The sequence below is a fragment of the Oncorhynchus mykiss genome, chromosome 18, assembly GCF_057628025.1.
Source record: "Oncorhynchus mykiss isolate SJ-2025 chromosome 18, ASM5762802v1, whole genome shotgun sequence".
NCBI lineage: Eukaryota > Metazoa > Chordata > Actinopteri > Salmoniformes > Salmonidae > Oncorhynchus > Oncorhynchus mykiss.
Window position 1 is genome coordinate 81,489,547 of NC_143039.1, and position 72,089 is coordinate 81,561,635.

At 43.4% G+C, this 72,089-nt stretch overlaps 1 protein-coding gene across 1 annotated transcript; it reads left to right on the forward strand.

Annotated features, from left to right (window-relative positions):
* Window positions 1-33,439: 33,439 nt before the first annotated feature.
* Window positions 33,440-48,728, forward strand: LOC110496768 (tribbles homolog 1). Its single transcript, XM_021572801.3, has 3 exons — window positions 33,440-34,262; window positions 35,617-35,909; window positions 47,037-48,728. Exons 1-3 carry the CDS (start codon window positions 33,960-33,962, stop codon window positions 47,509-47,511), a joined length of 1,071 nt encoding a protein of 356 aa, XP_021428476.1. The 5' UTR covers window positions 33,440-33,959; the 3' UTR covers window positions 47,512-48,728.
* Window positions 48,729-72,089: the final 23,361 nt, after the last annotated feature.

A 72,089-nucleotide genomic window follows, 5' to 3' on the forward strand; every position in this document is an offset into this window, starting at 1 on the left:
CTGGAATGCTTTTCCAGCAGTCTTGAAGGAGTTCCCACATATGCTGAGCACTTGTTGGATGCTTTTACTTTACTCTGCGGTCCAACTCATCCCAGACCATCTCAATTTGGTTGAGGTCAGGTAATTGTGGAGACCAGGTCATCTGATGCAGCACTCCATCACTCTCCTTCTTATAGTCAAATAGCCCTGACACAGCCTGGAGGTGTGTTGGGTCACCTCCTCCTCCATGCTTTACGGTGGGAACCACACATGCAGAGATCATCCGTTCACCTAATCTTCACCGAGTCTCACGAAGCTACTGTGGTTGGAACCAAAAATCTCAAATTTGAACTCATCAGACCAAAGGACAGATTTTCACTGGTCTAATGTCCACTGCTCGTGTTTCTTGGCTCAAGCAAGTCTCTTCTTATTATTGGTGTCCTTTAGTAGTGGTTTCTTTGCAGCAATTCGACCACGAAGGCCTGATTCACGCAGTCTCCTCTGAACAGTTGATGTTGAGATGTGTCTGTTACTTGAACTCTGTGAAGCATAGATTTGGGCTGCAATTCCTCAGGCTGGTAACTCTAATGAACTTATCCTCTGCAGCAGAGGTAACTCTATGTCTGCCTTCCCTTTTACCGAATAGGGATATCTTCTGTATAACACCTCTACCTTGTCACAACACAACTAATTGGCTCAAACACATTAAGAAGAAAATAAATTCCACAAATACATTTTTAATAACTTCTTATGGCTTGAATCCCGCTGATGAAGGTTAAAGTCTCCATTAAGGACGATCTGCCCATTAGATGTAGGTTAAAGTCTCCATTAAGGACGATCTGCCCATTAGATGAAGGTTAAAGTCTCCATTAAGGACGATCTGCCCATTAGATGAAGGTTAAAGTCTCCATTAAGGACGATCTGCCCATTAGATGTAGGTTAAAGTCTCCATTAAGGACGATCTGCCCATTAGATGAAGGTTAAAGTCTCCATTAAGGACGATCTGCCCATTAGATGAAGGTTAAAGTCTCCATTAAGGACGATCTGCCCATTAGATGTAGGTTAAAGTCTCCATTAAGGACGATCTGCCCATTAGATGAAGGTTAAAGTCTCCATTAAGGACGATCTGCCCATTAGATGTAGGTTAAAGTCTCCATTAAGGACGATCTGCCCATTAGATGAAGGTTAAAGTCTCCATTAAGGACGATCTGCCCATTAGATGTAGGTTAAAGTCTCCATTAAGGACGATCTGCCCATTAGAGTGCGAAACTCATCAGAGTGGTGCTTCAACATTACAAAATTAACTATTTTGTTTTTGAGAATAATCACCCCATTTTGTTTGGAATTAAATGATCTGTGACTATGATGTGTGAAACTACTGCGACCCAGCCTCCTCTAAATGATCTGTGATAAACTACTGCAACCCAGCCTCCTCTAAATGATCTGTGGGAAACTACTGCAACCCAGCCTCCTCTAAATGATCTGTGATAAACTACTGCAACCCAGCCTCCTCTAAATTATCTGATAAACTACTGCAACCCGGCCTCCTCTAAATGATCTGTTATAAACTACTGCAACCCAGCCTCCTCTAAATGACCTGTGGTATACTACTGCAACCCAGCCTCCTCTAAATGATCTGTGGTAAACTACTGCAACCCAGCCTCCTCTAAATGATCTGATAAACTACTGCAACCCAGCCTCCTCTAAATGATCTGTGGTAAACTACTGCAACCCAGCCTCCTCTAAATGATCTGTGGTAAACTACTGCAACCCAGCCTCCTCTAAATGATCTGTGGTAAACTACTGCAACCCAGCCTCCTCTAAATGATCTGATAAACTACTGCAACCCAGCCTCCTCTAAATGATCTCCTCTAGAGCAGTGATGTTGTGGGGCTCTTGCTGGGCAACACAGACTTTCAACTCCCTCCAAAGATTTTCTATGATTTTCTATGGGGTTGAGATCTGGAGAGACTGGCTAGGCCACTCCAGGACCTTGAAATGCTTCTTACGAAGCCACTCCTTCGTTGCCCGGGCGGTGTGTTTGGGATCATTGTCATGCTGAAAGATCCAGCCATGTTTCATCTTCAATGCCCTTGCTGATGGAAGGAGGTTTTCACTCAAAATCTCACGATATATGGCCCCATTCATTCTTTCCTTTACACAGATCAGTCGTCCTGGTCCCTTTGCAGAAAAACAGCCCCAAAACATGTTTCCACCCCCATGCTTCACAGTAGGTATGGTGTTCTTTGGATGCAACTCAGCATTCTTTGTCCTCCAAACACGACGAGTTGAGTTTTTACCAAAAAGTTATATTTTGGTTTCATCTGACCATATGACATTCTCCCAATCTTCTTCTGGATCACCCAAATGCTCTCTAGCAAACTTCAGACGGGCCTGGACATGTACTGGCTTAAGCAGGGGGACACGTCTGGCACTGCAGGATTTGAGTCCCTGGCGGCGTAGTGTGTTACTGATGGTAGGCTTTGTTACTTTGCTCCCAGCTCTCTGCAGGTCATTCACTAGGTCCCCCCGTGTGGTTCTGGGATTTTTGCTCACCGTTCTTGTGATAATTTTGACCCCACGGGGTGCGATCTTGCGTGGAGCCCCAGATCGAGGGAGATTATCAGTGGTCTTGTATGTCTTCCATTTCCTAATAATTGCTCCCACAGTTGATTTCTTCCAACCAAGCTGCTTACCTATTGCAGATTCAGTCTTCCCAGCCTGGTGCAGGTCTACAATTTTGTTCCTGGTGTCCTTTGACAGCTCTTTGGTCTTGGCCATAGTGAAGTTTGGAGTGTGACTGTCTGAGGTTGTGGACAGGTGTCTTTTATACTGATAACAAGTTCAAACAGGTGCCATTAATACAGGTAACGAGTGGAGGACAGAGGAGCCTCTTAAAGAAGAAGTTACAGGTCTATGAGAGCCAGAAATCTTGCTTGCTTGTAGGTTACCAAATACTTATTTTCCACCATAATTTGCAAATAAATAAATAAAAAATCCTATAATGTGTTTTTCTGGATTTTTTTCCTCATTTTGTCTGTCATAGTTGAAGTGTACCTATGATTTAAATTACAGGCCTCTCTCATCTTTTTAAGTGGGAGAACTTGCACAATTGGTGGCTGACTAAATACTTTTTTGCCCCACTGTATATTAAATTATAGCCATGGTATAAAAGGGGATAATCAGCTCAGGGCACTATGCCTTCTCTGGGAAAGGTAACAGTTCTCCGCTAGCTCACCGTGGAACACTTCTTCTACGTTATTTATTATTTTCCATAGAACGTCTAGCCCCTCGTTGATCATCCTTTACCTAATAGTGATGTAAGCCAGGCATGTTCATACGCGTAACACACTGCATTTAATCCCTAATACAAGTCCATAGCCATGTTATTAACCTGGGCCTGTTGCGAAACCAAGCATATTAAAGCTACAATCCATATTTGGTGAACCTGCCCACTATTACAACAGCAAAGTTACTTCAAACAATGAACACAGTGTTTGTTGTTGTTGTTGTTGTAATCATTGCACATGCAACAGAACAACACTCCTCTCCTCCACTTCATCAACAAAATAATAACAAAAGGTGCTGAGGCAAACAGTGGCGTTATTTCACCAAATGCAGATTATAGCTTTAACTTGTAAATACTGATGCAGAAAAACAGTGTGAGGCAGGCAGCATTTTGATAATGTAGTGAAGGTGAAAGGTGAGAAATCGGCCAACGTGTCCTTACTACTGTAGCTGACCCTGTAAAACAACACATTTCACTGCACCTATCGGGTGTATGTCACGATAAAATATCTATAAAGGTGTCTCTGAGGGTCTGTTAAATGGGGGGAGGAAGAAGGGAAAACTTTCACAACGTTGTCTCTTCTTGATTTTCTACTTAATGTTTACTGCTGTTGCGTGAGAGACTGAGCCATTTAAACCGCCATGGTTGAGCTGTTGTGCAATTAGCCCATAATTGGAGGGGGAGCGGAAGAGAGCGAGAAAGGAGGGAGGAGGGAGGGTGCCTTTAGTGGTTTTTGCTTTCCCCCAATGTAATTTGCTTTACCCTACTTGTCTTGCACAATTTGTGATTCGGTGGAATGTGTGATTGAGCAACACATTGCTACCTTGGTAAAAGGTGACAGCTCCAATGGAAGGGAGGGGTGTGTGTGTGTGTGTGTGTGTGTGTGTGTGTGTGTGTGTGTGTGTGTGTGTGTGTGTGTGTGTGTGTGTGTGTGTGTGTGTGTGTGTGTGTGTGCGTGTGCGTGTGTGTGTGTGTGTGTAAACACAGTGTTTAGTTATGAATCATGACCTTTACCTTGGTGATTATCATACCCTCTAAGTCCAATCTTTCATGACTAACCACCAGTAGCTATTCAGCTGTAATAATGTGTCAGGGTTAAGCAGTCTGCACCAACACCTTACTAGATATACTATAGGTATGTATGTGTTGATTTAGCTTGGCTTGTGAGGACCTGTACTGTCCTTAATACATTCCTTCATAACCAGAGGACCAGGCCAGGGTTAGGTAAAGACTCTACAGCGTAATGTAATCAAATTAAATGATGAATAGAGAACCAAACTGCTGATCTCTCCTATGGGAATAGAGAACCAAACTGCTGATTTCTCCTATGGGAATAGAGAACCAACCTGCTGATCTCTCCTATAGGAATAGAGAACCAACCTGCTGATCTCTCCTATGGGAATAGAGAACCAACCTGCTGATCTCTCCTATAGGAATAGAGAACCAACCTGCTGATCTCTCCTATAGGAATAGAGAACCAACCTGCTGATCTCTCCTATGGGAATAGAGAACCAAACTGCTGATCTCTCCTATAGGAATAGAGAACCAACCTGCTGATCTCTCCTATAGGAATAGAGAACCAACCTGCTGATCTCTCCTATGGGAATAGAGAACCAAACTGCTGATCTCTCCTATGGGAATAGAGAACCAAACTGCTGATCTCTCCTATATGAATAGAGAACCAAACTACTGATCTCTCCTATAGGAATAGAGAACCAACCTGCTGATCTCTCCTATATGAATAGAGAACCAAACTGCTGATCTCTCCTATGGGAATAGAGAACCAACCTGCTGATCTCTCCTATGGGAATAGAGAACCAAACTGCTGATCTCTCCTATGGGAATAGAGAACCAACCTGCTGATCTCTCCTATGGGAATAGAGAACCAAACTACTGATCTCTCCTATAGGAATAAAGCACCAAACTGCTAAGCTATCGAAGTTAAACATGTCCAGTGCATTCGGAAAGTATTCAAACCAATTGACTTTTTCAACATTGTGTTACTTTACAGCCTTATTCTAAAAATATATTTTTTTTTAAATATTCCTCTCATGAATTTACACACAATACTCCATATTGAAGAAGCAAAAACAGGTTTTTAGACATTTTTGAAAATGTATTAAAAATTATAAACAGAAATATCAAATTTGCATGAGTATTCAGACCCTTTACTCAGTACTTTGTTGAAGCAACTTGGGCAGCGATTACAGCCTTGAGTCTTCTTGGGTATAATGCTACACGATTGGCACACCTACATTTCTTCTCTGCAGATCCTCTTAAGCTCTGTCAGGTTGGATGGGGAGCTATTTTCAGGTTTCTCCAGAGATATTCGATTGGGTTCAAGTCTGGGCTACTCAAGGACATTCAGAAACTTGTCCCGATGTGCATTGTCTTGGCTGTGTGCTTAGGGTCATTGTCCTGTTGAAAGGTGAACCTTTGCCTGGTCTGAGGGCCTGAGCGTCCTGGAGAAGGTTTTCATCAAGGATCTCTCTGTACTTTGCTCTGTTCATCTTTCCCAGTCCCTGGGGACTGTGGGACCTTATATAGAAAGGTGTGTGCCTTTCCAAATCATTTCAAACCACAGGTGGACTCCAATGTAGTTATAGAAACATCTCAAGGATGATAAATGGAAACAGGATGCTCATCTGAGCTCAAATTGGAGTCTCATAGCAAAGGGTCTGAATACCTACGCATATTAAGTATTTCAGTTTTCTATTTTTATTAAATGTGCAACAACGTACACATTTTTTTTTTCACTTTGTCATTATGGGGTATTGTGTGTAGATTGATGAGGGGGAAAAATTATTTCATCAATCTTAGACTAAGGCTGTAACGTAACAAAATGTGAAAAATGTCAAGGGGTCTGAATACTTTCCAAATGCACTGTATCACTGAGAACCTCATACAGGACCTGGACAACTTGCCTTAATAGAAGGAACCATGAATTGTGCTCCGTGTCAGAGAATTCTACAGGAGAATGTCAGGCCATCCATCTGTGGGCTGAAGCTGAGGCGCAGTTGGGTCATGCAGCACGACAATGATCCAAATCACATAATCAAGTCTACTAGAAAATGTCTAAAAAGCAACACATTTGAAGTTTTGGTCCAGACCTAATCCCAATTGAGATGTTGTGGCAGGACTTGAAACGAGCAGTTCACGCTTAGACCTGAGCAGGACCTGAGCAGTTAATGCTTGGACCTGAGCAGGGCCTGAGTAGTTCATGCTTGGACCTGAGCAGGACCTGAGCAGTTCATGCTTGGACCTGAGCAGGACCTGAGCAGTTCATGCTTGGACCTGAGCAGGGCCTGAGCAGTTCATGCTTGGACCTGAGCAGTTCATGCTTGGACCTGAGCAGGGCCTGAGTAGTTCATGCTTGGACCTGAGCAGTTCATGCTTGGACCTGAGCAGGACCTGAGCAGTTCATGCTTGGACCTGAGCAGGGCCTGAGCAGTTCATGCTTGGACCTGAGCAGTTCATGCTTGGACCTGAGCAGGGCCTGAGTAGTTCATGCTTGGACCTGAGCAGTTCATGCTTGAAAATCCACAAATGTTTCTGAGTTACAGCAGTTCTGCATGGAAGAATGGGACAAAATTCCTCTACTTTGACATGAGAGACTGATCAACAACTACAGGAAGCGTTTGGTAGCAGTCATTGCAGCTACAGTAAATTCATCAACTTTGACGTGAGAGACTGATCAACAACTACAGAAAGCGTTTGGTAGCAGTCATTGCAGCTACAGTAAATTCCTCCACAGAGACGTGAGAGACTGATCAACAACTACAGGAAGCGTTTGGTTGCAGTCATCGCAGCTAAAGGTGGCACAACCAGTTATTGAGTGTAAGAGGGAAATTACTTTTCACAGGGGCATTGGGTTTTTGCATAACTTTGTTTATGGAATAAATGAAACAAGTATGTCATTGTTGTGTTATTTGTTCGCTGAGGTTCCCTTTATCTAATATTAGGTTTTGGTTGAAAATCTGATAATGTAATTTGCAAAAGTGGAGAAAATTAGATAAGGGAAATACTCTTTCACTGCACTGTCATTTCCTGAACTACAAATGTTGCCATTGTGCAAAGAGGAAATGTTGTAGGTTTAAAGCTTAAATAACGTTGAATGTGTTTGGTAACAACTGTCCTACCTAACACACAGAGATAACCTCATGTGGCCTACACTTATACAGTCAAGTCAACACCAGGGTTGGGGTGAATTCCATTTGAATTTCACTCAATTCAGGAAGTACAGTGACATTTCAATTCTCTTCAATGCTTTTTAATGAGAACATTTTTCAATTGGAAATTGGTTTACTTTCTGAATTGACTGGAATTAAAATGGAATTGACCCCAACCCTAGTCAACACAACCAACTAACTCAGTGGCCTTGTGGTTTGATTGTCCGCCCTGAGATTGGAAGGTTGGAAGTTTGATCGCCGGCAGAGTCATACCAAAGACTAAAAAAAATTAAATAGGACCCAATGCTTCTTTGCCTTAAGGAGATAGACTACCGTCCTGTACACGGGTGTGCTTGTACATCAAGCTGCCTCAGACTGGGGGTAGGCCCTGAGATAGACTGGGGGTAAGGCCCTGAGATAGACTGGGGGTAAGGCCCTGAGATAGACTGGGGGTAAGGCCCTGAGATAGACTACCCTCCTGTACAGGGGTGTGCTTGTACATCAAGAAACAGAATGTTCCAAAGCCAATGACTTTTCTATACTCGTTAACACTCGTTATAACTCAGTATAACTGCAGTATATAGCCTGGTATAACTCAGTATAACTGCAGTATATAGCCTGGTATAACTAAGTATATAGCCTGGTATAACTCAGTATATAGCCTGGTATAACTCAGTATAAATACAGTATATAGCCTGGTATAACTCAGTATAACTGCAGTATATAGCCTGGTATAACTCAGTATATAGCCTGGTATAACTCAGTATAACTGCAGTATATAGCCTGGTATAACTCAGTATATAGCCTGGTATAACTCAGTATATAGCCTGGTATAACTCAGTATAACTACAGTAGATAGCCTGGTATAACTCAGTATAACTGCAGTATATAGCCTGGTATAACTCAGTATATAGCCTGGTATAACTCAGTATAACTGCAGTATATAGCCTGGTATAACTCAGTATAACTGCAGTATATAGCCTGGTATAACTCAGTATATAGCCTGGTATAACTCAGTATAACTACAGTAGATAGCCTGGTATAACTCAGTATAACTACAGTATATAGCCTGGTATAACTCAGTATAACTGGATAACTACAGTATATAAGTATATAGCCTGGTATAACTCAGTATAACTACAGTATATAGCCTGGTATAGCTCCAGTTCACATACAGTACATAGGACTTTACATATTTTTGGACTTTTCTGTTGTTGGCAAGAACCAGGCTTGTTCTTTATCAATGTCAGGGTAGGATACATATACTTGTTCTTTATCCAGGTCAGGGTAGGATACATAGACTTGTTCTTTATCAATGTCAGGGTAGGATACATAGACTTGTTCTTTATCAATGACAGGGTAGGATACATAGACTTGTTCTTTATCAAGGTCAGGGTAGGATACATAGACTTGTTCTTTATCAATGACAGGGTAGGATACATATACTTGTTCTTTATCCAGGTCAGGGTAGGATACATAGACTTGTTCTTTATCAATGTCAGGGTAGGCTACATAGCGGGTTCCATAACATGTTCCTTTCCACATCTCTGGCCCTCTACTGTGCTGCACACTCATAATATATATATAACCATCAATGTTATGCAAGCACTCACACAATATGTTGCACAACACAACTCAGGGTTGTGAACTGTTGGGCCGTAACTCAGGGTTGTGAACTGGCTGGCCCTAACTCAGGGTTGTGAACTGGCTGGCCCTAACTCAGGGTTGTGAACTGGCTGGCCCTAACTCAGGGTTGTGAACTGGTTGGCCGTAACCCAGGGTTGTGAACTGCTTGGCCGTAACTCAGGGTTGTGAACTGGTTGGCCGTAACCCAGGGTTGTGAACTGGTTGGCCGTAACCCAGGGTTGTGAACTGTTGGGCCGTAACCCAGGGTTGTGAACTGGTTGGCCGTAACTCAGGGTTGTGAACTGGTTGGCCGTAACTCAGGGTTGTGAACTGCTTGGCCACAACTCAGGGTTGTGAACTGGTTGGCCGTAACTCAGGGTTGTGAACTGGCTGGCCGTAACCCAGGGTTGTGAACTGGTTGGCCGTAACTCAGGGTTGTGAACTGGCAGGCCGTAACCCAGGGTTGTGAACTGCCTGGCCGTAACTCAGGGTTGTGAACTGGTTGGCTGTAACTCAGGGTTGTGAACTGGTTGGCCTTAACTCAGGGTTGTGAACTGGTTGGCCTTAACTCAGGGTTGTGAACTGGTTGGCCGTAACCCAGGGTTGTGAACTGGTTGGCCGTAACCCAGGGTTGTGAACTGGTTGGCCACAACTCAGGGTTGTGAACTGGTTGGCCGTAACTCAGGGTTGTGAACTGGCTGGCCGTAACCCAGGGTTGTGAACTGGTTGGCCGTAACTCAGGGTTGTGAACTGGCAGGCCGTAACCCAGGGTTGTGAACTGCCTGGCCGTAACTCAGGGTTGTGAACTGGTTGGCTGTAACTCAGGGTTGTGAACTGGTTGGCCTTAACTCAGGGTTGTGAACTGGTTGGCCTTAACTCAGGGTTGTGAACTGGTTGGCCGTAACCCAGGGTTGTGAACTGGTTGGCCGTAACCCAGGGTTGTGAACTGGTTGGCTGTAACCCAGGGTTGTGAACTGCTTGGCCATAGCACGTCCACCCTATAGATCTCGCCAGCTTGTAGTCCTAAAACCCGGAAATTAGTTACCTCTGATTTGTTCAGCCATTCCTATGGGGGAAAGGAATGGGGAAAGTATAGTGTTTCTGGGATAAACATAAAGTTTGATGTCATGAGGTCTGAGGTTAACACCGTTTTTGGAGATCTTATATGTTTTGTTCTATGAGAATTATGAATCCTTTATGTGCTTTTTTAAAATGACATAAATGTTCTAATTTCACAAAAAGGGATGTTAGCTGAAGAAGAACAAAACAGATACGATCTCCAAGGCCTGTGTTTACCTCAGACCTTATTTTCAGCTTTTATCCTAAAACCCTACAAACACTCCATTCATTTCGCCATAGCCTTTGTCCAACAAACAATGGCGGATTTAGTGCCTACAAAAAGACGCCATTACTATTGCTCTCTATAATATCACATTCCTTGTAATGACGGGTTTCCATGCAGTGAAGACATTCCTAACACCAATGTGTTATTTGAGTCATCTTGTTGCCATTTAAGCTTTTGTCTGGCAGCCGGTAAACGGCCACACGGCTGTTCCCCACCAACACAACAGAACAGCCTTTGACATTCTGCTAGAAATTTGAAATGTAAAAACATTCTTTTTGTAACAGCTCTCTTTGATTAATGCCTCATTCAGACCACACAGACACTCAGACACACACACACACACACACAGGTTGTGTCTCAAATGGCTTCCTATTCCTAATAGGGCCCTGGTCTATAGTAGTGCACTATATAGGGAATAGGGCTCTGTTCTATAGTAGTACCACTATATAGGGAATAGGGCTCTGTTCTATAGTAGTACCACTATATAGAGAATAGGGCTCTGTTCTATAGCAGTACCACTCTATAGGGAATAGGGCCCTGGTCAATAGTAGTACCACTATATAGGGAATAGGGCGCTGGTCTATAGCAGTACCACTATATAGGGAATAGGGCTCTGGTCTATAGCAGTACCACTATATAGGGAATAGGGCTCTGGTCTATAGCAGTACCACTATATAGGGAATAGGGCTCTGGTCTATAGTAGTACCACTGTATAGGGAATAGAGCGCTGGTCTATAGCAGTACCACTATATAGGGAATAGGGCTCTGGTCTATAGCAGTACCACTATATAGGGAATAGGGCTCTGGTCTATAGCAGTACCACTATATAGGGAATAGGGCTCTGGTCTATAGCAGTACCACTATATAGGGAATAGGGCTTTGATCTAAAGTAGTGTACTATATAGGGAATAGGGCTCTGGTCTATAGCAGTACCACTATATAGGGAATAGGGCTTTGATCTAAAGTAGTGCACTACATAGGGAATAGGGTGCCATTTAGGCCAGATTTTGGGAGGGTGAACAGAACACGGAGCTGCAATCTCAGTTTAATGAGCATTTCGGATTGAAACAGGCCGTATGTCATTCACATTTTTCATGTTTTACCATCTATAAACCCACCATGTTTAACCATCTATAAACCCACCATGTTTAACCGTCTATAAACCCACCATGTTTAACCATCTATAAACCCACCATGTTTTACCATCTATAAACCCACCATGTTTAACCGTCTATAAACCCACCATGTTTTACCATCTATAAACCCACCATGTTTAACCATCTATAAACCCACCATGTTTAACCATCTATAAACCCACCATGTTTAACCATCTATAAACCCACCATGTTTTACCATCTATAAACCCACCATGTTTTACCATCTATAAACCCACCATGTTTAACCATCTATAAACCCACCATGTTTTACCATCTATAAACCCACCATGTTTTACCATCTATAAACCCACCATGTTTAACCATCTATAAACCCACCATGTTTTACCATCTATAAACCCACCATGTTTTACCATCTATAAACCCACCATGTTTAACCATCTATAAACCCACCATGTTTAACCATCTATAAACCCACCATGTTTTACCATCTATAAACCCACCATGTTTTACCATCTATAAACCCACCATGTTTAACCATCTATAAACCCACCATGTTTTACCATCTATAAACCCACCATGTTTTACCATCTATAAACCCACCATGTTTAACCATCTATAAACCCACCATGTTTAACCATCTATAAACCCACCATGTTTTACCATCTATAAACCCACCATGTTTTACCATCTATAAACCCACCATGTTTAACCATCTATAAACCCACCATGTTTTACCATCTATAAACCCACCATGTTTAACCATCTATAAACCCACCATGTTTAACCATCTATAAACCCACCATGTTTAACCATCTATAAACCCACCATGTTTTACCATCTATAAACCCACCATGTTTAACCATCTATAAACCCACCAGAGCCAAATCAACACTCTACATTATGATAACACAACTCTAGCTGCAGTTTCCTCTATAACCCCAAGGCAGACACCTCTGTCTTTACTACATTAAGATAACACCAACTGCTGTTTGTTCTATAGCTCCAAGGCAGATAAGTGTTTTAATCACTGGGTGTGTGTATTTGTGTATTTATACTGTGTGAATTTTCATTGAGGCTTTGATCTGAAAACTCCTGCTTCATTAACTCTATATTCATGTAGTGATGCGCAATGCGTGGATTACCCTCTTATGTCAATATTGTAAGGAATTCTGGGGTTGTTGCCCCGACCAGGACTCAAACCCAAGTCTAGCATCTGTCAACCCAACGCCTTTGCCGTTACGCCAAGAGATCCAAACCTCTTGACAAAGGTCGATAGGTGTTGAGGTCGAACCTCTTGACGAGGTCGCTAGGTGTTGAGGTCAAACCTCTGGACGAGATCGCTAGGTGTTGAGGTCGAACCTCTTGACGAGGTCGCTAGGTGTTGAGGTCGAACCTCGAGGATGTCGCTAGGTGTTGAGGTCGAACTTCTTGAAGAGGTCGCTAGGTGTTGAGGTCGTACCTCTTGACGAGGTCGCCAGGTGTTGAGGTTGAATCTCGAGGAGGTCGCTGGGTGTTGAGGTCGAACCTCGAGGAGGTCGCTAGGTGTTGAGTTAAGGTCTGTACACCATACATACAATAAGATCACCTCGCCATTTACCATGTTGGAGGCGCTGTGAGAATTATTTAAGATACTCTTCAATGAGGTAGGGTTTCAGACATTTTCGAAAGATGGGCAGGGACTCCACTGTCCTGACTCTAGGGGCAAGACTATTCCTGATAAAGAGCATACAGTGGGTCTTCCATGTTTCCTTCCACCCTGCATGTGAGAGGGAGGATTTTTTTAGGCTTGACAGGATATCTGGAGAGATTCAGCTTTGTCTCTCTAAAAACCCCTCATCGATTTTGGGTGATTCTGCGATTGCATTATTTATTTATTTTTTAAATCTACAATATCCAGCATATTTTGCGAGGGCTTGCGGCACTATTACGGCATTAAAACAGTCAGATCACCGCACTATAAAATGAAGGCTCGCAAAATGTCAATGAACTTTTCCCCTCGTCAGAGCATTTTTGTGAGAAATTGGACAAAATCATTGGAAATTGCCATGCAAAATGTTATTTAACTAGTTAACTACCACAAAGACAAATGGTGAAATCCTGGAGGGACTGACTAGAACTATGAGCCAGGTTTTTTGTTGTTGAACCACATAACCTGATCACACCAGGAAAATACCCTGGGGATTGCAGTAGTTCCTCGTCCCATATTCATAAAGAGTTTCAGAGTGCTGATGTAGGATCCGTTTAACCATTTAGAATATAATGAATAAGATTATGTGGACAGGGAGGTATCTTTGCCCATAAATCATCTCAGAAGACTCGGCTAATCTAGGATCACGTCCCCCCCGCTCGCAAATAATCTTATTCATTATGATACAAAACTGATCCTGTATCAGCATTTCCAATGCTGACACTTCATGAATACAGGCCTGTTCATACAGTATAGTAGTACAGTACCAGTCAAAAGTTTGGACATTCCTGCTCATTCAAGAGTTTATTTAATTTTTTACTATTTTATACATTGTAGAAGTGAATACATCAAAACTATGAAATAGCATATGGAATCATGTTGTAACCAAAAAATATATTTGAGATTCTTCAAATAGCTACCCTTTGCCTCGATGACAGCTTGGCACACTCTCGGCATTCTCTCAACCAGCTTCATGAGGATTGCTTTTCCAACAGTCTTGAAGGAGTTCCCACATATGCTGAGCACTTGTTGCCTGATTTTCCTTCACTCTGCGGGGTAACTCATCCCAAACCATCTCAATTGGGTTGAGGTCGGGTAATTGTGGAGGCCAGGTCATCTGATGAAGCACTCCATCACTCTCCTTGGTCAAATAGCCCTTACACAGCCTGGAGGTGTGTTTTGGGTCATTGTCCTGTTGAAAAACAAATGATAGTCCCACTAAGCTCAAACCAGATGCGATGGCGTAACGCTGCAGAATGCTGTGGTAGCCATGCTGGTTAAGTGTGCCTTGAATTCTAAATAAATCACAGACAGTGTAACCAGCTAAGCACCCCCACACCATCACTCTTCTTCCTCCTTGCTTCACGGTGGGAATCACACATGCAGAGATCATCCGTTTACCTACTCTGAGTCTCACAAAGCTACGACGGTTGGAACCAAAAATCTCAAATTTGGACTCATCAGACTAAAGGACAGATGTCCACTGGTCTAATGTCCATTGCTCGTGTTTCTTGGCCCAAGCAAGTCTCTTTTTATTATTGGTGTCCTTTAGTAGTGGTTTCTTTGCAGAGATTCGACCATGAAGGCCTGATTCACAGTCTCCTCTGAACAGTTGATGTTGAGATGTGTCTGTTACTGGAACTCTGTGAAGCATTTATTTGGCCTGCTATTTCTGAGGCTGGGAACTCTAATGAACGTATCCTCTGCAGCAGAGATAATTCTGGGTCTTCCTTGCCTGTGGCGGTCCTCATGAGAGCCAGTTTCCAGTTTCATCATGGCGCTTGATGGTTTTGACGACTGCACTTGAAGAAATTTTCAAAGTTCTTGAAATTTTCAGGATTGACTGACATTCATGTTTTAAAGTAATGATGGACTTTCATTTCTCTTTGCTTATTTGAGCTGTTCGTGCCATAATATGGACTTGGTCTTTTACCAAATAGGGCTATCTTCTGTACCTTGTCACAACCCAACTGATTGGCTCAAAAACATTAACCTGTTGAGTGTAGGGGGCAGTATTTTGATGTTTGGGTGAAAAACGTACCCAAATGAAAATGCCTATTTCTCAGGCCCAGAAACTAGAATATGCATATAATTAGGATAGGATAGAAAACACTCTAAAGTTTCCAAAACTGTCAAAATATTGTCTGTGAGTATAACAGAACTGATATTGCAGACGAAAACCTGAGGAAAATCCAAAGAGGAAGTGCCTTCTATTTTGAAACCTCTCTGTTCCTATGCATGCCTATCCTCCATTTAAAGGGATATCAACCAGATTCCTTTTCCTATGGCTTCCACGTGGTCTGAACAGTCTTTAGACATAGTTTCAGGCTTTTATTCTGAAAAATTAGTGAGAAAGATCACATCGCGTCAGTGGATGGCTGGGTGCCAGCAGAGTTTTGCGCGAGCAGCTTGGAGCATTTTCTCTCTCTCCTATTGAAAAAGCTGTGGTCCGGTTGAAATATTATCGATTATTCATTGTAAAAACAACCTGCGGATTGATTATGAAAAACGTTTGACGTGTTTCTACGAACTTTACGGATACTATGTGGAATTTTCGTCTGCCTCGTCGTGCCCGCTCAACCCTATGGATTACTGAACATAACGCGCCAACCAAATGGAGGTAATTTTGGCTTTAAAATAATCTTTATGGAACAAAATGAACATTTATTGTGTAACTGGGTCTCGTGAGTGAAAACATCCGAAAGATCATCAAAGGTAAGCGATTCATTTGATTGATTTTCTGTTTTTTGTGACCAATCTACTTTGCTGCTAGCTGTTTGTAATGTTTTGTCTGCTGAGAGAGATGTCCTAACAAATGCTTGGATAGCTTTCACCGAAAAGGGTTTTTGAAATCTGACACGCCAGGTGGATTAACAACAAGCTAAACTGTGTTTTGCTATATTGCACTTGTGATTTCATGAAGATTAAATTTTTTTTGTAATTTAATTTGAATTTGGCACTCTGCAATTCAGCGGATGTTGACGAAAATGATCCTGCTAACGGGATGGGTGCGCCAAGAAGTTTTAAGGAGGAAAGGAATTCCACAAAGTAACTTTTAACAAGGCACACCTGTTAATTGAAATGCATTCCAGGTGACTACCTCATGAAGCTGGTTGAGAGAATGCCAAGAGTGTGCAAAGCTGTCACCAAGGCAAAGGGTGGCTACTTTGAAGAATCTCAAATATAAAATATATTTTGTATTTGTTTTACACTTTTTTTGGTTACTACATGATCCCATATGTGTTATTTCATAGTTTGGATGTCTTCACTGTAATTCTACAATTTAGAAAATAGTAAAAAATAAAGATAAACAATTGAGTGAGTAGGTGTGTCCAAAATGTGACTGTTACTGTAACTGTTTAAGTGAATTAAAATTAGTTCATAGGAGCCCTTTCTATTGAAAAACACTCTATGGCTGTTGTCCTCATTCATCTTTACAATGTTCGGTATAATTTAATATGACTCCACATGTTGGTAACGTTACATTGATCGTAAACCAGGGAGCTTAAAGTGTCTACAAGATCAGATAAAACCGTACAGTAGACTTTCTGTTTCACCAGTGAGTGGGTGGGTGATGGAAAAACCCTGCTGGATGAGGCTATGAGGAGCGGTGAGCAGCGAGCACGGTGGTCTGGCCTATCAGCTAGCTTCATTCTTTCAACATGAGTGTTTTATAGCCTTCTTTTTCTTCTCTCCTCACACCCCTCAGAACCCCAGCAGGAGAATGTCTCTTCTCATGGCACCCTATTGCCTACATAGTGCACTACTTTTGACCAGCTCTGGTCTATGTAGGAATTAGTGCCATTTGGGACGCAGCTCATGTCTCTTCTCTCAGCCAGCAGCGGCTGGTTCCAGTTACCTTCAACACTGGAGAAAATATTTACTCCTGAAAATGTAGAGGATAACTTTCCGTCTTTGACCATGTTCCAGAGGCATCTGGCTTGTGTTAGCAGATAAGAGGGCTCTAGTCCCCCCCCCCCCCCCCACTCATACGAGAGAAAGGGAATAAGGAGAGAGGAGATCTCTGAGCTCTGGAGGGAACTGGACTGAAGCTAATCCCACACTGAGGAGCCACAGACTAAAAGTAGGCCTGAAGATCTGAGAAATCCTACCATCTACTACATGCGTCCGTCCGGTGGCTGCACGAATCCATCCAGAAGTCTGTAGCTCAAACACACAATGTTTAAAAGGGGTTAGGAGTCAGAAACACGCCGGGCATGTAACAAGTCTGAGAGGAAAGGCTACAGTCCTAACACCTGAAGATGAGTACGGCGGATGGCTCTGATTTCAGACAGCCTGACAATAATGTAGTCTATGAGGTGCCAATGCTTTGATCGTAGGTTTTTCATTTGGGACATGGTGTTGGTGATGACGCCTTCTTGTTCAGCACAAAGGCTTTAGCAACCTCAATCCATTTGCATTGGCATATGACCAACGCCGTGCTGTTCTGTCACTCCATATCTCACAATCTCTTCATCGTGGGAGTCACCCAATAACAAGATAATGTCCTTTTTGGTTACTCTGTGGAGGGCCTCGTCCAGCATCTTGTAAAAGTGATATTTTGCATCATGTTCTGATGGTGGAGTTGGTGCATAAGAGACTGGCTGCTTGTCAATCAGGGGAATGCCTTTCGCTTAAGCCAGTTGGTGTTTCTGTGAGATTTGTCAGGAGGCATTTCCTTTACGACAATGCCCGCTCCGTGCAGATGTTGCCCTTCTGGGGGGGGTGTCCCTTCCAGAAGAAGGTGAAGCTTCAGCCAGCAGTTTGGTCTTCCTCAGAGCACCAATGTCGATGTTATATCGCTTTAGCGCTGCTGCGATGAGTGCAGTCCTTCGTTCGGGCCGAGAGAGTCCTGATGTCGAAAGGGACATATTTAGTCGTATTTACTTTTCGACCGCTCAAACAGATTGTCATAATAGGTGCGGTAGCCTATTCGGGAGAGTGAGTGGCCTGTGTTTATGCCACCTTTTCTAGGCCTTTCCCCAGCTGGGGTGAGCAGTGTGGTTCCTAAATAGGGCTCCTCAGATGTACAGGGACATCAGCCGAGACAAGCTGCCAATCAAATCCCAGCTGCTGACAACCAATAGGCCTGTGCCGCTACCATGCAGGGGCCTGGCCAGGAGCTTCCAGATCATTCAGTCCTGCCCCCGTTACCATTACCAGGTGCTTCCAGAACATTCAGTCCTGCCCCCATTACCATGACCAGGTGCTTCCAGAACATTCAGTCCTGCCCCCATTACCATGACCAGGTGCTTCCAGAACATTCAGTCCTGACCCTACAGGAAATCTAGTTGAAGAGCAGTAATGGATACCTACAGGAAATCTAGATGAAGAGCAGTAATGGATACCTACAGGAAATCTAGATAAAGAGCAATAATGAATACCTACAGGAAATTTAGATGAAGGGCAATAATGGATACCTACAGGAAATCTAGATGAAGAGCAGTAATGGATAATGGATACCTACAGGAAATCTAGATGAAGAGCAGTAATGGATAATGAATACCTACAGGAAATCTAGATGAAGAACAATAATGGATACCTACAGGAAATCTAGATGAAGAGCAATAATGGATAATGGATACCTACAGAACATCTAGATGAAGAGCAGTAATGGATAATGGATACCTACAGGAAATCTAGATGAAGAGCAATAATGGATACCTACAGGAAATCTAGATGAAGAGCAGTAATGGATAATGGATACCCACAGGAAATATAGATGAAGAGCAGTAATGGATAATGGATACCTACAGGAAATCTAGATGAAGAGCAGTAATGGATAATGGATACCTACAGGAAATCTAGATGAAGAGCAGTAATGGATAATGGATACCTACAGGAAATCTAGATGAAGAGCAATAATGGATACCTACAGGAAATCTAGATGAAGAGCAGTAATGGATACCTACAGGAAATCTAGATGAAGAGCAATAATGAATACCTACAGGAAATCTAGATGAAGAGCAGTAATGGATACCTACAGGAAATCTAGATGAAGAGCAGTAAGGGATGCCTACAGGAAATCTAGATGAAGAGCAGTAATGGATACCTACAGGAAATCTAGATGAAGAGCAGTAATGGTGAGAGCAACAGGTAACAGGTAACTGGCAACAGGTAACAGGCAACAGGTAACTGTTGCCAGTTACACACACACACACACACATACAGTACACACACACACACACACACACACACACATACAGTACACACACACACACACACACACACACACAACACACACAACACACAACACACACACACACACACAGTACACACACACACGTGTCATTAAGCAGACTTATCCAGAGCGACATACTTGAACAATCAGAGTTAAGTTCCTTGCTCAAGGGCACATTGACAGATTTTTCACCTAGTCGGCTCAGGGAGTCGAACCAACAAACTTTTGGTTACATGCCTAGTGGTTAAGACAAGGATAGAGCTGAAACCTACCTGTCCTTGAATATAAACACTCTTGTGTTGTTGTCATGACTCCACTACCCTCTCCTTGAGTGTCTGTGTTCGTGCCTGTCTCCATGCATATATGTGTGTCTGTGTTCGTGTCTGTCTCCATGCGTATATGTGTGTCTGTAATGTCTCCATGCGTATATGTGTGTCTGTGTTCGTGTCTGTCTCCATGCGTATATGTGTGTCTGTGTAATGTCTCCATGCGTATATGTGTGTCTGTGTTCGTGTCTGTCTCCATGCGTATATGTGTGTCTGTCTCCATGTGTATATGTGTGTCTGTGTTCGTGCCTGTCTCCATGCGTATATGTGTGTCTGTGTAATGTCTCCATGCGTATATGTGTCTGTGTAATGTCTCCATGCGTATATGTGTGTCTGTGTTCGTGCCTGTCTCCATGTGTATATGTGTGTCTGTGTTCGTGTCTGTCTCCATGCGTATATGTGTGTCTGTGTAATGTCTCCATGCGTATATGTGTGTCTGTGTTCGTGTCTGTCTCCATGCGTATATATGTGTCTGTGTAATGTCTCCATGCGTATATGTGTGTCTGTGTTCGTGTCTGTCTCCATGCGTATATGTGTGTCTGTGTTCGTGCCTGTCTCCATGCGTATATGTGTGTCTGTGTTCGTGTCTGTCTCCATTCGTATATGTGTGTCTGTGTTCGTGTCTGTCTCCATGCGTATATGTGTGTCTGTGTAATGTCTCCATGCGTATATGTGTGTCTGTGTTCATGTCTGTCTCCATGCGTATATGTGTGTCTGTGTTCGTGTCTGTCTCCATGCGTATATGTGTGTCTGTGTTCGTGTCTGTCTCCATGCGTATATGTGTGTCTGTGTTCGTGTCTGTCTCCATGCGTATATGTGTGTCTGTGTTCGTGTCTGTCTCCATGCGTATATGTGTGTCTGTGTTCGTGTCTGTCTCCATGCGTATATGTGTGTCTTTGTTTGTGTCTGTCTCCATGCGTATATGTGTGTCTGTGTTCGTGTCTGTCTCCATGCGTATATGTGTGTCTGTGTTTGTGTCTGTCTCCATGCGTATATGTGTGTCTGTGTTCGTGTCTGTCTCCATGCGTATATGTGTGTCTGTGTTTGTGTCTGTCTCCATGCGTATATGTGTGTCTGTGTTTGTGTCTGTCTCCATGCGTATATGTGTGTCTGTGTTCGTGCCTGTCTCCATGCGTATATGTGTGTCTGTGTTCGTGTCTGTCTCCATTCGTATATGTGTGTCTGTGTTCGTGTCTGTCTCCATGCGTATATGTGTATCTGTGTAATGTCTCCATGCGTATATGTGTGTCTGTGTTCGTGTCTGTCTCCATGCGTATATGTGTGTCTGTGTTCGTGCCTGTCTCCATGCGTATATGTGTGTCTGTGTTCGTGTCTGTCTCCATGTGTATATGTGTGTCTGTGTTCGTGCCTGTCTCCATGCGTATATGTGTGTCTGTGTTCGTGTCTGTCTCCATGTGTATATGTGTGTCTGTCTCCATGTGTATATGTGTGTCTGTCTCCATGTGTATATGTGTGTCTGTGTTCGTGCCTGTCTCCATGCGTATATGTGTGTCTGTGTTCGTGCCTATCTCCATGCGTATATATGTGTCTGTGTAATGTCTCCATGCGTATATGTGTGTCTATGTTCGTGTCTGTCTCCATGCGTATATGTGTGTCTGTGTTCGTGCCTGTCTCCATGTGTATATGTGTGTCTGTGTTCGTGTCTGTCTCCATGCGTATATGTGTGTCTGTCTCCATGCGTATATGTGTGTCTGTGTTCGTGTCTGTCTCCATGCGTATATGTGTGTCTGTGTTCGTGTCTGTCTCCATGCGTATATGTGTGTCTGTGTTCGTGTCTGTCTCCATGCGTATATGTGTGTCTGTGTTCGTGTCTGTCTCCATGCGTATATGTGTGTCTGTGTTCGTGCCTGTCTCCATGCGTATATGTGTGTCTGTGTTCGTGTCTGTCTCCATGCGTATATGTGTGTCTGTGTAATGTCTCCATGCGTATATGTGTGTCTGTGTTCGTGTCTGTCTCCATGCGTATATGTATGTCTGTGTTCGTGTCTGTCGCCATGCGTATATGTGTGTCTGTGTTCGTGCCTGTCTCCATGCTTATATGTGTGTCTGTGTTCGTGTCTGTCTCCATGCGTATATGTGTGTCTGTGTTCGTGCCTGTCTCCATGCGTATATGTGTGTCTGTGTAATGTCTCCATGCGTATATGTGTCTGTGTAATGTCTCCATGCGTATATGTGTGTCTGTGTTCGTGTCTGTCTCCATGCGTATATGTGTGTCTGTGTTCGTGCCTGTCTCCATGTGTATATGTGTGTCTGTGTTCGTGTCTGTCTCCATGCGTATATGTGTGTCTGTGTAATGTCTCCATGCGTATATGTGTGTCTGTGTTCGTGTCTGTCTCCATGCGTATATATGTGTCTGTGTAATGTCTCCATGCGTATATGTGTGTCTGTGTTCGTGTCTGTCTCCATGCGTATATGTGTGTCTGTCTCCATGCGTATATGTGTGTCTGTGTTCGTGTCTGTCTCCATGCGTATATGTGTGTCTGTGTAATGTCTCCATGCGTATATGTGTGTCTGTGTTCGTGTCTGTCTCCATGCGTATATGTGTGTCTGTGTTCGTGCCTTTCTCCATGCGTATATGTGTGTCTGTGTTTGTGCCTATCTCCATGCGTATATATGTGTCTGTGTAATGTCTCCATGCGTATATGTGTGTCTGTGTTCGTGTCTGTCTCCATGCGTATATGTGTGTCTGTGTTCGTGTCTGTCTCCATGCGTATATGTGTGTCTGTGTTCGTGTCTGTCTCCATGCGTATATGTGTGTCTGTGTTCGTGCCTGTCTCCATGCGTATATGTATGTCTGTGTTCGTGTCTGTCTCCATGCGTATATGTGTGTCTGTGTTCGTGCCTGTCTCCATGCGTATATGTGTGTCTGTGTTCGTGTCTGTCTCCATGCGTATATGTGTGTCTGTGTTTGTGTCTGTCTCCATGCGTATATGTGTGTCTGTGTAATGTCTCCATGCGTATATGTGTGTCTGTGTTCGTGCCTGTCTCCATGCGTATATGTGTGTCTGTGTTCGTGTCTGTCTCCATGCGTATATGTGTGTCTGTGTTCGTGTCTGTCTCCATGCGTATATGTGTGTCTGTGTTCTGTCAAGCTCATACAGAAATACAAGCACACTCCCCAGAGACAGTTGGTATCAGAGCATGACACATCACTGCGTCCTTTATTATAACAGACTATTATGAATAATAATGCAGGTTTCCTGGTGCTTTAATTACAACGACCCACATGACGATACCACACCTTCACATAACGACCCACATGACGATACCACACCTTCACACAACGACCCACATGACGATACCACACCTTCACACAATGACCCACATGACGATACACACCTTCACACAACGACCCACATGACGATACCACACCTTCACACAATGACCCACATGACGATACACACCTTCACACAACGACCCACATCACGATACAACACCTTCACACAACGACCCACATGACGATACAACACCTTCACACAACGACCCACATGACGATACCACACCTTCACACAACGACCCACATGACGATACCACACCTTCACACAACGACCCACATGACGATACCACACCTTCACACAACCACCCACATGACGATACAACACCTTCACACAACGACCCACATCATGATACAACACCTTCACACAACGACCCACATGACGATACAACACCTTCACACAACGACCCACATGACGATACCACACCTTCACACAATGACCCACATGACGATACCACACCTTCACACAATGACCCACATGACGATACCACACCTTCACACAATGACCCACATGACGATACAACACCTTCACACAATGACCCATATGACGATACCACACCTTCACACAATGACCCATATGACGATACCACACCTTCACACAATGACCCACATGACGATACAACACCTTCACACAATGACCCACATCATGATACAACACCTTCACACAACGCACCACATCAGGATACAACACCTTCACACAACGACCCACATCAGGATACAACACCTTCACACAACGACCCACATGACGATACAACACCTTCACACAACGGCCCACATAACGATACAACACCTTCACACAACGACCCACGTGACCATACAAAACCTTCACGCAACGACTACACATGACGATACAACACCTTCACACAATGATACAACACCTTCACACAACGACCCACATGACGTTACAACACCTTCACACAACCACCCACATGACGATACAACACCTTCACACAACGACCCATATGACGATACAACACCTTCACACAACGACCCACATGACAATACCACACCTTCACACAATAACCCACATGACGATACCACACCTTCACACGATGATACAACACCTTCACACAACAACCCACATGACGATACAACACCTTCACACAACCACCCACACGATGATACAATGCCTTCACACAACCACCCACACGATAATACAATGCCTTCACACAACGACCCAACACCTTCACACAATTGCCCACACGACGATACAACACATTCACACAACGACCCACACGGCAATACAACACCTTCACACAACGACCCACACAGCAATACAACATCTTCACACAACCACCCACACGGCAATACAACACCTTCACACAACGACCCACACGGCGATACAACACCTTCACATGACCCCCCACACTACTAATGCCTACTGTCTACTACTGCCTACAGTCTACTACTGTCTACTGTGTACCACTGTCTACTACTATCTACTACTGTCTACTGTCTATCACTGTCTTCGACTGTCTTCGACTGTCTTCGACTGTCTACTGTTGTCTACTACTGTCTACTACTCTCTACTGTCTACTACTGTCTGCTACTGTCTACTACTGTCTGCTACTGTCTACTACTGACTGCTACTGACTACTACTGTCTACTACTGACTGCTACTGTCTGCTACTGTCTGCTACTGACTACTACTGACTGCTACTGTCTGCTACTGTCTACTACTGTCTTCTACTGTCTTCTACTGTCTTCTACTGTCTACTACTGTCTACTACTGACTACTACTGTCTACTACTGACTACTACTGACCACTACTGTCTTCTACTGTCTACTACTGTCTACTATTGACTACTACTGTCTACTACTGTCTACTACTGACTACTACTGTCTGTTGTCTACAAATATCTAGTATGGCTCTGGTCAAAAGTAGTGCGCACACGTCAGTCAGTCCTGTTTAACTTCATGACAAACAGACACAGCAGTCAGTCCTGTTAAACCTCATGACAATCCTAAATGTCAGTTAGTCCTGTTTAACTTCATGACAAACAGAAACGTCAATCAGTCCTGTTACACTAAATGACAAACACACCTCAGTCAGCTGCTTGGTGACTCAACCTTCTGGGGAGACCACTGGACAGAGAATGACTGACCTTCCGGGGAGACCACTGGACAGAGAATGACTCACCTTCTGGGGAGACCACTGGACAGAGAATGACTCACCTTCTGGGGAGACCACTGGACAGAGAATGACTCACCTTCTGGGGAGACCACTGGACAGAGAATGACTCACCTTCTGGGGAGACCACTGGATAGAGAATGACTCACCTTCTGGGGAGACCACTGGACAGAGAATGACTCACCTTCTGGGGAGACCACTGGATAGAGAATGACTCACCTTCTGGGGAGACCACTGGACAGAGAATGACTCACCTTCTGGGGAGACCACTGGATAGAGAATGACTCACCTTCTGGGGAGACCACTGGACAGAGAATGACTGACCTTCTGGGGAGACCACTGGATAGAGAATGACTCACCTTCTGGGGAGACCACTGGATAGAGAATGACTCACCTTCTGGGGAGACCACTGGACAGAGAATGACTGACCTTCTGGGGAGACCACTGGACAGAGAATGACTGACCTTCTGGGGAGACCACTGGACAGAGAAAATGACGCACAGAGTATGCTTAGCTGCTCATATTAACACATAATCCCTATGGATTTTAGACTTCATCCTTGTTTGGACTAGAGCAGAGTAGGCATACAGGGTTTGCATCACAAATGGCGCCCTTTTCCATTTATAGTGCACTACTTTTGACCGGAGCCCTATTGGCCCTTGTCTAAAGTAGTGCAGCACATAGGGAATATTTTATTTTTTAATTTTAACACAAAGTGCAGTTAGTTTGCTGTCATTACACATTGAGTAAAAAGTGATTGTGTTATTTGTTTAGTTGGCTAGCTCCTCTGAATAGTGTCCTGGCGAGAGAGAAAATGTTCTATGTCAGGCAAAATCACGCATCATTAGCTCATTGTTATGGATGTATCCCCAAAAAATCCCTAGAAAACAGCTTAAACAAACAAAAATGCAGCTTCTTTGCTGTTATTCTGGCTGCACTGTTTGACGTGACTGTGTTAGCCGTAGTTGGCTAGCTAGCAAGCAACGGATAAGAACATTGTCAACCATCATGGAATGGAACATTTAGAACGAACGACTGGCTCGCCTCCAAAGGTTTGGAACAAAAAGACTGGGTCGCGTACCAGGCAACCTAACCGATAGAACAAACGACCAGCCGGCTTGGATAGCAATCCTTGATTTCTGTCAGGACTATATCTCATGAAAGGATTAAATGGTATGAATAAATTCATAAAATAACAGTGTGTTGGTTACAAAAGCCTCCCTAACAGGTTCTACCCCCAAGCCAGAAGACTACTGAACAGTTAATCAAATGGCTTTCTAAAATTATTATTATTTCACCTTTATTTAACCAGGTAGGCCAGTTGAGAACAAGTTCTCATTTACAACTGCGACCTGGCCAAGATAAAGCAAAATAAGACTACTGAAGAGCGAATCAAATGGCTACCCTTAAATTAAAAGTGATAATGCCCTCGAAGTCGGTGTTTGGAGGCATGGTTTGCCTGCCAATATATCCTCCAATCACTGACTTCTTTGACATTATGTATTATGTTATGCTATGTTATTTTTATTTATTTTTATTTAACCTTTATTTAACTAGGCAAGTCAATTTAAGAACAAATTCTTATTTACAATGATGGCCTACCAAACGGCAAAAGACCTCCTGCAGGGACGGGGGCCTGGGATTAAATATTTAAAATAAATACAATATAAATATAGGACAAAACACACATCCCAACAAGAGACAACAACATAGCAAGGCAGCAACACATGACAACACAGCAACACAACATAACAACAACATGGTAACAACACAACATGGTAGCAGCACAAAACACTGTACAAACACAGACAACAGCACAAAAGGCAAGAAGGTAGAGACAACAATACATTGCACAATGCAGCCCCAACTGTCAGTAAGAGTGTCCACGATTGAATATTTTAAGGGAGAGATTGAGATAAATGTCCAGTTTGAGTGTTTGATGCAGCTCATTCCAGTCGCTAGCTGCAGCAAACTGAAAAGAGGAACAACCCAGGGATGTTTGTGCTTTGGGGACCATTAACAGAATGTGACTGGCAGAACGGGTGTTGTATGTGGAGGATGAGGGCTGCAGTAGGTATCTCAGATCGGGGGGAGGGAGGCCTAAGAGGGTTTTATAAATTACCATCAACCAGGGGGTCTTGCGACAGGTATACAGAGATGACCAGTTTACAGAGGAGTATAGAGTGCAGTGATGTGTCCTATAAGGAGCATTGGTGGCAAATCTGATGGCCGACTGGTAAAGAACATCTAGCTGCTCGAGAGCATCCTTACCTGACGATCTATAAACAACGTCTCCGTAATCTATCTAATTCGGGTTAGTTTGGCAGCTGGGGTGAAAGAGGAACGATTACGATAGAGGAATCCAAACCTAGATTTAACTTTAGCCTGCAGCTTTGATATGTGCTGAGAGAAGGACAGTGCACAGTCTAGCCATACTCCCAAGTACTTGTATGAGGTGACTACCTCAAACTCTAAACCCTCAGAGGTAGTAATAACACCTGTGGGAAGAGGGGCATTCTTCTTACCAAACCACATGACCTATGTTTTGGAGGTGTTCAGAACAAGGTTAAGGGTAGAGAAAGCTTGTTGGACACTAAGAAAGCTTTGTTGTAGAGCATTTAACACAAAATCCGGGGAAGGGCCAGCAGAGTATAAAACTGTATCATCTGCATATAAATGGATGAGAGAGATTCCTACTGCCTGAGCTGTGTTGTTGACGTAAATTGAGAAGAGCGTGGGGCCTAGGATTGAGCCCTGGGGTACTCCCTTGGTGACAGGCAGTGGCTGAGGCAGCAGATATTCTGACTTTATACACTGCACTCTTTGAGAGAGGTCGTTAGCAAACCAGCCCAAAGACCGCTCAGAGACACCAATACTCTTTAGCCGGCCCACAAGAATGGAATGGTCTACAGTATCAAAAGCTTTGGTCACGTCAATAAAAACAGCAGCACAATATTGCTAAGAATCAAGGGCAAATGGTGACATCATTAAGGACCTTTAAGGTTGCAGTGACACAGCCATAACCTGAGCGGAAACCAGATTGCATACCCGAGAGAATACGATAGACATCAAGAAACCCAGTCAGTTGATTTTTGACAAGGTTTTCCAAAACTTTTGATAAACAGAGCAAAATAGAAATAGGCCTGTAACAATTAGGATCAGCTTGATCTCCCCCTTTAAATAAAGAATAAACTGTGGCTGCCTTCCAAGCAATAGGAACCTCCCCAGGAAGGAGAAACAGATTAAAAAGGTTGGAGATAGGCTTGGTGATGATAGGGGCAGCAACCTTAAAGAAGAAAGGGTCTAAACCATCTGACCCAGATGTTTTTTTGGGGTCAAGTTTCAGGAGCTGCTTTAGCACCTCGGACTCAGTGACTGCCTGCAGGGAGAAACTTTGTAGCTGGGCAGGGGAAAAAGAGGGAGAAGCATCAGGGATAGTCGCATTAGAAGGGGTAGGAGATGAGGAAATGTTGGACGTGCAAGGAGGCATGGCTGAGTCAAATAGGAATCCCGACTTAATGATGTGGTGATTAAAGAACTCAGCCATGCGCTTCTTGTCTATAACAACCACATCATCAACATTAAGGGACATGGGCAATTGTGAGAAGGAGGGTTTATTCTCCAGGTCTTTAACCGTTTTCCAGAACTTCTTGGGGTGAGACCCACAGAGAGAGAACTGCTCCTTAAAGTAACTAACTTTGGCCTTCCAGATAGCCTGAGTGCACTTATTTCTCATTTGCCTGAACGACAGCCAGTCAGTATGTCTGTGCCGAGCCTTTCGCCAAATGGAATTCTTGAGGTGGAGTAACTCTGCCAGGCTGAACCTGTTTTTAATTCTCATTCTCTTTATGGGGGCGTGTTTGTTAACAATACCACTGAAAATATAAAATAAGAAGGTCCAAGCGTCTTCGACAGAGCTGATTCTATACCATGTTACGCTATGTTACATTATGATATGTTATGCAATGCTATGTTATGCTATGTTACATTATGATATGATATGTTATGTTACATTATGCTATGTTATGCTATGTGATATTTTATGTTATGTTACAGTATGCTATGTTATGCTATGTTATGTTGTAATATGTCATATTATGTTATGCTATGCTATGTTACATTATGCTATGTTATGTTGTAATATGTCATATTATGTTATGCTATGTTGTGCTATGTTATGTTATGCTATGTGATGTGTTATATTACATGATGATATGTTATGCTATGTTATGTTGTAATATGTCATATTATGTTATGATATGTTATGCTATGCTATGCTATGTTATGTTACATTATGCTATGTTATGTTACATTATGATATGTTATGTTACATTATGATATGTTATGTTACATTATGCTATGTTATGTTACATTATGATATGTTATGTTACATTATGATATGTTATGTTACATTATGATATGTTATGTTACATTATGATATGTTATGTTACATTATGCTATGTTATGTTACATTATGCTATGTTATGTTACATTATGCTATGTTATATTACATTATGATATGTTATGTTACATTATGATATGTTATGTTACATTATGATATGTTATGTTACATTATGATATGTTATGTTACATTATGATATGTTATGTTACATTATGATATGTTATGTTGTAATATGTCATATTATGTTATGCTATGTTGTGCTATGTTATGTTATGCTATGTGATGTGTTATATTACATTATGATATGTTATGCTATGTTATGTTGTAATATGTCATATTATGTTATGATATGTTATGCTATGCTATGCTATGTTATGTTACATTATGCTATGTTATGTTACATTATGATATGTTATGTTACATTATGATATGTTATGTTACATTATGCTATGTTATGTTACATTATGATATGTTATGTTACATTATGCTATGTTATGTTACATTATGATATGTTATGTTACATTATGATATGTTATGTTACATTATGATATGTTATGTTACATTATGATATGTTATGTTACATTATGATATGTTATGTTACATTATGCTATGTTATGTTACATTATGATGTGTTATGTTACATTATGATATGTTATGTTACATTATGATATGTTATGTTACATTATGATATGTTATGTTACATTATGATATGTTATGTTACATTATGATATGTTATGTTACATTATGATATGTTATGTTACATTATGATATGTTATGTTACATTATGATATATGTTATTTTTTTTTTATTTCACCTTTATTTAACCAGGTAGGCTAGTTGAGAACACCTTTATTTCACCAGGTAGGCTAGTTGAGAACACCTTTATTTAACCAGGTAGGCTAGTTGAGAACAAGTTCTCATTTACAACTGCGACCTGGCCAAGATAAGGCATAGCAGTGTGAACAGACAACACAGAGTTACACATGGAGTAAACAATTAACAAGTCAATAACACAGTAGAAAAAAGGGGAGTCTATATACATTGTGTGCAAAAGGCATGAGAAGGTAAGCGAATAATTACAATTATGCAGATTAACACTGGAGTGATAAATGATCAGATGGTTATGTACAGGTAGAGATATTGGTGTGCAAAAGAGCAGAAAAATAAATAAATAAAAACAGTATGGGGATGAGGTAGGTGAAAATGGGTGGGCTATTTACCAATAGACTATGTACAGCTGCAGCGATCGGTTAGCTGCTCAGATAGCAGATGTTTGAAGTTGGTGAGGGAGACAAAAGTCTCCAACTTCAGCGATTTTTGCAATTCGTTCCAGTCACAGGCAGCAGAGAACTGGAACGAAAGGCGGCCAAATGAGGTGTTGGCTTTAGGGATGATCAGTGAGATACACCTGCTGGAGCGCGTGCTACGGATGGGTGTTGCCATCGTAACCAGTGAACTGAGATAAGGCGGAGCTTTATGTTGTAATATGTAATATTATGTTATGCTATGTGATATGTTATGTTATGTTATGCTATGCTATGTTACTTCATATTATGTTATGCTGTTATGTTATGCTATGTGAAATGTTATGTTACATTATGCTATGTTATGTTGTAATATGTCATATTATGTTATGCTATGTAATATGTTATGTTACATTATGCTATGTTATGCTGTGTTATGTTGTAATATGTCATATTATGTTATGCTATGTAATATGTTATGTTACATTATGCTATGTTATGTTGTAATATGTCATATTATGTTATGCTATGTAATATGTTATGTTACATTATGCTATGTTATGCTGTGTTATGTTGTAATATGTCATATTATGTTATGCTATGTAATATGTTATGTTACATTATGCTATGTTATGCTATGTTATGTTGTAATATGTCATATTATGTTATGCTATGTTGTGCTATGTTATGTTATGCTATGTGATATGTTATGTTACATTATGCTATGTTATGTTGTAATATGTCATATTATGTTATGCTATGTAATATGTTATGTTACATTATGCTATGTTATGCTATGTTATGTTGTAATATGTCATATTATGTTATGCTATGTTGTGCTATGTTATGTTATGCTATGTGATGTGTTATGTTACATTATGATATGTTATGCTATGTTATGTTGTAATATGTCATATTATGTTATGCTATGTTATGTTCAGCACCTCTTTCTGCTATGGTGTGAGGATTGTCCCATCTCTTTTGTCTTCCTCCATTCACAATGACATCAGTGGGCCCTCTACACAGGTCATCAGACAGGAGACAGACAAATAGTCATCATCACTCATACAGGTGGACAATTAGCACCCTGTTCCCCGTATAAAACGTTTTAACAAAAGTAGTGCACTGCATAGGATAGATTGGGTGCCATTTGTGCTACAGCCTCTGACTCTCACTTTAACTTTACAGTCAACAATAAAAAACAAAGTTGCTGACTATTCCCTTTGCTACCTGACTACTTGTGTGAAAATATTTGATGGTGTTGTAGCTATTGTTTTAGCATGATTTGTTCTTTGTGGTTTTGGTTGGCATACACTAACCCCCGGCTGATTTGCAATACCTCTCCCTCTCTGTGATCCAGCTATAGTCTTGTTTACAAGAAGGCCTGCAGTTTATGTGAATGCTTGAGTCAGACTATAGGCCTGCACTACCACCACTCAACCTTTATGGGGGTGAGTCACGAACACAACTAACATGCACGGCAGGGAAAACATGTTCTACTGCTAAATAACAGTCCTTTAGATAATGCTAAGGTACCAACTATGGAACATCCCTGCTAGAGTATTGAGTCTGTTCATAGTAGATAGTACATTTAGATTTTAGTCCTTAAGCACTGCGGTTCCCAACCATTTTCACTCAGGGCTCCCCTTCCAGCATTGGGGAATATCCCGCACAACGTCTATTTGATCTCCCGAGTGGCACACCTGTCTAAGGTACTGCATCTCAGTGCTAGAGGCGTCACTACAGACCCTGGTTCGATTCCAGGCTGTATCCCAACCCGGCCGCAATTGGGAGTCCCGTAGAGCTGCGCACAATTGGCCCAGCGTTGTCCGGGTTAGGTCGTCATTGTAAATAAGAATTTGTTCATAACTGACTTGCCTAGTTAAATAAAGGTAAACAAATATATATACACATATATATTTGAATGGGCACAAGCACTGTTCATGACACAAACTGTTCACACCCTTCTTGTTGGTGGTGAGAAATCTGCAGGTTTAAAGCTTAATTCCTGAAATTCTACATATTTTTCATCTATGGACTAAAAAACACATTTTTCAATCTATGGACTAAAAACGTTAGCTGACATGGGCTAGTTGATATGGATATTTCTGACAAGTTATAAATATCTCTCTAAGGTCTACAATGACTGACATGACAAGAGAAAAACTGATGATTCACTATCCAATTTCGAAATTGCACCTTGAGCTTCTACCATTACAACTTTCAAGAGTAAATTGAAAGCCAGATGGGGGGGGCGACGACGACGTCGACAACACACAATACATCCCACAGTTTGGGAACCCCTGATTTAGCAGACACTCTTAACCAGAGCAATTTATAGGTGCAATTAGGGTTTAGCCCCTTGCTCATGGGCACATCAGCTGAATATTTTAACCTAGTCAGCTCACAGATTCAAACCAGCGACCTATCGGTTACTGGCCCAATGCTCTTAACCTCTAGGCTACCTATCGACAAAAGTAGGAATATTTGGTTCAGATTAACTATTTATTGAGCCCTTGTCGCCTTGTCATAGTAGACCTACTGTAGGCTATATGACCCACATTCATTTATGATGATGGGTTATCGGCCTGTGTAATGCGTGTGTGGTGTGTGTGTGTGCGTGTGTGTGAATTGCTCAATCGTCGCCAGAGGCTGCATGTGTCATTCAAGAGGAGGCTGGACCGGGCGGAGTTCCAGCGGCGCTGTTCGACTGAGCGTGAGTCTTTGGAATCAGCTGTAGCTTTCTCTGCTCTGTGCTACAGCTAGACTTGTCTCTCTCTCCGTACAGCGGGGAGAATTTCACACCAGAAAGTACAACGCGATCTCTCTGGACATCCTCTCTCCAGTCCAGACGGACCTTTGAGAGACCCTTTTTGGGGACTGGACTGGGGCTGTCCCCAAAAAGCGACGACAGGGTTTGACACAGAAACTGTATTTGAAGGATACATTCCACTACCAGATTCTTGATGCAGCATATAAATAGATTTAACCTGAGAAGTAAGAGTTGCAGTTTGGTGAAAAGCGTTGGGACAGCAGCTGCTCCATGCGCATAGGAAGCTACAATAATGAAAAGCACAATTTGCCATTAATCATAAAAGTAATCTGATTTGGATACAATACACGGTTTATTGATTCGCGTTTGCAGAGTGATAATTTGCTCTATTAGAATGATAAACGTTAAGTGGAGCAACCCGATCCCATGCATCCGCACGAGAAGAGTCGGACAGAAACGGGAGGACTCAGAAACGGGTGAAGAACTGGTGTCTAAATGCGCCAGGCTGAGTGAGTCTCCCGGTGACGCGGGGCTCCTCGGTAGCTCGCCAGGGTCACTGCTGTCCCCGGTCCCCTTGAGCGGCCCGACCCATCAAGGTCCGTCCCGGATAGGCCAGTTCCTGCTCCTACATATGGCTGACAGGGACAGGATGCACAGCGCACTCAACATTGACACTGGAGACGCGCTGGTGTGCAAGGTAAGTCCAAAGACCATAACCAGTCATTGTGCAATTTCTTTGAATGAATGACTGTTTCTGAAATGTGGTGTGTTGCTCAACAGCACACAACCTCACATGAAGCCTAGTCTTCATGAACCCTTTGGTGTCATAGCCTATTTAAATCACCTGAAATCATTCATTTATTCATTACGTTATGCATTGATGAGCAGTGGCCAATGATCCAAATACCCCTTGCGCCTTTTTCACATTGAGTAATAATACGGTAAAAGCCTACTAATACGGTAAAAGCCTAATAACACGGTAAAAGCCTAATAACACGGTAAAAGCCTACTAATACGGTAAAAGCCTAATAATACGGTAGAAGCCTACTAACACGGTAAAAGCCTACTAACATGGTAAAAGCCTAATAACACGGTAAAAGCCTACTAATACGGTAAAAGCCTAATAACACGGTAAAAGCCTAATAACACGGTAAAAGCCTAATAACACGGTAAAAGCCTACTAATACGGTAAAAGCCTAATAATACGGTAGAAGCCTAATAACACGGTAAAAGCCTAATAATACCGTAAAAGCCTAATAATACCATAAAAGCCTAATAACACGGTAAAAGCCTACTAATACGGTAAAAGCCTAATAATACGGTAGAAGCCTAATAACACGGTAAAAGCCTAATAATACCGTAAAAGCCTAATAATACCATAAAAGCCTAATAATACATTAATAGCCTACTAATACGGTAAAAGCCTAATAATACCGTGAAAGCCTAATAATACCGTAAAAGCCTAATAATACATTAATAGCCTACTAATATGGTAAAAGCCTAATAATACCGTAAAAGCCTACTTGACCTTGGCCACCTTTCATTAGCATATGTTACGATGATTTCACACATCACGCCCTCTCTGCTGTTTATCAACTCCTCTCATTTGCATATTCACGTCAGTAGAATACACCACACCATGGGTGACATATGATATATAAACACCGGAGTGGAAATGTAGAGTCATCATTCTCCTGTTCCAGGTGCTTAAATAAAGACCAACCTTGATCACAGATGAGATTAAAGCCAGGTGTAGTTTGGGAGACCTGCGTCCCCTAATTTTAACACATTAATAAGTAACATACAAACGTTATTATTGGTGGAAGTCCGCTCTCTCCACCCCTTGGGGGCATAACTCTCATAAATAAGCTCAGTCCACACTGATAGCCTACAAGTTTAAATACTAAACATTTGAAATCAGTTGTTTTCAATGGATTGGATTTGTTAGACGATTATAATATGTATTGACTCACACCAATGAGGCCAAACTCTAAGCTAATACATCTGAATCCACCCTGATAGATCCCCGTCTCCTCTCTCTGTTCTCACAGGTGTTTGACATGGGTCTGTACCAGGAGAAGATCCGGGCCTACCGCATCCTGCCGGTCCACAGGAACATCAGCTGTATCCGAGACATTGTCCTGGGGGAGCGTTGGGCATACGTCTTCCTAGAGAAGGACCACGGGGACATGCACACCTTCGTTAAGAGCTGCAAGCGTTTGGACGAGGAGCGGGCGGCACAGCTCTTTCACCAGGTGGCGTCGGCCGTGTCACACTGTCACCAGCATGGCGTCGTATTAGGAGACCTGAAGCTACGCAAGTTTGTCTTCTCTGACAGGAAAAGGTGAGATGACACGTGTACCGTTTTCATACAATATCCTGTCAACCCAAACCGTACCAAGCTGGGTCAGATATTGCCTTTCTTTTGACCATTCTAGCACTTATGGTGGATATGTAACCGTGCCAGCTCGACTCGGCTCGACTCGATTCGGCTCGACTCGGCTCGGCTCGGCTCGACTCGATTCGGATCTCCTTGGCTCGGCTCGACTCGATTTGGCTCAGCTCGGCTCGACTCGGCTCGGCTCGGCACGGCTCGACTTTACTCGGCTCAGCTTGACTCGATTCGGCTCGGCTTGGCTCAGCTTGGCTGTGTAGTGTGAAAGGGCCTTTGATTGATGTCAATGGTATTATATTAGAGACACGTAGTGCACCCAGCAAGATAGGGTGGGCAGGGGAGGGGATGATAAGGCATTATAAAGGGGTCGTACCTGTTTACGGGAAGTCTTTGGTTTCACAGTGTAATTGGGGTTAATAGCCAAATACAGTGTTTATTGTGTTCCACAGTTACCTGTTCACAATACTGTTGTTTACTACATTCAGAAGTCCTTCATATGAATCTAATCAGAATGTATTGGTCATATGCTGTTCATCACCTCCTCCCCCTCCAGACAGCCTCAGTGTCTTACTGTAGAACACCCCCCCCCCTCCAGACAGCCTCAATGTCTTACTGTAGAACACCCCCCCCCTCCAGACAGCCTCAATGTCCTACTGTAGAACACCCCCTCCCCCTCCAGACAGCCTCAATGTCTTACTGTAGAACACCCCCCCCCCTCCAGACAGCCTCAATGTCTTACTGTAGAACACCCCCTCCCCCTCCTCCCCCTCCAGACAGCCTCAATGTCTTACTGTAGAACACCCCCCCCCCTCCAGACAGCCTCAATGTCTTACTGTAGAACCCCTCCTCCCCCTCAGACAGCCTCAATGTCTTACTGTAGAACACCCCCCCCCTCCAGACAGCCTCAATGTCTTACTGTAGAACACCCCCTCCCCCTCCTCCCCCTCCAGACAGCCTCAGTGTCTTACTGTAGAACACCCCCTCCCCCTCCAGACAGCCTCAATGTTTTACTGTGGAACACCCCCTCCCCCGCCTCCCCCTCCAGACAGCCTCAATGTTTTACTGTGGAACACCCCCTCCCCCTCCTCCCCCTCCAGACAGCCTCAATGTTTTACTGTGGAACACCCCCTCCCCCTCCTCCCCCTCCAGACAGCCTCAATGTTTTACTGTAGAACACCCCCTCCCCCTCCAGACAGCCTCAATGTCTTACTGTAGAACACCCCCTCCCCCTCCAGACAGCCTCAATGTCTTACTGTAGAACACCCCCTCCCCTCCAGACAGCATCAATGTCTTACTATAGAACACCCCCCCCCCCCCCAGACAGCCTCAATGTCTTACTGTAGAACACCCCCCCCCCCAGACAGCCTCAATGTCTTACTGTAGAACACCCCCCCCCCAGACAGCCTCAATGTCCTACTGTAGAACCCCCCCCCCCAGACAGCCTCAATGTCCTACTGTAGAACACCCGCCCCCCCCCAGACAGCCTCAGTGTCTTACTGTAGAACACCCCCTCCCCCTCCAGACAGCCTCAATGTCTTACTGTAGAACCCCTCCTCCCCCTCCAGACAGCCTCAATGTCTTACTGTAGAACACCCCCTCCCCCTCCAGACAGCCTCAATGTCTTACTGTAGAACACCCCCCCCCCCCCTCCTCCCCCCCCAGACAGCATCAATGTCTTACTGTAGAACACCTTTTCCCATAGTCCTCTCCTCTCTTAATAGAAATGAAAACAAATGTTATTTGTCACATACACACGGTCAACAGATGTTATTGTGGGTGTAGTGAAATGCTTGTGTTTCTAGCTTCAACAGTGCAGTAATATCTAACTAAATGCTTGTGTTCCTAGCTCCAACAGTACAGTAATATCTAAGTAAATGCTTGTGTTCCTAGCTCCAACAGTGCAGTAGTATCTAACAGTGCAGTAGTATCTAACTAAATGCTTGTGTTCCTAGCTCCAACAGTACAGTAATATCTAAGTAAATGCGTGTGTTCCTAGCTCCAACAGTGCAGTAGTATCTAACTAAATGCTTGTGTTCCTAGCTCCAACAGTACAGTAATATCTAAGTAAATGCGTGTGTTCCTAGCTCCAACAGTGCAGTAATATCTAAGTAAATGCTTGTGTTCCTAGCTCCAACAGTGCAGTAATATCTAACTAAATGCTTGTGTTCCTAGCTCCAACAGTACAGTAATATCTAAGTAAATGCGTGTGTTCCTAGCTCCAACAGTGCAGTAAAATCTAAGTAAATGCTTGTGTTCCTAGCTCCAACAGTGCAGTAGTATCTAACTAAATGCTTGTGTTTCTAGCTCCAACAGTGCAGTAGTATCTAACTAAATGCTTGTTTTTCTAGCTCCAACAGTACAATAATATCTAAGTAAATGCGTGTGTTCCTAGCTCCAACAGTACAGTAATATCTAAGTAAATGCGTGTGTTCCTAGCTCCAACAGTGCAGTAGTATCCGACAGTGCAGTAGTATCCAACAGTGCAGTCGTATCTAACAGTGCAGTAGTATCTAACTAAATGCTTATGTTCCTAGTTCCAACAGTGCAGTAGTATCTAACTAAATGCTTATGTTCCTAGTTCCAACAGTGCAGTAGTATCTAACAGTGCAGTAGTATCCAACAGTGCAGTAGTATCTCACTAAATGCTTATGTTCCTAGTTCCAACAGTGCAGTAGTATCTAACTAAATGCTTATGTTCCTAGTTCCAACAGTGCAGTAGTATCTAACAGTGCAGTAGTATCCAACAGTGCAGTAGTATCTAACTAAATGCTTATGTTCCTAGCTCCAACAGTGCAGAATATCTAACTAAATGCTCATGTTCCTAGTTCCAACAGTGCAGTCGTATCTAACAGTGCAGTAGTATCTAACTAAATGCTTGTGTTCCTAGCTCCAACAGTGCAGTAGTATCTAACTAAATGCTTGTGTTCCTAGCTCCAACAGTGCAGTAGTATCTAACTAAATGCTTGTGTTCCTAGTTCCAACAGTGCAGTAGTATCTAACTAAATGCTTGTGTTCCTAGCTCCAACAGTGCAGTAGTATCTAACTAAATGCTTGTGTTCCTAACACCATCAGTACAGTAATATCTAACTAAATGCTTGTGTTCCTAACACCATCAGTACAGTAATATCTAACTAAATGCTTGTGTTCATAGTTCCAACAGTGCAGTAATATCTAACAAGTAATACCTAACAAATTACACAATATATACCACAAATCTAAGTAAGGAATGAACTAAGACTATGTACATATGGACAGACGATGTCAGAGCGAAGGACTAAGATACCGTAGGATAGTAGAGAATACAGTACGTAGATATGAGATGAGTAATGCCAGATATATAAACATTATTAAGTGAATGAGATACCATAGAATAGGATATAATTCAGTATATACATATGAGATGATTAATGCCAGATATATAAACATTATTAAGTGACTAAGATACAGTAGAATAGGATAGAATACACTATATACACATGAGATGAGTAATGCCAGAATCCCCACAACATTACCATCTATAACTGGCTGAGGGCTCTGAAGAAGCCCCACAACATTACCATCTACAGTTGAGTCGGAAGTTTACATACAGCTTAGCCAAATACATTTAAACTCAGTTTTTCACAATTCCTGACAATTCCTGACATCCTAATAAAAATTCCCTTTCTTATGTCAGTTAAGATCACCACTTTATTTTAAGAATGTGAAATGTCAGAATAATAGTAGAGAGAATGATTTAATTTCAGCTTTTATTTCTTTCATCACATTCCCAGTGGGTCAGAAGTTCACATACACTCAATTAGTATTTGGCAGCATTGCCTTTAAATTGTTTAACTTGGGTCAAACGTTTCAGGTAGCCTTCCACAAGCTTCCCACAATAAGTTGGGTGAATTTTGGCCGATTCCTCCTGACAAAGCTGGTGTAACTGAGTCAGATTTGTAGGCCTCCTTGCTCGCACACGCTTTTTCAGTTCTGCCCACACATTTTCTATGGGATTGAGGTCAGGGCTTTGTGATGGCCGCTCCAACACCTTGACTTTGTTGTCCTTAAGCCATTTTGCCACAACTTTGAAAGTATGCTTGGGGTCATTGTCCATTTGGAAAACCCATTAGCTTTAACTTCCTGACTGATGTCTTGAGATGTTGCTTCAATATATCCACATCATTTTCCTACCTCATGATGCCATCTATTTTGTGAAGTGCACCAGTCCCTCCTGCAGCAAAGCACCCCCACAACATGATGCTGCCACCCCCACAACATGCTGCTGCCACCCCCACAACATGCTGCTGCCACCCCCACAACATGCTGCTGCCACCCCCACAACATGCTGCTGCCACCCCCACAACATGCTGCTGCCACCCCCGTGCTTCACGGTTACGATGTTGTTCTTCGGCTTGCAACCCTCCCCCTTTTTCCTCCAAACATAACGATGGTCATTATGGCCAAACAGTTCTATTTTTGTTTCATCATAGCAGAGGACATTTCTCCAAAAGTACGATCGTTGTCCCCATGTGCAGTTGCAGACTGTAGTCTGGCTTTTTATGGCGGTTTTGGAGCAGTGGCTTCTTCCTTACTGAGTGGTCTTTCAGGTTATGTCGATATAGGACTCGTTTTACTTTGGCTATAGATACTTTTTGACAGCTGCGTGGTCCCATGGTATTTATACTTGCGTACTATTGTTTGTACAGATGAACGTGGTACCTTCAGGCATTTGGAAATTGCTCCCAAGGAAGAACCAGACTTGTGGAGGTCTATACATTTTTTCTGAGATCTTGGCTGATTTCTTTGGATTTTCCCATGATGTCAAGCTAAGAGGCACTGAGTTTGAAGGTAGGCCTTGAAATACATCCACAGGTACACTTCCAATTGACTCAAATTATGTCAATTAGCCTATCAGAAGCTCCTAAAGCCATGACATTTTCTGGAATTTTCCAAGCTTCCAAACTTCTGACCCACTGGAATTGTGATACAGTGAATTAATTATATGTGAAATAATCTGTCTGTAAACAATTGTTGGGAAAATCACTTGTGTCATGCACAAAGTAGATATCCTAACCGACTTGCCAAAACTATAGTTTGTTAACAATAAATTTGTGGAGTGGTTGAAAAACTAGTTTTAATGACTCCAACCTAAGTGGATGTAAACTAGTTTTAATGACTCCAACCTAAGTATATGTAAACTAGTTTTAATGACTCCAACCTAAGTAAATGTAAACTAGTTTTAATGACTCCAACCTAAGTGGATGTAAACTAGTTTTAATGACTCCAACCTAAGTGTATGTAAACTAGTTTTAATGACTCCAACCTAAGTGGATGTAAACTAGTTTTAATGATTCCAACCTAAGTGGATGTAAACTAGTTTTAATGACTCCAACCTAAGTGGATGTAAACTAGTTTTAATGACTCCAACCTAAGTGGATGTAAACTAGTTTTAATGACTCCAACCTAAGTGGATGTAAACTAGTTTTAATGATTCCAACCTAAGTGGATGTAAACTAGTTTTAATGACTCCAACCTAAGTGGATGTAAACTAGTTTTAATGACTCCAACCTAAGTGGATGTAAACTAGTTTTAATGACTCCAACCTAAGTGGATGTAAACTAGTTTTAATGACTCCAACCTAAGTGGATGTAAACTAGTTTTAATGACTCCAACCTAAGTGGATGTAAACTAGTTTTAATGATTCCAACCTAAGTGGATGTAAACTAGTTTTAATGACTCCAACCTAAGTGGATGTAAACTAGTTTTAATGACTCCAACCTAAGTGGATGTAAACTAGTTTTAATGACTCCAACCTAAGTGTATGTAAACTAGTTTTAATGACTCCAACCTAAGTGGATGTAAACTAGTTTTAATGACTCCAACCTAAGTGGATGTAAACTAGTTTTAATGACTCCAACCTAAGTGTATGTAAACTAGTTTTAATGACTCCAACCTAAGTGGATGTAAACTAGTTAATGACTCCAACCTAAGTGGATGTAAACTAGTTTTAATGACTCCAACCTAAGTGGATGTAAACTAGTTAATGACTCCAACCTAAGTGGATGTAAACTAGTTAATGACTCCAACCTAAGTGGATGTAAACTAGTTAATGACTCCAACCTAAGTGGATGTAAACTAGTTAATGACTCCAACCTAAGTGGATGTAAACTAGTTTTAATGACTCCAACCTAAGTGGATGTAAACTAGTTAATGACTCCAACCTAAGTGGATGTAAACTAGTTAATGACTCCAACCTAAGTGGATGTAAACTAGTTAATGACTCCAACCTAAGTGGATGTAAACTAGTTAATGACTCCAACCTAAGTGTATGTAAACTAGTTTTAAAGACTCCAACCTAAGTGTATGTAAACTAGTTTTAATGACTCCAACCTAAGTGTATGTAAACTAGTTTTAATGACTCCAACCTAAGTGGATGTAAACTAGTTTTAATGACTCCAACCTAAGTGGATGTAAACTAGTTTTAATGACTCCAGCCTAAGTGTATGTAAACTAGTTTTAATGACTCCAACCTAAGTATATGTAAACTAGTTTTAATGACTCCAACCTAAGTGGATGTAAACTAGTTTTAATGACTCCAACCTAAGTGGATGTAAACTAGTTTTAATGACTCCAACCTAAGTGTATGTAAACTAGTTTTAATGACTCCAACCTAAGTGTATGTAAACTAGTTTTAATGACTCCAACCTAAGTGTATGTAAACTAGTTTTAATGACTCCAACCTAAGTGTATGTAAACTAGTTTTAATGACTCCAACCTAAGTGTATGTAAACTAGTTTTAATGACTCCAACCTAAGTGGATGTAAACTAGTTTTAATGACTCCAACCTAAGTGGATGTAAACTAGTTTTAATGACTCCAACCTAAGTGTATGTAAACTAGTTTTAATGACTCCAACCTAAGTGGATGTAAACTAGTTTTAATGACTCCAACCTAAGTGGATGTAAACTAGTTTTAATGACTCCAACCTAAGTGTATGTAAACTAGTTTTAATGACTCCAACCTAAGTGGATGTAAACTAGTTTTAATGACTCCAACCTAAGTGGATGTAAACTAGTTTTAATGACTCCAACCTAAGTGTATGTAAACTAGTTTTAATGACTCCAACCTAAGTGGATGTAAACTAGTTAATGACTCCAACCTAAGTGGATGTAAACTTCAGACTTAGACTGTATTTTATACATGGATCATATTGAAGTACACAGGCAGATCTGAGTTGATGTTTAATCACATGATTGATTACAGTCTTTATTCTGACAGCAGGAATGCCCATCCATCACATAAACCATCATAATATTAAGAGGAGAAGAGAGGAGGGGAGGAAGAGAGGAGGGGAAGAGAGGGGAGGGGAGGAGAGGAGAGGAGGGGAGAAAGAGAGGAAGGGTGGGGAAGGGAGGAGGGGTGGAGAGGATAGGAGAAAAAAGGAAGATAGTGGAGGGGAAGGGGGAAGAGAGGGGAGGGGAAGAGGAGGGGAGGAGAGGATAGGAGAAAACAGGAAGAGAGTGGAGGGGAAGGGGAAGGGGGAAGAGGTGGAGAGAGGAGGGGAGGAGAGTAGGGGAAGAGAGGAGGGGAGGAGAGGAAGAGAGGAGGAGAAGAGAGGAGAGGTAGAGAGATCTCTACCACTCCACCTGGAGATGACTCACCTACTTTCTCTCTGTCGCTATGCACCAGGGCTGTTTGTCTCTCTCAGACAGACCAGTCACTGATGGAAGCCCATACTCTACATGGTCTTTCTTGGGTTACAAGAGAGGCAGATATTGGCTAAGTTCCAAATGGCAATCAGTATACTGTATAGTGCACTACTTTTGACCAGAGGCCCTGTGTAGGCAATAGGGCTCCATTTGGGACACATCCCATCCAGTCTCAGATCATTAGCTTGTCCTCTCCAGACTCTGTTAAGGGACACCCCCTACCTCCCAACCTCATGGATCTAAGCTCTGCTATTAATATGGCACAGCACCGTGTGTGAGTGAATGAGTGTTTGGCTGGATTTGTCTGGGTGTGAAGTGATGTACTGTACCAGTGGTATAAAGTACTTCAGTAAAAATACTTTAATGTACTACTTAAGTAGTTTTGGGGGTATCTGTACTTCCAGAAATTACAGTTTCTTTGGTCTCGTTGTTGCCTCTGATTAATGCCCTCCTCGCCTGGTCTGTGAGTGTTGGTGGGTGGCCCTCTCTTGGCAGGTTTGTTGTGGTGCCATATTCTTTCCATTGTTTAATAATAGATTTAATGGTGCTCCGTGGGATGTTCACAGTTTCTGATATTGTTTTATAACCCAACCCTGATCTGTACTTCTGCACAACTTTGTCCCTGACCTGTTTGGAGAGCTCCTTGGTCTTCATGGTGCCCCTTGCTTAGTGGTGTTGCAGACTCTGGGGCCTTTCAGAACAGGTGTATATATATACTGAGATCATGTGACCGATCATGTGACACTTAAATTGCAGATAGGTGGACTTTATTTAACTATGTGACTTGTGAAGGTAATTGGTTGCACCAGATCTTATTTAGGGGCTTCATAACAAAGGGGGTACTGGGGTACACCACTTTTCTGTTTTTATTCATAAGACATTTTTTTTTCATTTCACCAATTTTGACTATTTTGTGTATGTCCATTACATGAAATACAAAATAAAAATGAATTTAAATTCCAGGTTGTAATGCAACAAAACAGGAGAAACTCCAAGGTGGATGAATACTTTTGCATGGCACTGTATTGCAGAATCCTTGACCTATATCTTTAATTTGACAATTGTTTCTGGTGTTATACCTAAGATGTCCTCCCCCTACAGTAAGGAGCAGGTAACACTTTATTTGGGTAGATATTCTACAGACTATCAGTAATATTCCAACTAACTACACCAAAAGTATGTGGAAACTTGTTTGTCGAATATCTCATTCCAAAATCATGGGCATTAATATGGAGTTGGTCCCGCCTTTGCTGCTATAATAGCCTCCACTCTTTTGAGAAGGACTTTCCACTAGATGTAGGAACATTGCTGCTATAACAGCCTCCACTCTTCTGGGAAGGCTTTCCACTAGATGTAGGAACATTGCTGCTATAATAGCCTCTACTCTTCTGGGAAGGCTTTCCACTAGATGTTGGAACATTGATGCTATAACAGCCTCCACTCTTCTGGGAAGGCTTTCCACTAGATGTTGGAACGTTGCTGCTATAACAGCCTCCACTCTTCTGGGAAGGCTTTCCACTAGATGTTGGAACATTGCTGCTATAACAACCTCCACTCTTTTGGGAAGGCTTTCCACTAGATGTAGGAACATTGCTGCTATAACAGCCTCCACTCTTCTGGGAAGGCTTTCCACTAGATGATGGGACATTGCTGCTATAACAGCCTCCACTCTTCTGGGAAGGCTTTCCACTAGATGTTGGAACACTGCTGCTATAACAGCCTCCACTCTTCTGGGAAGGCTTTCTACTAGATGTTGTAACATTGCTTCCATTAAAACAAAAAAAGCATTAGTGAGGTAGGGCACTGATGTTGGGCGATTAGGCCTGGCTCACGGTCAGCGTTCCAATTCATCCCAAAGTTGTTTGATGGGGTTCAGGTCAGGGCTCTGCGCAGGCCAGTCAAGTTCTTCCACACCGATCTTGACAAACCATTTCTGTATGGAACTCGCTTTGTGCATGAGGGCCATTGTCATGCAGAAACAGGAAAGGGCCTTCCCCAAACTGTTTCCACAAAGTTGGAAGCACAGAATTGTCTAGAATGTCATTGTATGCTGTAGCATTAAGATTTCCCTTCACTTGAGCTAAGGGGCCTAGCCCAAACCTTGAAAAACAGCCCCAGACCATTATTCCTCCTCCACCAAACTTTACAGTTGGCACTATGAATCCGGGCAGGTAGCGTTCTTCTGGCATCCGCCAAACCATGATTTGTCCTTTGGACTGCCAGATGGTGAAGCGTGATTCATCACTCCAGAGAATAGATTTCCACTGCTCCAGAGTCCAATGGCGGCAAACTTTACACCACTGCAGCCGACACTTGGCATTGCGCATGGTGATCTTAGTCTTGTGTGCTGCTCAGCCATGGAAACCCATTTCATGACATCCAGACGAACAGTTATTGTGCTGATGTTGCTTTCAGAGGCAGTTTGGAACTCGTTAGTGAGTATTGCAACCAAGGACAGCTTTTGTAGCCTACCACTTAGCGGCTGAGCTTTTGTTGCTCCTAGATGTTTCCACGTTACAATAACAGCACTTACAGTTGACCGGGGCAGCTCTAAAAGGTAAGATATTTGACAAACTGACTTGTTAGAAAAGTGGCATCCTATGACGGTGTCACGTTGAAAGTCACTGAGCTCTTCAGTAATGTCATTCTACTGCCTATGTTTACTATGGAGATTGCATGGCTGTGTGCTTGATTTTATACACCTGTCAGCAATGGGTTGAAATAGTCAACTCCACTAATTTGAAGGGGTGTCAACATTCTTTTGTATATATAGTATCTAGCTAACCCTAATCTTAACCCTTATCCTAAACTTAACCATTACCCTAGTACTAAACCTAACCATTAGTCTAACCATAATCCTAACATTAGCAAGCAGTTGCTTATCGACAGATAGTATGAAAAAATCCAGACAATCCAAATAAAGTGTGGTGATCGTTTGACTTCGGATCTAATAACAGAGAGATGTTATATAAATGACGAGATGGTCTCTAACAATGTGAGTGTTTGTCGTAAAGGAAGAAAGGCAGGTGGGAGGAAGTGAGATCAGGTGGGAACATTCTAGCCAGTGAGAGGGCAGATACGCGTGTGAACAGACTCCAATATAAAATAGATTTTGCTGCCGAGATGCCACGTACGTCCACTTATATCAGTACATTCGTAACAAGATAAACATTACGGAACTTATATTTGATCAAATAAGTCTCACTTTGCAAATTAGCAATCACAATTTTTGTTGACCAAATCCGACACTCTCATAGATCTCCATACAAAAAAATACCCTCTTGGTCTGCTTATCGCTGTATTCTCACGTGGACAGATTTTAATGTGAGTGGAGCCTCTTTCTTCGCCCTCTCTGTTAATAACCAACCCATGCTCTTTCTGTCCTGTAGGACCCATGTGAAGCTGGAAGGCCTGGAGGACTGTAGGGTTCTAGAAGGAGAAGATGACTCCATGTCATACACCTATGGCTGCCCAGCCTATATCAGCCCAGAGATCCTGAACATCTCCAGCTCCTACTCTGGGAAGCAGGCGGACGTCTGGTCCCTAGGGGTGATGCTCTACACAATGCTGGTGGGACGCTACCCTTTCCACGACCCAGACCCAGGTACCCTCTTCTCCAAGATCCGCCGGGGCCATTGCTGCCTACCCGAGAGCCTCTCTCCCCGGGCCAAGTGCCTGCTGCGATCCCTGCTGAGGAAAGAACCATGGGACAGACTGACTGCCGCCGAGGTGCTTATCCATCCGTGGTTCCACACCACTGCCGCCAACGCACAGGAAACAGGGGTCAGTGAACAGGAAGTGGGCTCAGTGGAACAGACAGTGCCTTCCTGTGATGTGGAAGAGGAGGATGAGCTGTTCTGTTGATCGATGGGATGCGTCACCGTGACTGACTCAACCCCTCGAGTGGAATCGGACCAAAACATGCTCAAATGTTACCTTCAAGAGGGTTTAAATTTTATTTCGATTTGTTTTTGGATAATGGTCGTATACTGTTGTGTATGTATCTCAGACACAAGTTTATAACTCAAAAGTACTGTAGTGTTTCATCTATGTGTGTTAGATTAAGGGAATTGTGTGAAGTACTCCACCATCATTGTGCGTTGTGTGTGTTCACAATAAGTAATTTGGTGCTAAAAACCAGCTCACCGTCACATGATGATTGATGTTTTATTAGAGTAGATTAAAGATAGAATCTGCTGTTCAAACCGACACCCTGACACTGTTTTGGTAAATAGCTGAGGGAATAACAGAGTAGAAACTTAGGGGCTAATAGAGGTGTGGGAAAGTTTATATTTGTACCCTGAGTACTGAACTGATATCAGACTATTTCTACGCTGAGTACTGAACTGATATCAGACTATTTCTACCCTGAGTACTGAACTGATATCAGACTATTTCTATGCCGAGTACTGAACTGATATCTGTCTATTTCTATGCCGAGTACTGAACTGATATCTGTCTATTTCTACCCTGAGTACTGAACTGATATCAGACTATTTCTACCCTGAGTACTGAACTGATATCTGTCTATTTCTACCCTGAGTACTGAACTGATATCTGTCTATTTCTACGCTGAGTACTGAACTAACATCTGTCTATTTCTACGCTGAGTACTGAACTGACATCAGACTATTTCTACCCTGAGTACTGAACTGACATCGGACTATGTCTACCCTGAGTACTGAACTGACATCTGTCTATTTCTACGCTGAGTACTGAACTGACATCAGACTATTTCTACGCTGAGTACTGAACTGACATCAGACTATTTCTACGCTGAGTACTGAACTGACATCAGACTAATCTACAATCAACTATTGGTTTTATTAGGCAAGGCGTTTCATTATCTGTTGTTTTATTTGATCTTCTGAAAAGCTGTTTGACATAGGGTGAACCACGTATAAACTCGATCTAGACTTTAACTGACACACGTGCACAGCATTTATAGTGCGCTGTGAATGAAGTATTTGTGGCACATTCTCAAAGCTTGACCACGTAGGTTAAAGAGGAAATATGATTCATTGTAAAAACATGTAAATATGTATGTGGAGAAATGTTATAAAATATATATTTTATATTCAGATTGTTTATTTTGTATTTTTCCACTCACACACAAACACTACCTCTCACACACTTGTTGGATGCCTAGAGTTCGTTCGCCATGGGAGATATCTCCTGCCTCTCCTCCCCCATCTGATAGCGGAGTCGAAGGAGCACAGCAAGAGGAGCATGACAATCAACGATGGTGGCATGTCACAGGCCGTGGAAGACGAAGACAGCGGCCTCCCATAAAGCAGTCTACACTCCCAACGAGAGGCCCGGAGAGGATACCAGCAACGAATAGTTTCGCCATCCTGGAGCCTGATCTTCCTGCACCTTCAGCGCTGGGGGTACCTGTGTCTGGAGCCTGATCTTCTTGCACTTTCAGCGCTGGGGGTGCCTGTGTCTGGAGCCTGATCTTCCTGCAACTTCAGCGATGGGGGTACCTGTGTCTGGAGCCTGATCATCTTGCACCTTCAGCGATGGGGGTGCCTGTGTCTGGAGCCTGATCTTTCTGCACCTTCAGCGCTGGGGGTACCTGTGTCTGGAGCCTGATCTTCTTGCACCTTCAGCGCTGGGGGTACCTGTGTCTGGAGCCTGATCTTCCTGCACCTTCAGTGCTGGGGGTACCTGTGTCTGGAGCCTGATCTTCCTGCACCTTCAGCGCTGGGGGTACCTGTGTCTGGAGCCTGATCTTCTTGCACCTTCAGCGCTGGGGGTACCTGTGTCTGGAGCCTGATCTTCCTGCACCTTCAGCGCTGGGGGTACCTGTGTCTGGAGCCTGATCTTCTTGCACTTTCAGCGCTGGGGGTACCTGTGTCTGGAGCCTGATCTTCCTGCACCTTCAGCGATGGGGGTACCTGTGTCTGGAGCCTGATCTTCCTGCACCTTCAGCGCTGGGGGTACCTGTGTCTGGAGCCTGATCTTCCTGCACCTTCAGCGCTGGGGGTGCCTGTGTCTGGAGCCTGATCTTCCTGCCCCTTCAGCGATGGGGGTACCTGTGTCTGGAGCCTGATCATCTTGCACCTTCAGCGATGGGGGTGCCTGTGTCTGGAGCCTGATCTTCCTGCACCTTCAGCGCTGGGGGTACCTGTGTCTGGAGCCTGATCTTCCTGCACCTTCAGCGCTGGGGGTGCCTGTGTCTGGAGCCTGATCTTCCTGCACCTTCAGCGATGGGGGTACCTGTGTCTGGAGCCTGATCATCTTGCACCTTCAGCGATGGGGGTGCCTGTGTCTGGAGCCTGATCTTCCTGCACCTTCAGCGATGGGGGTGCCTGTGTCTGGAGCCTGATCTTCCTGCACCTTCAGCGCTGGGGGTACGTGTGTCTGGAGCCTGATCATCTTGCACCTTCAGCGATGGGGGTGCCTGTGTCTGGAGCCTGATCTTCCTGCACCTTCAGCACTGGGGGTGCCTGTGTCTGGAGCCTGATCTTCCTGCACCTTCAGCACTGGGGGTGCCTGTGTCTGGAGCCTGATCTTCCTGCACCTTCAGCGCTGGGGGTGCCTGTGTCTGGAGCCTGATCTTCCTGCACCTTCAGCGCTGGGGGTGCCTGTGTCTGGAGCCTGATCTTCCTGCACCTTCAGCGCTGGGGGTATCTGTCTCTGTGGCCGCAGTGCCTACAACTCCTATGATTTTGAAGTCAACGTCGGGAACCTTCCGTCTCTGCTCTGGATCGAGCTTCTCCATCTGTTTGGTGGCACCAGGCATCGGGACCAACGGGCTCAAGTTATCCGTCCATCCATAAAGTGTGCTCTGAATCCTGTGAATCGTGGGAGTGGGAGGATTTCCTCGTCCTTGTCGCTAGCCATGATTTTGGGCAGCTCCATTGTATGAAATGGGACCGTTCCTGGTGCAAAAACAATGTCTTATCCCGGATCTTGAGTAAATGACATTACTAAGCTGCTCCCGAGTGTACTAGGCCAGGGCATGGACATGAATTCTATCATAGTCTATGTGGGTCTTAATGCCATTATGAAGGTCAGTTCTGAACAGTTGAAACTGGATTTTAAAGAGCTGATTGACTCTCTGCTAGACACTAATAAAATAACCATCATATCTGGCCCTGTGCCCTTCTCTGAATTGAGGCATTGAACGATTTAGCAGGATTCTTTCTCTTCACAACTGGCTACGTGATTATTGCAGCTCAGTGGGAGTAACTTTATTTACAATTTCAATACCTTTTGGAAACAAAGGTCGTTTTATGAGGAGGATGGGATCCACCCAAATCATTTGGATTCCTGGATCATTTCACAGCATTATAAGGCTGCGTTGAGACAGTGACTTATCAATGACCCGAGCCCAGCTCAGTTAATCCCTACCATTGTGTCCCTGAGATGTCACAATGTACATTATACCAGCAGTGTTGGTAGACACAATGTAAGTAGCCTAATTTATGTTCCTCTAACTGCCCTGAATGCCTCAGCTGATCCTACAGCTGTTGTCTGCAGTAATCATGTGCCTATGAACCAGATTTATACAGTCAGCATTGAGGCGGTTTTCCCTAACAGGAAGTCCACTGCTTGCAGCTCACCCTGCACAAAGATAAAGAACATGAGCACATCTAATGCTGCTCAGCTTCCCAGTAAAGCAATAAAATCATGTAAGAATCACAGAAGAAAAGTCCTCAAAATCATAATATCAATAACTTGCTAGTAACAGATGACATGTATATACAGTGCCTTGCGAAAGTATTCGGCCCCCTTGAACTTTGCGACCTTTTGCCACATTTCAGGCTTCAAACATAAAGATATAAAACTGTATTTTTTTGTGAAGAATCAACAACAAGTGGGACACAATCATGAAGTGGAACGACATTTATTGGATATTTCAAACTTTTTTAACAAATCAAAAACTGAAAGATTGGGCGTGCAAAATTATTCAGCCCCTTTACTTTCAGTGCAGCAAACTCTCTCCAGAAGTTCAGTGAGGATCTCTGAATGATCCAATGTTGACATAAATGACTAATGATGATAAATACAAATAAATAGCTTCAACAGGAATGAAATCATCAACATGTATTGACTACATCTTTACTAATGGAATGGTCTGTCTATCCATGTGAGAGACAGACTCGGTCTCGACCTTTAAGTCTCTACTGAAGACTCATCTCTTCAGTGGGTCCTATGATTGAGTGTAGTCTGGCCCAGGAGTGTGAAGCTGAACGGAAAGGCACGAGCAACGAACCACTATTGCTGTCTCTGCCTGGCCGGTTCCCCTCTCTCCACTGGGATTCTCTGCCTCTAACCCTATTATAGGGGCTGAGTCACTGGCTTACTGGTGCTCTTGCATGCTGTCCCTAGGAGGGGTGTGCCACATGAGTGGGTTAAGTCGCTGACGTGGTCTTCCTGTCCTGTCCCCCCCCTGGGGTTCGTGCCGTGGGGGTTGATCTTCGTGGGCTATACTCAGCCTTGTCTCAGGATAGTCTTGTCTTGTCTTGTCCTGTCCTGTCTGTCATGCCCTATGACCATGCCTCAGGACTACCTGGCATGATGACTCCTGGCTGCCTCCAGTCCACTTGGTCATGCTGCTACTCCAGTTTCAACTGTTTGCCTGAGGCTATGGAACCCTGACCTGTTCACCGGACGTGCTACCTTGTCCCAGGCCTGCTGTTTTCAACTCTCTAGAGACAGCAGTAGCGGTAGAGATACTCTGAATGATCGGCTATGAAAAGCTAACTGACATTTACTCCTGAGGTGCTGACCTGTGGCACCCTCGACAACCACTGTGATTCTTATTATTTGACCCTGCTGGTAATCTATGAACATCTTGGCCATGTTCTGTTATAATCGCCACCGGGCACAGCCGGGCCACCCCTCATAGCCTTGTTCCTCTCTAGATTGCTTCCTAGGTTCCGGCATTTCAATGGAGTTTTTCCTAGCCACCGTGCTTCTACACCTGCATTGCTTGCTGTTTGGGGTTTTAGGCTGGGTTTCTGTACGGCACTTTGTGACATCAGCTGATGTAAATCAGCTTAAAAATACATTTGATTAATTGGTTGATTAATGATGCAGAAATGTGCTTGAAAGCAGCATCCAGGTCCATCGGATGTAGTGATCACAATATAGTAGTCTAGGAAAAACAAGGTTCCAAAGGCTGGGCCTAATATAAGAGGTCATACAATATGTTTTGTAGTGATTCCTATATTGTTGATGTTAATGATATTTCTTGGTCTGTTGTGTGTAATGAGCAGATGCTGCACTTGACACATTCATGACATTGTTTATTCCAGTTACTAATAAGCATGCACCCATTAAGAAAATGACTGTAAAAACTGTTATATCCCTGTGGCTTGATGAGGAATTTAAAAATTGTATGGCTAAGCGGGATGAGGCACAATTAAGTCTGGCTGTACAATCGATTGGCAAAAGTACTGAAAATTGAGAAATCATGTGACTAAACGGAATTAAAAGAAGAAACTACACTATGAAACAGATAAATTATGTAAAGAATTAGAGTAGAGCTTTGAAATTTTGTGAAAAATCACCATCCATCATTCCTTCAATTCTAACCAGTTTCCCAGTCCCTGCCGATGAAAACATCCCCACAGCAGGATGTTGCCACCACCGTGCTTCACGGTGGGGATGTTGTTGTCGGGGTGATGAGAGGTGTTGGGTTTGCGCCAGACAGTGTCTTTCTTGATGGCCGAAAAGCTACATTTTAGTCTCATCTGACCAGAGTACCTTCTTCCATATGTTTGGGGAGTGTCTCACATGCCTTTTGGCGAACACCAAACGTGTTTGCTTATTTTTTTCTTTACGCAATGGCTTTTTTCTGGCCACTCTTCCATAAAGCTCAACTCTTTGGAGTGTACAGGTTAAAGTGGTCCTATGGACAGATACTCCAATCTCCACTGTGGAGCTTTGCAGCTCCTTCAGGGTTATTTTGGTCTCATTTTGTCCCATAATGTCCAATACTAGTGTCCAATTAGCTGCATTTGCTAGCACTTTCAGCTCTGTGCCCAAAAGCTGACGCTGGTCCAGGAGAACTCGGACGAAAACTTCATAAAGATATATTCCAGGTCGAATTGGTCAAACTAAGTAGAGAAACAATTTTCAGGATGTTATTTTCATATATATCCAATAATGTTCCAACCGGAGCATACGTTTTCATCTGTAGCCAAATGGAACGATGGTGACATCCACAGACAAATGCGCAACGGGGGAAACTGCATTCTGCCAGGACAGTGACTCATTCCCCTCCCATTCGATCAAAGTTCACACCAGAGGCTCCATTCCACGTTCTACTGAATGAGGACATCTAGTGGAAGAAGTGCTAACAGATCCATATCTTATTTGGAAGGGAAGAGGCGATGACATAAAATTAGACACGCATTCAGAATTTCACTTCCTGTTTGGAAGATTGCCTGCGCTATGAGTTCTGTTATACTCACAGACATAATTCAAACAGTTTTAGAAACTTCAGAGTGTTTTCTATCCAATAGTAATACTAATATGCATATATTAGCAATCTAGGACAGAGTAGGATGCAGTTCACAATGGGCACGCAATTTATCCAAAGTGAAAATACTGCCCCCTATCCCCAACAAGTTTTAAAAGAAAGGCTGTCATCATTTAAAATACCAAGATATTTATATGAGGTTACAGTCTCAATCTCCTTGCCCTGACAGGTAGTAATAGGTGAAAGGTTCAGAGATCTATTTCTTGCTTTAGAAAACACCATTAGTTTAGTTTTGTCAGTATTGAGGATAAGCTGCAATTGACAAGGTAAGGACAAGGTATGTTGAACAGTATAAAAAGCAGTTTGCAAGTTCTGGAAAGCTTTGTGAGAAACGAGGCACAACAATAAATAACAGCATCATCAGCATAAAAGCGGCGCTGCGCATCTTGTACATTTTTCTCTAAATTATTTATATAAATAAACTTCCGGCGCCGACAGAGATGGCCGCCTCGCTTCGCGTTCCTAGGAAACTATGCAGTTTTTTGTTTTTTTACGTGTTATTTCTTACATTAGTACCCCAGGTCATCTTAGGTTTCATTACATACAGTCGAGAAGAACTACTGAATATAAGATCAGCGTCAACTCACCATCAGTACGACCAAGAATATGTTTTTCGCGACGCAGATCCTGTGTTCTGCCTTACAAACAGGACAACGGAGTGGATCCCATGCAGCGACCGAAAAAAACGACTCCGAAAAAGAGGGAAACGAGGCGGTCTTCTGGTCAGACTCCGGAGACGGGCACACCGTGCACCATTCCCTAGCATTCTTCTTGCCAATGTCCAGTCTCTTGACAACAAGGTTGATGAAATCCGAGCAAGGGTAGCATTCCAGAGGGACATCAGAGACTGTAACGTTCTTTGCTTCTCGGAAACGTGGCTTACTGGAGAGACACTATCCGAAGCGGTGCAGCCAACGGGTTTCTCCATGCATCGCGCAGACAGAAACAAACATCTTTCTGGTAAGAAGAGGGGCGGGGGCGTATGCCTTATGACTAACGTGACATGGTGTGATGAAAGAAACATACAGGAACTCAAATCCTTCTGTTCACCTGATTTAGAATTCCTCACAATCAAATGTAGACCGCATTATCTACCAAGAGAATTCTCTTCGATTATAATCACAGCCGTATATATCCCCCCCCAAGCAGACACATCGTTGGCTCTGAATTAACTTTATTTGACTCTTTGCAAACTGGAAACCATTCATCCGGAGGCTGCATTCATTGTAGCTGGGGATTTTAACAAGGCTAATCTGAAAACAAGACTCCCTAAATTTTATCAGCATATCGATTGCGCAACCAGGGGTGGAAAGACCTTGGATCATTGTTACTCTAACTTCTGCGACGCATATAAGGCCCTGCCCCGCCCCCCTTTCGGAAAAGCTGACCACGACTCCATTTTGTTGATCCCTGCCTACAGACAGAAACTAAAACAAGAGGCTCCCACGCTGAGGTCTGTCCAACGCTGGTCCGACCAAGCTGACTCCACACTCCAAGACTGCTTCCATCACGTGGACTGGGACATGTTTAGTATTGCGTCAGAAAACAACATTGACGAATACGCTGATTCGGTGTGCGAGTTCATTAGAACGTGCGTTGAAGATGTCGTTCCCATAGCAACGATTAAAACATTGCCTAACCAGAAACCGTGGATTGATGGCAGCATTCGCGTGAAACTGAAAGCGCAAACCACTGCTTTTAATCAGGGCAAGGTGTCTGGTAACATGACCGAATACAAACAGTGCAGCTATTCCCTCCGCAAGGCTATCAAACAAGCTAAGCGTCAGTACAGAGACAAAGTAGAATCTCAATTCAACGGCTCAGACACAAGAGGCATGTGGCAGGGTCTACAGTCAATCACGGACTACAGGAAGAAAGCCAGCCCAGTCACGGACCAGGATGTCCTGCTCCCAGGCAGACTAAATAACTTTTTTGCCCGCTTTGAGGACAATACAGTGCCACTGACACGGCCTGCAACGAAAACTTGCGGTCTCTCCTTCACTGCAGCCGAGGTGAGTAAGACATTTAAACGTGTTAACCCTCGCAAGGCTGCAGGCCCAGACGGCATCCCCAGCCGCACCCTCAGAGCATGCGCAGACCAGCTGGCCGGTGTGTTTACGGACATATTCAATCAATCCCTATACCAGTCTGCTGTTCCCACATGCTTCAAGAGGGCCACCATTGTTCCTGTTCCCAAGAAAGCTAAGGTAACTGAGCTAAACGACTACCGCCCTGTAGCACTCACTTCGGTCATCATGAAGTGCTTTGAGAGACTAGTCAAGGACCATATCACCTCCACCCTACCTGACACCCTAGACCCACTCCAATTTGCTTACCGCCCAAATAGGTCCACAGACGATGCAATCTCAACCACACTGCCCTAACCCATCTGAACAAGAGGAATACCTATGTGAGAATGCTGTTCATTGACTACAGCTCGGCATTCAACACCATAGTACCCTCCAAGCTCGTCATCAAGCTCGAGACCCTGGGTCTCGACCCCGCCCTGTGCAACTGGGTACTGGACTTCCTGACGGGCCGCCCCCAGGTGGTGAGGGTAGGCAACAACATCTCCTCCCCGCTGATCCTCAACACTGGGGCCCCACAAGGGTGCGTTCTGAGCCCTCTCCTGTACTCCCTGTTCACCCACGACTGCGTGGCCACGCACGCCTCCAACTCAATCATCAAGTTTGCGGACGACACAACAGTGGTAGGCTTGATTACCAACAACGACGAGACGGCCTACAGGGAGGAGGTGAGGGCCCTCGGAGTGTGGTGTCAGGAAAATAACCTCACACTCAACGTCAACAAAACTAAGGAGATGATTGTGGACTTCAGGAAACAGCAGAGGGAACACCCTCCTATCCACATCGATGGAACAGTAGTGGAGAGGGTAGCAAGTTTTAAGTTCCTCGGCATACACATCACAGACAAACTGAATTGGTCCACTCACACAGACAGCATTGTGAAGAAGGCGCAGCAGCGCCTCTTCAACCTTAGGAGGCTGAAGAAATTTGGCTTGTCACCAAAAGCACTCACAAACTTCTACAGATGCACAATCGAGAGCATCCTGGCGGGCTGTATCACCGCCTGGTACGGCAACTGCTCCGCCCTCAACCGTAAGGCTCTCCAGAGGGTAGTGAGGTCTGCACAACGCATCACCGGGGGCAAACTACCTGCCCTCCAGGACACCTACACCACCCGATGTCACAGGAAGGCCATAAAGATCATCAAGGACATCAACCACCCGAGCCACTGCCTGTTCACCCCGCTATCATCCAGAAGGCGAGGTCAGTACAGGTGCATCAAAGCTGGGACCGAGAGACTGAAAAACAGCTTCTATCTCAAGGCCATCAGACTGTTAAACAGCCACCACTAACATTGAGTGGCTGTCGCCAACACACTGACACTGACTCAACTCCAGCCACTTTAATAATGGGAAATGATGTAATTATATCACTAGCCACTTTAAACAATGCTACCTTATATAATGTTACTTACCCTACTTACCCTACATTATTCATCTCATATGCATACGTATATACTGTACTCTATATCATCGACTGTATCCTTATGTAATACATGTATCACTAGCCACTTTAACTATGCCACTTTGTTTACATACTCATCTCATATGTATATACTGTACTCGATACCATCTACTGTATCTTGCCTATGCTGCTCTGTACCATCACTCATTCATATATCCTTATGTACATATTATTTATCCCCTTACACTGTGTACAAGACAGTAGTTTTGGAATTGTTAGTTAGATTACTTGTTGGTTATTACTGCATTGTCGGAACTAGAAGCACAAGCATTTCTCTACACTCGCATTAACATCTGCTAACCATGTGTATGTGACAAATAAAATTTGATTTGATTTGATTTGAAATAGTGAATAAGAGGGGACCAAGTACAGAGCTAGCGTCCCACCTCGACAACTTCCGGTGAAATTGCAGAGCGCCAAATTCAAATAAAATTACTATAAATATTTAACTTTCATGAAATCACAATACATCAAAAATAAATTTAAATTTAAAAAAAAAAGGCTTTACAGCGAAAGCAAACCATGTGATTATCTGAGGACAGCGCTCAGCACACAAAACATTAAACAGTTAGCAGCCAAGTAGATTAGTCACGAAAGTCAGAAATAAAATTAAATCACTTTGATGATCTTTGTATGGTTGCACTCACAAGACTCCCAGTTACACAATTAATGTTTGTTTTGTTCTATAAAGTCCCTCTTTATATCCAAAAACCTCAATTTTGTCAGAGTGTTTTGTTCAGTAATGCAATGGCTCAAATGCGGTCACAAGAGGCAGACGAAAATTCCAAATAGTTTCCGTAAAGTTCGTAGAAACATGTAAAACGATGTTTATAATCAATCCTCAGGTTGTTTTTAGCCTAAATAATCAATATTAAAGAAAAACAAGAAAGGCGTGCTCTTGGGGTTTCGCACCAAACAGGTTGGGGATTTTCCACTGGCCTCTCATTGAAACTGCTCATTCTCCCTCATTTTTCAGAATAAAGGCCTGAAACAATGTCTAAAGACTGGTCACAGATAGTGGAAGCCATAGGAAACAGAATCTGGGTCCTAACCCTTTAAATGGTGGATAGGCTTTGAATGGAAAAACACCAATTTCAAAATAATAGCACTTCCTGGATGGATTTTCCTCAGGTTTTCGCCTGCCATTTCAGTTCTGTTACACTCACAGACATTATTGTAACAGTTTTGGAAACTTTAGAGTGAGATGTTGACCAATCAAGATAATTTCACTGTAAAGAAGTTTAGACATCAGGTGCATCAGAGAGCAGGGGGGGGGGGGGGTCTATCAGCCAATCACAGTTATAGAGAGCAGAGGGCGGGGGTCTATAACAGCCAATTACACATACAGAGAGCAGAGGGGGGTATATAGCAGCCAATCACAGTCATAGAGAAACCCTTAGAACAGACTTGCTGAGCCAGGTTTCAGAAAACATAATTACATCAGCATCAGTTGATTTAGCCCAAATCCTAAACCCCATCAATTTTTGAAAACATGAAAAATACCAAAGTCAGAAGTAGATTTAAAATCAGAGGGGGTTTGGAGACATATCAGGGCCAGGGTTAGGTTGCACGTTACCTGATATCAACAACAGAAGAATAACTAGGCACCTCTGTTTAATAACCTTGTACGGCTTCTCTTTTTTAAGAGACCTACCGCAAGCGGATTCTACAAGTGAGTTTCCAGACAATACAAAACAGTAATTTAAAACTATTAGACTTTGGTAGTGACACAAGTTCGTACTGTTCACATCATGCCACAAATGCATCGGCACTTGGACGAGTGGACGGAGTGAAAAAGAGCGAGTTCCCGCAGGGAAGAGGAGCAGCTTGGACCAGACACTCCGCAGAGGGAAATCTGAGGACAGAACCCAGGCCAGCCAGAGAGAGGGTTCCTTTAGTAGACTTCAACTAAAGAAGTGAAAATAGCGAGACAACAAAATGTGTCTGAGTTGAGGGAGACCCGCGATCTTTACACCAGCAAAACAAAATAGTTTGCACGACACAACAAGGAAACTGGATTTACTCAAGCAAAATTAATAGGTTATTATTTAGGGGTTTCATAGTAAAGGGGGTGAATACATACATACACACACACCACTTTTCCGTTTATTTTGTAATTTTTTTTTTAGAATTGTTTGTAACAAGTTATTTTTTTCATTTCACTATTTTGTGTATGTCCATTACATGAAATCCAAATAAAATTCCATTTTAATTACAGGTTGTAAGGCAACAAAATAGGAAAAATGCCAAGGGGGTGAATACTGTAAATCTGCTTGTTGTTTAACCGACAAGAACTACCAGATATATGTCCTCACATTTGTTAGGATTTTGTAGTTGCGTTACGTAAATGGTGATTAGGGAGGGCTGGATTAGAAATCAACTGGCTAACTGGAAGTTCCCTGTTGCTGGGACGCTGCCAAGGACTCGTTACACACTACTGATGCTGCACGCACACACACACACACACACACACACACACACACAAACACACACAGACACACACACAGACACACAGACACACACAGGTGATGCAATTACTTAACATGTCAGAGCCAGCCTGCCTGACAGGACCTTCTAACTTAGTGACAGCGACGCTGATGAATGATATAGAGGGTGTTTACAGTATGGTGCATGATAAGGAGGGTGTATACAGTATGGTGCATGATATGGAGGGTGTGTTTACAGTATGGTGCATGATATAGAGGGTTTATATAGTATGGTGCATGATATAGAGGGTGTATATAGTATAGTATGGTGCATGATATAGAGGGTGTATACCGTATGGTGCATGATATGGAGGGTGTGTTTACAGTATGGTGCATGATATAGAGGGTTTATATAGTATGGTGCATGATATAGAGGGTGTATACAGTATGGTGCATGATATAGAGGGTGTATATAGTATACTATGGTGCATGATATAGAGGGTGTATACTGTATGGTGCATGATATAGAGGGTGTGTTTACAGTATGGTGCATGAAATAGAGGGTGTATATAGTATGGTGCATGATATAGAGGGTGTTTACAGTATGGTGCAGGATATAGAGGATGTATATAGTATGGTGCATGATATAAAGGGTGTTTACAGTATGGTGCATGATATAGAGGGTGTGTTTACAGTATGGCGCATGATATAGAGGTTGAATATAGTATAGTATGGTGCATGATATAGAATGTGTATATAGTATAGTATGGTGCATGATATAGAGGGTGTTTACAGTATGGTGCATGATATAAAGGGTGTTTACAGTATGGTGCATGATATAGAGAGTGTTTACAGTATGGTGCATGATATAGAAGGTGTATATAGTATGGTGCAGGATATAGAGGGTGTTTACAGTATGGTGCATGATATAGAGAGTGTTTACAGTATGGTGCATGATATAGAAGGTGTATATAGTATGGTGCAGGATATAGAGGGTGTTTACAGTATGGTGCATGATATAGAAGGTGTGTTTACAGTATGGTGCATGTTAGAGGTTGTATATAGTATAGTATGGTGCATGATATAGAGGGTGTTTACAGTATGGTGCATGATATGGAGTGTGTGTTTACAGTATGGTGTATGATATAGGGGGTGTTTACAGTATGGTGCATGATTTAGAGGGTGTATATAGTATAGTATGGTGCATGATATAGAGGGTGTAAATAGTGTGGTGCATGATACAGAAGGTGTATATAGTATGGTGCATAATATAGAGGGGTTTTACAGTATGGTGCATGATATAGAGGATGTATACAGTATGGTGCTTGATATAGAGGGTGTGTTTACAGTATGGTACATGATATAGAGAGTGTTTACAATATGGTGCATGATATAGAGGGTGTTTACAGTATGGTGCATGATATAGAGGGTGTGTTTACAGTATGGTGCATGAAATAGAGGTTGCATATAGTATAGTATGGTGCATGATATAGAGGGTGTGTTTACAGTATGGTGCATGAAATAGAGGGTGTATATAGTATGATGCATGATATAGAGGGTGTGTTTACAGTATGGTGCATGATATAGAGGTTGCATATAGTATAGTATGGTGCATGATATAGAGGGTGTGTTTACAGTATGGTGCATGAAATAGAGGGTGTATATAGTATGATGCATGATATAGAGGGTGTTTACAGAATGGTGCATGATATAGAGGGTGTGTTTACAGTATGGAAAAGTGTTTGAGAAGTTGGCCTGCGAAACTACACATGTACGGTGATGGTCTGTGAAAGTACGGTTTGCAAGCGTGTGTCTGCTCACTGCTCACTCACACACTCCCTAACCCTCACTGTTGAGGGTTAGGGAGTGTGTCTGTGTGTCTGCGTGTTGGGGGTTAGGGAGTGTGTCTGTGTGTCTGTGTGTTGAGGGTTAGGGAGTGTGTCTGTGTGTTGGGGGTTAGGGAGTGTGCCTGTGTGTTGGGGGTTAGGGAGTGTGCCTGTGTGTTGGGGGTTAGGGAGTGTGTCTGTGTGTTGAGGGTTAGGGAGTGTGTCTGTGTGTGTGTCTGGTGGTGTCAGTAGTCTGGGACATTAAGGCAGCTGGTTCTACACTGTATTACAGTAGTCTGGTGATGTCAGTAGTCTGGTGGTGTCAGTAGTCTGGTGGTGTCAGTAGTCTGGGACATTAAGGCAGCTGGTTCTACACTATATTATAGTAGTCTGGGGCATTAAGGCAGCTGGTTCTACACTGTATTACAGTAGTCTGGTGATGTCAGTAGTCTGGGACATTAAGGCAGCTAGTTCTACACTGTATTACAGTAGTCTGGTGATGTCAGTAGTCTGGGACATTAAGGCAGCTAGTTCTACACTGTATTACAGTAGTCTGGTGGTGTCAGTAGTCTTGTGATGTCAGTAGTCTGGGACATTAAGGCAGCTGGTTCTACACTGTATTACAGTAGTCTGGTGATGTCAGTAGTCTGGGACATTAAGGCAGCTAGTTCTACACTGTATTACAGTAGTCTGGTGGTGTCAGTAGTCTGGGACATTAAGGCAGCTGGTTCTACACTGTATTACAGTAGTCTGGTGGTGTCAGTAGTCTGGGACATTAAGGCAGCTGGTTCTACACTATATTATAGTAATCTGGTGGTGTCAGTAGTCTGGTGGTGTCAGTAGTCTGGGGCATTAAGGCAGCTGGTTCTACACTGTATTACAGTAGTCTGGTGATGTCAGTAGTCTGGGACATTAAGGCAGCTAGTTCTACACTGTTTTATAGTAGTCTGGTGATGTCAGTAGTCTGGTGGTGTCAGTAGTCTGGGACATTAAGACAGCTGGTTCTACACTGTATTACAGTAGTCTGGTGGTGTCAGTAGTCTGGTGGTGTCAGTAGTCTGGGACATTAAGGCAGCTGGTTCTACACTGTATTACAGTAGTCTGGTGGTGTCAGTAGTCTGGTGGTGTCAGTAGTCTGGGACATTAAGGCAGCTGGTTCTACACTGTATTACAGTAGTCTGGTGGTGTCAGTAGTCTGGTGGTGTCAGTAGTCTGGGACATTAAGACAGCTGGTTCTACACTGTATTACAGTAGTCTGGTGGTGTCAGTAGTCTGGGACATTAAGACAGCTGGTTCTACACTGTATTACAGTAGTCTGGTGATGTCAGTAGTCTGGTGGTGTCAGTAGTCTGGTGGTGTCAGTAGTCTGGGACATTAAGGCAGCTGGTTCTACACTATATTATAGTAGTCTGGGGCATTAAGGCAGCTGGTTCTACACTGTATTACAGTAGTCTGGTGGTGTCAGTAGTCTGGTGGTGTCAGTAGTCTGGGACATTAAGGCAGCTGGTTCTACACTGTATTACAGTAGTCTGGTGATGTCAGTAGTCTGGGACATTAAGGCAGCTGGTTCTACATTGTATTACAGTAGTCTGGTGGTGTCAGTAGTCTGGGACATTAAGGCAGCTGGTTCTACACTGTATTACAGTAGTCTGGTGGTGTCAGTAGTCTGGGACATTAAGGCAGCTGGTTCTACACTGTATTACAGTAGTCTGGTGGTGTCAGTAGTCTGGTGGTGTCAGTTGTCTGGGACATTAAGGCAGCTGGTTCTACACTGTATTACAGTAGTCTGGTGGTGTCAGTAGTCTGGTGGTGTCAGTAGTCTGGGACATTAAGGCAGCTGGTTCTACACTGTATTACAGTAGTCTGGTGGTGTCAGTAGTCTGGTGGTGTCAGTAGTCTGGGACATTAAGGCAGCTGGTTCTACACTGTATTACAGTAGTCTGGTGATGTCAGTAGTCTGGGACATTAAGGCAGCTGGTTCTACACTGTATTATAGTAATCTGGTGGTGTCAGAAGTCTGGTGGTGTCAGTAGTCTGGTGGTGTCAGTAGTCTGGGACATTAAGGCAGCTGGTTCTACACTGTATTACAGTAGTCTGGTGATGTCAGTAGTCTGGTGGTGTCAGTAGTCTGGTGGTGTCAGTAGTCTGGGACATTAAGGCAGCTGGTTCTACACTGTATTATAGTAATCTGGTGGTGTCAGTAGTCTGGTGATGTCAGTAGTCTGGTGGTGTCAGTAGTCTGGTGATGTTAGTAGTCTGGTGGTGTCAGTAGTCTGGTGATGTCAGTAGTCTGGTGGTGTCAGTAGTCTGGTGATGTCAGTAGTCTAGGACATTAAGGCAGCTGGTTCTACACTGTATTACAGTAGTCTGGTGATGTCAGTAGTCTGGGACATTAAGGCAGCTGGTTCTACACTGTATTACAGTAGTCTGGTGGTGTCAGTAGTCTGGTGGTGTCAGTAGTCTGGTGGTGTCAGTAGTCTGGGACATTAAGGCAGCTGGTTCTACACTGTATTACAGTAGTCTGGTGATGTCAGTAGTCTGGTGGTGTCAGTAGTCTGGGACATTAAGGCAGCTGGTTCTACACTGTATTACAGTAGTCTGGTGATGTCAGTAATCTGGGACATTAAGGCAGCTGGTTCTACACTGTATTACAGTAGTCTGGTGGTGTCAGTATTCTGGGGCATTAAGGCAGCTGGTTCTACACTGTATTACAGTAGTCTGGTGGTGTCAGTAGTCTGATGGTGTCAGTAGTCTGGGACATTAAGGCAGCTGGTTCTACACTGTATTACAGTAGTCTGGTGGTGTCAGTAGTCTGGGACATCAAGGCAGCTGGTTCTACACTGTATTACAGTAGTCTTGTGGTGTCAGTAGTCTGGGACATTAAGGCAGCTGGTTCTACACTGTATTACAGTAGTCTGGTGGTGTCAGTAGTCTGGGACATTAAGGCAGCTGGTTCTACACTGTATTACAGTAGTCTGGTGATGTCAGTAGTCTGGGACATTAAGACAGCTGGTTCTACATTGTATTACAGTAGTCTGGTGCCAGATCTGTATGCGTAGCCCAGACAGCCCAGACAGATCCGGGACCAGTTTAATATCACAGTACATTAAGTTATGTTTTTTAAACCAGTTGGGCCTGCAGGGGATCACAGTTTCTGCTCTAAACCCCTGCTTTACAGGGTCCCTGGTCTAAAGTAGTGCCCTACCAGGGTCCCTGGTCTAAAGTAGTGTACTAACCAGGGTCCCTGGTCTAAAGTAGTGCCCTACCAGGGTCCCTGGTCTAAAGTAGTGCACTACCAGGGTCCCTGGTCTAAAGTAGTGCACTACCAGGGTCCCTGATCTAAAGTAGTGCACTACCAGGGTCCCTGGTCTAAAGTAGTGCCCTACCAGGGTCCCTGGTCTAAAGTAGTGTACTAACCAGGGTCCCTAGTCTAAAGTAGTGCCCTACCAGGGTCCCTGGTCTAAAGTAGTGCACTGCCAGGGTCCCTGGTCTAAAGTAGTGCACTACCAGGGTCCCTGATCTAAAGTAGTGCCCTACCAGGGTCCCTGGTCTAAAGTAGTGTACTACCAGGGTCCCTGGTCTAAAGTGGTGTACTACCAGGGTCCCTGGTCTAAAGTAGTGTACTACCAGGGTCCCTGGTCTAAAGTAGTGCCCTACCAGGGTCCCTGGTCTAAAGTAGTGCACTACCAGGGTCCCTGGTCTAAAGTAGTGCCCTACCAGGGTCCCTAGTCTAAAGTAGTGCACTACCAGGGAATAGGGTTCCATTTGTGGGACATTCAGCATCTCTGTAGCTCGTGCTCCTGGAGGCTGAGATGGTTTGGCTCAGCCAGGTGCTCCATTGATGTAATGGAAACTGGGTAGTATTTAAATGTCACTATGGCCTGATTTATACCAAGCCCCAGAGGAATCTGAGGTATTGCATTGAACTGGGTTCAATATCACATTAATATTCCAGGCTTTGTGGAGCAATATGGAAGGAAGGTATTTCCACACACAGACTATCACAAATCACTGGTGTAAAGGACGTCACACTGCTTGCTTAACGAGTACCACTTCCTCCTGATTTGGCCCATTCCTGGCACAAACTCGGGACCTTTGCCTTGCTAGCACACGTGACTGCCTTCCTGAAGCATCTTACCAGTTGGCGCCACGTGAAAAGCTAGCTATTCACTGGTGCAAGTGGGGACACTTCAGGCTGAGGAGTAAGTTTCACACATCCCCATGTGTTGCGCTGGCATACCACAAGGTGGGGTGTAGGGTTGCGAAGTTACTGGTAATTTTACCAAAGTTATCGGAATCTTCTGTCATTTTGATAATTAACAGATAATCTATGGCAATCTACGGTAACTTTGGTAATTTCTATTTGAATAACAAACAAAACCATATCTGTGTCCCTATTGTCCATGACGTTCTGCTATTAGACCATGTGGTTTAAGGGAAAATGGCGTAATTAATGAAAGAAACATCTAATCAACCACGGCATCCCACAAGCCACACACACTGGTTGGATGAAACATCTAATCAACCACGGCATCCCACAAGCCACACACACTGGTTGGATGAAACATCTAATCAACCACGGCATCCCACAAGCCACACACACTGGTTGGATGAAACATCTAATCAACCACGGCATCCCACAAGCCACACACACTGGTTGGATGAAACATCTAATCAACCACGGCATCCCACAAGCCACACACACTGGTTGGATGAAACATCTAATCAACCACGGCATCCCACAAGCCACACACACTGGTTGGATGAAACATCTAATCAACCACGGCATCCCACAAGCCACACACTGGTTGGATGAAACATCTAATCAACCACGGCATCCCACAAGCCACACACTGGTTGGATGAAACATCTAATCAACCACGGCATCCCACAAGCCACACACTGGTTGGATGAAACATCTAATCAACCACGGCATTCCACAAGCCACACACTGGTTGGATGAAACATCTAATCAACCACGGCATCCCACAAGCCACACACACTGGTTGGATGAAACATCTAATCAACCACGGCATCCCACAAGCCACACACTGGTTGGATGAAACATCTAATCAACCACGGCATCCCACAAGCCACACACTGGTTGGATGAAACATCTAATCAACCACGGCATCCCACAAGCCACACACTGGTTGGATGAAACATCTAATCAACCACGGCATCCCACAAGCCACACACTGGTTGGATGAAACATCTAATCAACCACGGCATCCCACAAGCCACACACTGGTTGGATGAAACATCTAATCAACCACGGCATCCCACAAGCCACACACTGGTTGGATGAAACATCTAATCAACCACGTCATCCCACAAGCCACACACACTGGTTGGATGAAACATCTAATCAACCACGGCATCCCACAAGCCACACACTGGTTGGATGAAACATCTAATCAACCACGGCATCCCACAAGCCACACACTGGTTGGATGAAACATCTAATCAACCACGGCATCCCACAAGCCACACACTGGTTGGATGAAACATCTAATCAACCACGGCATCCCACAAGCCACACACTGGTTGGATGAAACATCTAATCAACCACGGCATCCCACAAGCCACACACTGGTTGGATGAAACATCTAATCAACCACGGCATCCCACAAGCCACACACACTGGTTGGATGAAACATCTAATCAACCACGGCATCCCACAAGCCAAACACACTGGTTGGATGAAACATCTAATCAACCACGGCATCCCACAAGCCAAACACTGGTTGGATGAAATGACGTTGAACCAATGTGGAAATAACGTCTGCGCCCAGGGGGATTATTTTTGATGAACTCTGAAACTCCTCCAACTATTGACTTTTTTCCCACAACTGCAACCAGTTTGGTCCTAAAACATTTACAACAAAGATATATTTACATCCTGACCTAGTGAGCTATACAGGGCCTTCGGAGCTGGACAACTGGCCAAAATGAGGACTCGGGGGAGAAGGACCTTAGTCAGGGAGATGACCAAGAACCCAATTGTCACACTTACAGAGCTCCAGAGTTCCTCTGTGGAGATGGGAGAACCTTCCAGAAGGACAACCATCTCTGCCTCACACCACCAATCAGGTCTTTATGGTAGTAGCAACACGGAAGCCACTCTTCAGGAAAAATGCACATTACAGCCCACTTGGAGTTTGCCAAAAGGCACCTAAAAACTCTCAGACCATGAGAAACAAGATTATTTGGTCTGATTAAACCAAGATTGAACTCTTTGGCCTAAATGCCAAGCGTCACATCTGGAGGAAACCTGGCACCATCCCTTCGGAGAAGCATGGTGGTGGCAGAATCATGCTGTGGGAAATTTTTTCAGCGGCAAGGACTGGGAGACTGGTCAGGATCGAGGGAAAGATGAACGGATCAAAGTATAGTGAGATCCTTGATGAAAACCTGCTTCAGAGCACTCGGGACCTCAGACTGGGGAGAAGGTTTTACCTTCCAACGGGACAACGACCCTATGCACAGTCAAGACAACCCAAAATTAAAGCAGGAAGCACCAGTGACTCAAATCAATTAAAAAGTGGTCAGATAAAGCAGATGCTAAGCTACACAACTATTTTTCTAGCACAGACTGGAATATGTTCCGGGATTCCTCCAATGGCATTGATGAGTACACCACATCAGTCATTGAGTCACAGTGACTGTACGTACATACCCCAACCAGAATCCACGGATTACAGGCTACATCCGCACTGAACTAAAGGCTAGAGCTGCTGCTTTCAAGGAGCGAGACTCTAACCCGGAAGCTTATAAGAAATCCCGCTATGCCCTCCGATGAACCATCAAATAGGCAAAGCATCAATACAGGACTAAGATAGAATAACACTACACCAGCTCTGATGCTCATCGGATGTGGCAGGACTTGCAAACTATTACAGACTACAAAGGGAAGCACAGCCGAGAGCTGCCCAGTGACACGAGCCTGCCAGACGAGCAAAACTACTTCTATGCTCGCTTTGAGGCAAATAACACTGAAACATGCATGAGAGCACCAGCTGTCCCGGAAGACTGTGTGATCACGCTCTCCGCAGGCGATGTGAGTAAGACCTTTAAACAGGTCAACATTCACAAGGCCACAGGGCCAGACGGATTACCAGAATATTTGCATTTCCCCCCCTTTAACACAACTTATTTTCTCTGTTGTTGTTATCATCTATGCATAGTCACTTTAATAACTCTACCTACAGGTACATATTACCTCGACTAACCGGTGCCCCCGCACATTGACTCTGCATCGGTACCCCCCTGTATATAGTCTCGCTATTGTTATTTTACTGCTGCTCTTTAATGACTTGTTACTTTTATTTCTTATTCATATTTTTTTTACTGCATTGTTGGTTAGGGGCTCGTAAGTAAGCATTTCAATGTAAGGTTGTATTTGGCACATGTGACTAATACAATTTTATTTTATATGACAGATCTTGAGAGGATCTGCAGAGAAGAATGTGAGAAACTGTCCTCTATCCAGTGTCTGTGTTCTTTTGCCCATCTTAAGCTTTTCTTTTTATTGGCCAGTCTGAGATATGGCTTTTTCTTTGGAACTCTTCCTAGAAGGCCGGCATCCCGGAGTAGTCTCTTCACTGTTTAAAAAACAAACATTTATTTAACTAGGCAAGTAACTTCTTACGGATAGGCGGGACAGTCTTATTTTCAATGATGGCCTAGGAACAGTGGGTTAACTGCCTTGTTCAGGGGCAGAACGACAGATTTTTACCTTGTCAGCTCGGGGATTCAATCTTGCAACTTTTCGCTCTAACCACTAGGCTACCTGCCGCTACATGTTGATGTTGAGACGGATGTTTTGCGGTGACTATTTAATGAAGCTGCCAGTTGAAGACTTGTGAGGCGTCTGTTTCTCAAATTAGACACTCTAATGTACTTGTCCTCTTGCTCAGTTGTGCACCAGGGCCTCCCACTCCTCTTTCTATTCTGGTTAGAGCAAGTTTGCGCTGTTCTGTGAAGGGAGTAGTACACAGCGTTGTACGAGATCTTCAGTTTCTTGGCAATTTCTCTCATGGAATAGCCTTCATTTCTCAGAACAAGAATAGACTGATGAGTTTCAAAAGGAAGTCTTTGTTTCTGGACAATTTGAGCCTGTAATCGAACCCACAAATGGTGTTGCTCCAGATACTCAACTAGTCTAAAGAAGGCCAGTTGTATTGCTTATTTAATCAGCACAACAGTTTTCATCTGTGTTAACATAATTCCAAAAGGGTTTTCTAATGATCAATTAGCCTTTTAAAATGATAAACCTGGATTAGCTAACACAACATGCCATTGGAACACCGGAGTGATAATGGGCCTCTTGCTGATAATGGGCCTCTGTATGCCTATGTAGATATTCCATTAAAAATCTGCCGTTTCCAGCTACAATGGTCATTTACAACATTAACAATGTCTATACTGTGTTTCTGATCAATTTGATGTTATTTTAATGGACAAAAAAAATGGCCTTTCTTTCAAAAACAAGGACATTTCTAAGTGACCCCAAACTTTTGAACGGTAGTGTGTATATATACAGTACCAGTCATAGTTCGTACACACCTACTCATTCAAGGGTTTTTCTTTATTTTTACTATTTTCTACATTTTAGAATAATAGTGAAGACATAACTATGAAATAACACATATGGAATCATTAAGTAATCAAAAAAGTGCTAAACAAATCTAAATGTATTGTATATTTGAGATTCTTCAAAGTAGCCACTCTTTGCCTTGATAACAGTTTATATGGATAGTGGAATTCTCTTCTAAATGTTTGTTCAAATATGGGCCTAATTGCACTCCAGTCTTACTACCCAGTGGCCACTAGAGGGGAGCATTCTAGTGCTTACTGAACTCCAGTCATACTACCCAGTGGCCACTAGAGGGCAGCATTCTAGTGCTTATTGCTCCTCTTCCCTCCTCCTCCTATTCTCTCTCTACTGTGTGTGTGTGTGTGTGTGTGTGTGTGTGTGTGTGTGTGTGTGTGTGTGTGTGCGCGTGCGTGCGTGTGTGTACAGACACAGTGTGCTGGGCCGACAGGATTTTTCCATTCTTTATTATTATTATGGTTCATGTGAGTTATTTTCTGTATGAGTGGTTGGTCTCATTTAGCTATGAACATTTAGCTCTGCCATCTCTTCATGCCACTGTCTCTAAGAGGGAGTGAAAATTAAACAAACATGTTTTAATGAGGAAGTGGATTCTACAGGAACACTCCTGCCACCTGTTGGATTGTCCATGTGACCTTGTTGGCAAACAGCAAACAATCAGGGACCTGTGACCTTGTTGTGAGGTTTGGTTATATCATACACATTTATCAAAACAAAAATGAGACAGACCGGCTATATTCGGTCTCATGTAGAAACATTTAACATTTTGTTTTTGTTCCATTAGATAAAAGTATAGAATCAGAGCTAGAAAATAGCAACTCTCTGTTGGCTGGGCTCCCTTCTTGTCCTCTCCCATCTAGACTACTGCAACTCTTTGTTGTGTGGGCTCCCCTCTTGTCCTCTCCCATCTAGACTACTGCAACTCTCTGTTGGCTGGGCTCCATTCTTGTCCTCTCTTGTCTGGACTACTGCAACTCTCTGTTGGCTGGGCTCCCCTCTTGTCCTCTCCCATCTAGACTACTGCAACTCTCTGTTGGCTGGGCTCCCTTCTTGTCCTCTCCCATCTAGACTACTGCAACTCTTTGTTGGGTGGGCTCCCCTCTTGTCCTCTCCCATCTAGACTACTGCAACTCTCTGTTGGCTGGGCTCCATTCTTGTCCTCTCCCATCTAGGCTACTGCAACTCTCTGTTGGCTGGGCTCCCCTCTTGTCCTCTCCCATCTAGACTACTGCAACTCTCTGTTGGCTGGGCTCCATTCTTGTCCTCTCTTGTCTGGACTACTGCAACTCTCTGTTGGCTGGGCTCCCTTCTTGTCCTCTCCCATCTAGACTACTGCAACTCTCTGTTGGCTGGGCTCCCTTCCTGTCCTCTCCCATCTAGACTACTGCAACTCTCTGTTGGCTGGGCTCCCTTCTTGTCCTCTCCCATCTAGACTACTGCAACTCTCTGTTGGCTGGGCTCCCTTCTTGTCCTCTCCCGTCTGGACTACTGCAACTCTCTGTTGGCTGGGCTCCTTTCTTGTCC

Excerpts from the sequence above, each read along its gene's own strand:
- LOC110496768 (XM_021572801.3), top strand. The coding sequence starts at position 33,960 with ATGATAAACGTTAAGTGGAGCAACCCGATCCCATGCATCCGCACGAGA. Across the intron at positions 34,263-35,616 it reads GAGACGCGCTGGTGTGCAAG|GTGTTTGACATGGGTCTGTA; the intron begins GTAAGTCCAAAG and ends CTGTTCTCACAG. Across the intron at positions 35,910-47,036 it reads GTCTTCTCTGACAGGAAAAG|GACCCATGTGAAGCTGGAAG; the intron begins GTGAGATGACAC and ends TCTGTCCTGTAG.